The 72,089-nt window shown below is 36.0% G+C and overlaps 1 protein-coding gene and 1 pseudogene across 2 annotated transcripts; both read right to left on the reverse strand.

Annotated features, from left to right (window-relative positions):
- Nucleotides 1-5,317: 5,317 nt before the first annotated feature.
- LOC149233018 (caffeoyl-CoA O-methyltransferase-like) lies at nucleotides 5,318-13,020 on the reverse strand. Of its 2 annotated transcripts, none has more exons than XM_089379634.1 (6): nucleotides 12,977-13,020; nucleotides 12,516-12,667; nucleotides 12,312-12,391; nucleotides 6,029-6,173; nucleotides 5,800-5,931; nucleotides 5,318-5,710 (listed from the first exon to the last, which is right to left on the reverse strand). In XM_089379634.1, the coding sequence occupies exons 2-6, from the start codon at nucleotides 12,555-12,557 to the stop codon at nucleotides 5,411-5,413; spliced, it is 699 nt and encodes a 232-aa protein (XP_089235760.1). In that variant the 5' UTR covers nucleotides 12,558-12,667; nucleotides 12,977-13,020; the 3' UTR covers nucleotides 5,318-5,410. The 2 variants fall into 2 exon arrangements, with proteins under 2 accessions (XP_089235760.1, XP_089235761.1); XM_089379635.1 differs by lacking the exon at nucleotides 12,977-13,020 and adding an exon at nucleotides 12,849-12,964.
- A 5,898-nt stretch (nucleotides 13,021-18,918) lies between these two features.
- Nucleotides 18,919-26,157, reverse strand: LOC149233019 (caffeoyl-CoA O-methyltransferase pseudogene; annotated as a pseudogene).
- Nucleotides 26,158-72,089: the final 45,932 nt, after the last annotated feature.

Below are 72,089 nucleotides of genomic sequence, written 5' to 3' on the forward strand. Positions count from 1 at the left end.
GAGACGAGGCATTTAAAACACGTATGCCCTATGAGATTCTCTATGGGAGGACATCACAGCTCGATGACACCAATTAATATTGAAGAGTTGGGCACAAAAGGTGATTCCCCAGGCTTTCAGACGTGTTCAGTAGTCACGAAATCAAGTAACCCTTTACATACAAAAGAATGTGATCTGAATTACAATATTCAACCATAATCTACTTACAAAATGTCTCTTGATAGTTCAGATACCACATGTTTGGTGTGGATTTCGTTCTTCCTGATCTTGGGTTGTTTATGGACCCATGGAAAATTGTATTCCGACTGTGCCACCCATTGGTACCACTGCTCGACCTGAGGGCTGGATTAGTTGGAGCCCATTACACCTCATAAATATGACCAGAAGGAGGGCCTTGGTTACACTAGGCCCGGACAGACCACCAAAGGTCCTAATTTCTCGAACACCATTGTCGATCCTATGGGTGTCGCCATCTCTTCAGATAAGGAAATTGAGTTATTATCACAATCCTTGAGCTATGGTATGGAACCCCTTGAAATCATAATATCCTTCTTCCAACCAGGGAAGGGGAAGGATGTGGCAGCTCACCCTGGGCCTTTTACAAACAAGAAAAAGAGGGCTATAAAATACAAGAAAATATCTTCATGCACCCTATATGTCCCCTTCCTTCCTGAATCAGGAGATTCCTTGGTGGGTGGCACATTAAAAGAGTCAGAACAATTCTATGGGAAGTCTCTGAATGTAGGGTCCCACGCTGTCCGGGTCCTTAGGGAGGATAGACCCATCACATAGGTGCCTCCATGATCATTATGTCTCTAAACATTCAGGGCTTGGGTGTGATCCATAAAGTACGAGCACTCAGGGAATTGTTCTGGGTATACAATCCCTCAATTATTTTTCTTCAAGAAACCATTTGCACCAGAGAGAGCTCATGGTATACTATGTTTTCTCTCTATCCCGACTGGTTTGTTTACGCATCAGATGTAAAGTGTCACTTTGATGGCTTGGGAGCGATGTGGAACCCCAAGCAATTCTCCTTTCTTGCTTTCTGTATTGATGCAAGCATTCTCCTGACTAGGCATATGTCGGGATCCACTCATAGGATCCGTCTCATAAACCTCTATGCTTCGTATGTTGGTAGGAGTACTTTTTGGGAGAAAGTTGGAGCTTCTGGCATATTGGGTTTACATTCTATCATTCTATCTGGGGACATTAACTTTTATGTGGGAAGGCAGGAAATATGGGGGTCAAAAGCCATAGAGGATCCACTATCAAAGTTCTTTCTGGATATGATGGACTCCTTTGCTCTGTGTGACATCGTCCCGGAGTCCATTGCCCAAACATGGTGGAATGACCAAAAAGGGCTCGAGGGCATTTTGAAGTGACTGGATCGCTTTCACATCAGCCAGTCATTGGTTGGCCTATTGAAGGGGGTCAAATTGAGTGTCATCCCCTCATTGCTTCCCAACCACCAACCGATCACTCTGTCATGGGAGGGATGGGAACAAAAAAGGAACTTCCCATTCAAACTTAACTCCACCTAGCTACAAAATGTGGATTTCATTTCATTGGTGAATGAAGTTTGGAGACGACTGGTCCTCCCTTCACCAGATGGGCAGATGGGGAAATGGTCAAAAAGCTTCGGTGTCTCAAAAAGGAAGTATGAATATGGAACAAAAAGAGGAAAGCTTCATAATTCAAGTCCCTTATGGGTATTGATACATCTTTACGGTAATATAATGATCCCGAAGATCCATTATACTTCTCTGGTCCATACAAGAGGAAAATCATTGAACTTATAGGGGGAAACAATAAGATTCTACTGGCACAAGAATCAGAGAGGTGATTACAGAGTAGGGCACTGTGGGTGGCAGAGGGGGACAAAAACACCATATTTTTTCATGCGTGGGAAATTAGCAGGAAACAAAGGAACAATATAAGGGGCATATGAGGTGCAGATGGGCAACAACTATTTGACCAAAACCATATAGAACAGGAGGCACTAAGGCATTTCAAAAGCAAATATGAAGCAAGGGAACATAACTATGTTGCGCATCGAAAAATCATAGAACATTTGGCTAACATGTTTAAACAAGAGGAAAATGAGATGTTGGGAAGACCGATCCAAAAAGAAGAGATCATGGAAGTAATCCAGGCTAGTGTGAAACAAAAAAGCCTAGGGCCGAACGGTTGGGGAGTGGAACTATTTCACCATTTCCAGGAACTGATGGTACCAGACATTCTTGCAGATGTAGAAGAATCTTGAACCAATAGACACATTTCAGAGGCTTTGAATGTTATGTTCATTGCATTAATTCCTAAGAAGGATCACCCGACAACTTTAACAGACTACAAACCCATTTCTCTCTGCAATGCAATTTACAAGATTATCTCAAAATTGATTGCAATGAGGATCAAGAAGACCCTATCCACCTTCATCTCCCCCGAACAATTTGGATTTTTGGATGGAAGACAAATACAGGATGCTATTGGCATAGCACAAGAATGTCTACACTCTATGAAGGTTAGAAAGAGGAAGGCGAGCATGATCAAGGTGGACTTGTTCAAGGCATATGACTGCATTGACTGGGAGTTTTTGAGAATGGTATTATACAAGGTGGGCATTTCTATAAGTAATATTGGCTGGATCATGGCATGTATATAGACAACGAACTTTGCAATTATTATAAAAGGTTTCCTGACCTGTTTCTTCAGGGCACACTGGGGACTCTGTCAAGGATGTGCATTAACTCCACTTCTATTTCTACTGGTTATGGACTGCCTGAGTAGCAAGCTGAGAGAGGGAAAAGACATCAATAGAATAAAGGGAGTGAAGGTATTGAAGAACATACATGTCACACATCTAATGTTTGTTGACAACCTTCTCTTTGGAGGCATGGATGATAATGAGGATTGGGAGGTAATCCAACAGAGTATCATGTCATTTAGCGAGGCATCGAGCCTATACATGAGAAAAAAAAATCAATATTGATCATGGATGATAAGGAAGATCCTCAACACAGGGAGATTTGCAATTTATTTGGGGTCTCTGCGACTAATCTGGAAGAGGGCATAAAATACATGGGATTCCAATTAAAGGCAAACAAGTACAACAACAAAGACTGGGAATGGTTGCTTGACAGATTTAACAAAAAATTTACTGGCTAGGCACATAAATGTCTCACTATAGGTGGTCGATTGACAGTGGTCAGATTTGTCCTTCAGAACATCTCGATGTTCTGTATGCATTTATTTTTGCTGCCTATGGAGGTTTGTCGTAAGATTGATGAGATTATGGTGAGATTCAAATGGTCTGGAATTGATTTGAAGGGAAAGTTATACTTGGTAAGATTGAAGGCCATAGCTAGACCGACTAAAGTGGGGGGTTGGGATATTCTGAACACTCACAATTTTAACTGTTCCTTCATAATAAAAAGTTTATGGAGAGCAACAAATGATAATGGTATTTGGGGTCAAATCATCAGAGACAAATATATGAAAGGACAAACCTTCTCAAGATGGGCCAAGATGGGGAAAGAAGGACCTCGGGAGCATCTTATATCTGGAGGAGTATGATGAAAAATTGCCATTGGATGCTGGGATTTATGCGATGGGAACTCGGAGATGGAAGACAGGTGGAGGTCAGGCTAGATTCAATCAAGGGATTTTTTTAAAATCACTCCCTTTCAGTTGACCTTCTTAGCATGCTCCACGACAAGGGCATCTTTAACTATGCACATATCGCCTGCAGGAACAATTGGTTCACTCACAATAGTCATGGATGAGGGCAACAAACATTGATCGACAACTTGGCTATTGAGTGGGAAGATTTTCTCACAAAATTGTATGACTCAGGTGCAAGCATTAGCGAAGGTGAAGACAGAATGCAGTGGGAAGGACCAACCAAAAAAGGACAACCAAAAGTCAATGACATATACAATAGCCTTCCATTGGTTAAGAAAACATTTCAATTCAATTCATGGTTCAAAGCCGCATGGGGGTGGGAGATGCCAAAAAAACTTGTTTGTTTTGGTTGGCTTGTCATTCACAAAAGAGTGCTTACATGGGATAAATTACAAGGCAGAGGCTTTCAAGGCCCAGGTATATGCTACATGTGCACGAAACAAGAAGAGGAGACAGACCATCTTTTTATAGGATGTTCATTTTCCAGGGAGGTGTGGGTTGGGGTGTTAGATTTACTAAATCTTGATGGCTCGGGAACACAACAAACACTGACAAACTGTTTCATCTCTTGATTCAAGTTCCAACCAGAACATCGCACTCTCCCCTTCTACGTCATTTGGACAATATGGCGCAGCCGGATTGCATGGTTATTTGAACAAAAGGGACTTGTGGTAAGGGGGGCAGTACTGAAGATCATCTCATATTATTCTGAGATTGGCCCCAAGAAGACAGCACAAAAGAAAAGAAAGATAACATATAAGAACATTAAGGGGAAATATCCCAGAGGATACTTTGATGGGGCTAGCCAATAGAGAATGTGTGGATGTGGAGCTGTTATAATTTTGGAGCTGGGGTGATACTACCATTTCTGGTGGAAGGGAGGTTGGGGGACAAATAGTAGAGCTGAGATCATTGCGCTTTCGGTTGCATTGAACTTTGCAAAATAACCGAGTTTGGAAAAATTATTCGGCTTTGGAGATGCCAAAAGCATTATAGATTGGGTCAAAGATTACACTTAATTCAATCCACACATTTTGTCAAACTGGATCAGCCGTATCAGAAACTTGGAAACCAACTTTCAGAGCATTTCGTTCACACATATATACAGAGATCAAAACCAGGTAGTTGATCTTCTCTTAAATAAGGGTATCGACACAAAGACATGTAAGTATCATTTCGAGGTATATTTCCAGGACAGACTTATGAATATTGGGTATATCAATTCCATATAATGAATTCATTCACAATTTTTTGATGATCACATGCTGTTCCTTCTTATGCTTTTGTTTAGCATGAACTCATAGACCAAAAACAGATTTATTTTTTGTAATTACGAATAGATAAAACACTGAAGCACTCTTACAGAAAAGATAGAGAATCTGAGTACAGAGAAAATGTATGGAAAATTTTTGTCTCTGAAATATGGTCGGACAAATTACAGTTACAGACAGGAAAATCAAAGGGAAAATGTATGGAAATCCTCAGCGAATGCACTCTTTTTTCTTTTTTTATTAATGAAAAAAAATAGTTTTTTCAATTGAAAAAAAATAAATCATTACGATATCATTGTGATAGTATATATAAATTCATCCATTCAAATTATAAATTGATATCAAAGAGGAACCAGGAATCAGATCACTGAAAGAACATTCATGCAGATTCAAATCATTAACAATTTGAAACATTCATGTATTCTCACATGCAAGACAAGATCGCTGAAAAATGTTCAGGAAAGGCGCCTGCACAGCGTCACTCCATCGGCAATTGGGATCTGAGCAATCTCGATGCGAGGGTCTGCAGCAAGGGCCCTGTTTAGTTCCAACATATGCTCTCTCTCTCCCCCATAACTCATGCCTTCGCTCATGGCGACTTCTGGGGGAAGCGCAACGGATCCTTGCCACAGAGTATTGTCATACGCAATCAATCCTCCGACCTTCACCAGATCTATCAGCCGCATGTGGTAATTCAGATAGTTGCCTTTGTCAGCATCTACAAACGCGAAATCAAACGATCCGTGCATCTCCTCCTGCATAATAAATACCCATTTCATCAATTTATTAAGCCTTAATCCGTCATCCCCGAACTTTTAAGCTCTCCCCCCTATATTTTACTTACATTCTTATGCATTTCATCCAGAACTGGCAGAGCAGGGCCTTCTCTGAAATCAATTTTGTGGGCAACTCCAGCTTTCTCGATGATAGGTCGCCCCATATCATAATTCTCTCTGTTAATGTCCAACGCTATTATCTGCCATGCCAGTCTTCATTAATTAATTGGCCCACATACAAACATTAAATTCCCGTGTTTGGGAAAAGCTACTGTTAATACAGGCATATAAATGTACCTTTCCATCATTGGGTAAGGCAAGCGCTGTGCTGAGAAGTGAGTGACCAGTGTACACCCCAATCTCTATGGTGTTCTTGGCGTTCATCAACTTCAGCAGGAGGCCCAGAAATTGACCTTCATCCGGAGGAATAGCCATGCGATACCTGTCACACCAGATAATTCATAGTTGCCTTATACTATGAAAACTGGTTTTGCCAGCACTCATTTGTATTTAGATTTAAGGAATTTAGAACACTCGTGAGATTACTTCTCAATCAATTCTAAACACTAAAACTCTAAAGGTTGGAGCTGGTAATCAACACCAAAGCTCTAAAGTTGGGAGTTGGTAATAAGACTTGCTTTCATATTGTTTGTATCCTCTTACACTACAGGTTTATAATTGCCGCCTCCAAAAATTTAAACACTACAAGTTTATAAGTACAGCTTCCAAAAAGTTTATAAGTGCCGCTTCCAAAAATTTAAACACAGTGAGACTACCTGCAAATAAATTCCAAACACCAAAACTCCACAAATGTTGGGTATTTTTAATGGAGTAATACCAAAACCAAATAAAATTCACCACAGAGACAATGCTCTGTTTACTCTGTCCAGGATCTGTTGCAGACAACCTCTTAAAAAACAAACTCACTCAGAACACAGCATTACACAGTCACAAACACATTTCTATTAATTTAAAACTGAAACTCTGTTACATATTTCTTCCTTTGTGCAAAGAGGGAATAAAAAAACTGCTGCTCTCACAGATTTTCCACTGCTGTGGATATTACAAAACAATTTCTTGCTGCTCCTATGTTTTACAATGGCAAACAAACATTACATGCCTCCCCTGTTCCATTTTCCGCACTGCTGTGCGTTCAACATTTACCACAAAAATTACATACTCCACTGCTGTGAAAATTACATAATGTTCTGTTTTACAATGGAGGTCAAAAACAATTACATCACCTCTTTCATATCTCGCACTGCTGTGCGTTTACAAAGATTTGCTCCACCGAGCGCAGCCACAACATAATACTAAAAAAAATAACTCCACACGCAGACACCGTGCGTAGCCTCATTGCACACACCATACATCACACTACTCTAAAACTACCGCACGCAGGGACTACTCTCTAAAAACTACGGCATGTAGGTTTTCATAACATTATATAAAAAAAACATATAAAAAAAAATAACTTATGCCCATAACTATATTAAAGGGCTTTCACCAAATTCTACGTATGCCCATTACCATAATAAAGACAGCCACCCAATTCTACGTAGATGCATTAAAAACATGACTTTTCACCTGCGGTGGTCAACCAAAGAAAACGACAAAAAAAATTGATTTGACGCGGGCGTGGGTCGGCTGACGTCACTTCGGTGCCACGTGTCGCCACCCCATTCGTCGGGCCCGCTCATTAAACTTCGCGCAGCTTCTCGGAGATCTGAGCCTCCAAACTCGATCTGACGGAATTCGCACACCACTCTCGCCCAAGCAAAACGAACTTTAGCATCCGGGGAACAGCGGATTTGGCTGTTGTACAAGGGACGCGTGGCGCGTCCTGATTGTGTCGGGTCCCCCTTCACGGATACCGCCTTCTGCGAATGGTGGTGCGGGGAGACCAGGCCGGTTTTCCAAAAAACCTCCGCGCCGTTGAAATTACAATTTAACACTCCCCTTTAATTTCAACTGCTGGGCATTAGGACATACCCAAACACTTCCTCTCGTAGAGGGATTCCTCAGTACTGCTGTTACAAAGATATCATCCTCACATAGAGGGATTCACCAACTGCTTCTGATGCAGTTCACAAACAAGCAAAGTTGTCTTCCTCTTAATAGAGGGATTAACCTGAAACTGTGCTTAAGAGCACCTTCCTCATGACAGGGGGATTCACCATAACAATGTGCTGAAGAGCACCTTCCTCATGACAGAGGGATTCACCATGTGACTGTGCTTAAGAGCACCTTCCTCATGACAGAGGGATTCACCTGTTGTAAAAACATCTTCCTCTTAACAGAGGGATTTACCAAACAATGCTAAAAAGCATCTTCCTCTCAACAGAGGGATTCACTAATGACTATGCTTAAAAGCATCATCCTCTTGATAGAGGGATTTACCTTGACAATGTGCTGAAAAGCACCTTCCTCTTTAACAGAGGGTTTCACCAAATGACTGCTTCAAATGCAGTTCCAAAACAAACAATCATTGCACTGCTGTGTGTGCAAGTTCATTACAATGTTCTTTTATGCTGCTGCATATTCTCTGCTACACTGTTGTGCCATCTTCTTTGCTGCATCTACCCCACACTGTTGTGTCTGCTCCACGCTACTGCGTCTACACCTGCACTGCTCTTACATTTCTTTACAAACTCTGCATTGCTGTGCGTCAATAAAAAATCACATGTGCGTTGCTGTGCCTTTCCTTTCTCACATTCACACTGTTGTGTGAGAATTTTTTACTTGTGCACTAATGCGTGCTTCCCTTCTTCACCATGGGAAAGCTTTTCTTCGCGCTGCTGCGTGCTCCCCTTCATTAATTACAATCATACTTCTGTTGTGTCTTACTTGCATTTCAGATGCAAACAACACACTCACTGCACTTACATTTACTGCTGTAAAGAAAAAAAATTCTTTTACCTGTGCTGCTGTCCATAACTTCTTGCTGCTGCATTTTTCACATTTGCATTGCTGTGTAAAAACACATTTCTTCAACAAAGCTTCATGCTGCTGCATTTTCTTATTTGCCTTGCTGTATACTTCTTCTTCTTCATGATGGGAAAACTTTTCTTCAAGCTGCTGCTGTCCATACACTTGCTGTTGTGTTGCTGCTGCAATTTGCACTACTGTGTGCACATACACTTGGCACTTCATTCTCCATGAGAAAAAATTAACACGGGCTGCTCCCTTTTCTTATGCACCCTTGCTTCACACAATCTTCAGCTTCATTCATTTTTTTTTTTTTTTTTACACAATGCACTGCTGTGCAATCCCTTTCAATTTTCTGCTGCCATACACATTCTCATTCATCCATGTGCATTAAAAAATCTGCTGTCCCTGTTTTTCTTTATGCATTTCTATGCATATTGCAAAAAAAATCAAACTGCTGTTTTATATTTTGTCTTCCCACTGCTGTGAGGGTTTCCTTGCCATGCATACTTTTCTTCTTGCGCTGCTGCTCTTCACATTTGAGTGTTGTCCCCTTTTCTTCTCTGCTGTTATGGCAGATTTAACTTCATATTTTTCCTTTATAAAAAAATTTCATTAAAGAATGACTGTTAAGACAGTTCAGCAACAAAAAAATACAAGCTCCCCTTTAATGTATGCTTGTCTTCTTTTGGCAGACTCTTCTCAAAATAAATTTAGATCAGTTGGGGAGTTCAAGGGGCTTTCAGGTTGCATTTCCTTTCTTCTCCATACTTGTGTAACTTTCTTCTTTTGCATGGATCTAGCTTGTGTAAGAGCCCATGTCAAGTTACAGTCACGTGCCATATGCCCAATGTTATGACACTTGAAGCATTCAACTTCATTCATGAATAAGAATTCATGATTTCTTCTTGTGAAATTATTTCTTGGAGATTGTCGGGGACCACAACATCTATCTCCATGAAATGCTCTACAGTCTTTTGCCATATGACCAAAGTTTGAACAAGCATAACAATAACCATAAAATGAACTTTGGTACCTGGGAGATGGAGGTTTCCTTGATGTACTTCTGAAGCCTTGCTGCCTTGAGATCCTTTGATGATGATCATCATTGCCTCTTGCCTTTTTGCCATCAGCTACATTTCTTCTTGGAGTTGGATTTCTTCTATTGCTGCCTTCATTTTTCTCCTTGCCTTTGCTGGAACTAGGAGCATCACCATCTCTTTCTGGCTTCTTCACATCTCCTTTGCTTAAAGCATCCTCATCCTTGTTTGAGGGTTCACCTACATACCCAAGTCCTGATTTATCAAATGGAGATCTGTGATAGCTGAGCATGTCATCCAGAGCTTGAGAGCTCTTCATGATCTTGTTCATCCCTTCAACCTTCTTCCTGAGGAGGACAATCTCTTCTTCTAACTTTTCACATTCATTATTTTTCTTTGCTAGTTGTCCCTCAGTTTCTTCCTTGCTACGAGTAGCTTCAGCTGCTACTATTTTGAAGGAGATAATGTCAGTCTTCATTTTGGAGACTTCTTCATCATTTGCTTGACTGCTCTTCATTTTCTTTTCAGCTCCTTGTACCTGCTTCCTGGCTTCTTGTAGTTCGGACTTAAGGGAGGAGACCTCTACCTTATACTGTCCAATCTCTTCCACAAGTTTGTTCACCCTCATGTGCCTTTGTTCAAGTTGACTTGACAAGGCATCTGCCTGCTTCCTTGCTTCATTCAGCTGATTTGTCATGGATATGACTTCTTCATAATGTTTCCTCTTGCTTTCTTCAAGTTCCTTCTTAAGCTTGGCAAGCTCTTCATCCCTTTCTTTTACTTGAAGCTTGATGAGGTCAAGCTTCTCATTCTCAGCTTCTATTATGGGTTCATCTTGACCCATTGTCATGGTCAGTGCTCCCTTTGCATGAAGGTCATGCAGTCTGTCCCAAATATCCTTTGCTGATGTGTATTTTCCAAGATTCTTCTTCACTGAATCAGGGAGTCCATCCAAGATTAGTTTTGCTGCTTGTGCATCATACTCCATGGATTCTTTATCCATCTGGCTGTCATCAATCACTGACTCCCAGACTTCAATGCCCTCAGACATTAGGAAAGCCCTCATCATTATTTCCCATACATCAAAGTTTCCATCAAACTTTGAAACCTCAAATACAATGCTTTCAAACAGATTGCCTTCTAATTTAGTAGAGGGGGGAGACACATTTTTAACAGCCCTGGAGGCTTTCTTCTTTGACCTTGCCATTCTTATCTAGGCTTCAAATACTTGACTGTTTTTTTTTAAAACAACTGACTGTCTTTAATAATAACTCAAAAACTTGAGAAATACCTGAATCCCTTTGGCTGAAACTTCACACTGCTGGAGAAGCTTTCTCTGCTGCAACCACACCTTCCTTCAGCTTCTTTGAGTCTTCAAAGAGCCTGGACTAGCTCTGTCACCATCAAAGAGCCTGGACCAACTCTGATACCACTGTTGGGTATTTTTAATGGAGTAATACCAAAACCAAATAAAATTCACCACAGAGACAATGCTCTGTTTACTCTGTCCAGGATCTGTTGCAGACAACCTCTTAAAAAACAAACTCACTCAGAACACAGCATTACACAGTCACAAACACATTTCTATTAATTTAAAACTGAAACTCTGTTACATATTTCTTCCTCTGTGCAAAGAGGGAATAAAAAAACTGCTGCTCTCACAGATTTTCCACTGCTGTGGATATTACAAAACAATTTCTTGCTGCTCCTATGTTTTACAATGGCAAACAAACATTACATGCCTCCCCTGTTCCATTTTCCGCACTGCTGTGCGTTCAACATTTACCACAAAAATTACATACTCCACTGCTGTGAAAATTACATAATGTTCTGTTTTACAATGGAGGTCAAAAACAATTACATCACCTCTTTCATATCTCGCACTGCTGTGCGTTTACAAAGATTTGCTCCACCGAGCGCAGCCACAACATAATACTAAAAAAAAAATAACTCCACACGCAGACACCGTGCGTAGCCTCATTGCACACACCATACATCACACTACTCTAAAACTACCGCACGCAGGGACTACACTCTAAAAACTACGGCATGTAGGTTTTCATAACATTATATAAAAAACATATAAAAAAATAACGTATGCCCATAACTATATTAAAGGGCTTTCACCAAATTCTACGTATGCCCATTACCATAATAAAGACCGCCACCCAATTCTACGTAGATGCATTAAAAACATGACTTTTCACCTGCGGCGGTCAACCAAAGAAAACGACAAAAAAAATTGATTTGACGCGGGCGTGGGTCGGCTGACGTCACTTCGGTGCCACGTGTCGCCACCCCATTCGTCGGGCCCGCTCATTAAACTTCGCGCAGCTTCTCGGAGATCTGAGCCTCCAAACTCGATCTGACGGAATTCGCACACCACTCTCGCCCAAGCAAAACGAACTTTAGCATCCGGGGAACAGCGGATTTGGCTGTTGTACAAGGGACGCGTGGCGCGTCCTGATTGTGTCGGGTCCCCCTTCACGGATACCGCCTTCTGCGAATGGTGGTGCGGGGAGACCAGGCCGGTTTTCCAAAAAACCTCCGCGCCGTTGAAATTACAATTTAACAACAAAAATAAAAATAAAAAATAGAAAAATAAAGCTTACCTGGGATGTTTGGAAGTCAATTCCCGGAGCTCCTTCATTGGCTCGGTCTCACGAGGGTACACGCTCGTTTCCAATATATACTGCAATATTCACATTATTAGCCATTCTGACAGGTACATGATACAATTCACTAGTAGGAAAACATTAACTTAACCCATCAATGGCTCTGCTAAATTTATGTAGCCAAGTGAAGGTGAGAGTAACCTGATAGAGGGCATTGCTCTGCAACAGACTTTTGTGATCCATTTTCTGATGGATCGCAACCTTACTCTGCTCCTGTCCTTGGGGATTAAGTGCACCTGCACGTCTGCTGCAGCTAGGTGTTGAACATCTGTGCCTGTGTTATTTCCTTACACCTGCAACACAGGTGAAAACAGATATAATAACAACTAAAACTAGAAAAAATTAAACTCAACAAAACAATTCCATTGGAATTCCCCAATCGGCTCTATGCAATTGGTCTGCAACTTAGATATTGCATGTATAATAGACAGTGAATATCCAACCATCCAAACTAATGTAGATGAAAATGCGTACAGGTGGTCTAGCTGGAAATTACGAGGTGATTAAATTTGTATAGCTTCGAAACCCTAACCCCATATCTACCCACTGGATATTAATGAACCTAGTGCGAGTTCTATTTGATTTTTATTGTACAGAAATACCATTAATAGCGCAAACCCTTAGCTAAATGATAACTGAAGTCCTCTACAAAGCATTTCTAGAAATGAAAGAAAAAAAAGCCAAAGCCAAAATGCATCCATCCTCAATAAACTGAAGAAGAAATGCAAGATGCATTATTTCCTCATAGTCGGCAGCTTATTTTTCTCTGCCACGCCGAGCTGTTCTGCAAAAATCTATCGGCGGTTAGTTGTGCATCCAGATTGTTATGGATGTCGGATTTTACTTACATAAATAGTTTAAGAAGTTGTTTTAAAACCGAAATTGTTTTGCATGGATGGGTGACCATCGAGAGAGAAGCGGTGTTGTCGCCATTCTAGTTGGACAATGGACCAAGGGACGTGGCAACACAACCCATGAATAATTAATGGTGTTGATGTTTCTGGCCAGTCACACTCGGGAGGTATTGGAATTGGAAATGAGTTGTTTACCATTTTATCTATGCATTAGTTGAGTCTTCACTTGTGTGGGTCTAATGCGAGAAATGACTTTGCCCATCGCTCTAACCCCACATCCCCATTTTGAGTTTGTTCCTATGTTGATTAGCATGTATGTTTATCTAAGATGGGAGCCTATAAGCACTAAGATGGGTTTGACATGTTGCTATCTACAACTAGATCTTGATATGGTTTTGATTACTAAAAAGTTACTTTCTAATTTGCAAATCCAATAATTCAGGGGAGTTGGTTCCCACTCTACTTTGTGGCAATACTTTGAAAATGGTAATATTGGTTTTCAAAGCAAAATTGCTATTAGCTTGTATTATTTGTTCTCCTACAAGTTGGTCAGCTCATTGTCTGCATTGGTGCTCAGTCTTTCAGTGTTTTTTTCTTCCCACCTTGTTCCTGCCCTCTTCCTTTGGGCATCCCCCAGGTAGTTCTCGTTTTCCCTGGCTTCCCTTCTTGGTTCACCTCCCTTTCTCCTATCCTCGGGCTCCCTTTTTCCTCTGTAGTGTTTCCTCTCCATCTTCCTTCATCTTGCATCATATTATTGCATGCTCCCCCTTATGAGTTTGCGCGACGTAAGCTCCCGCTTTGGTGTATTCTAGTTTGTTTCTTGTCTAGGATCACTTTTTATCCTCCAACTCCCTTCATGTTGATGCAACCTGCATATCTCATTGTAGGTCCCTTTGGTTGTGGTGATTCTCTGACTGGTACTTGACTTACATGATGCTCCTCTCGGTTCCTTGAATCCTTGAGACTGTTATGGTCTATGTTTGAGCCTTACCTATTCTCTGACCTTTTCCTCTATGCCTCATCAGTGGGAATGACTTCAAAAGTATGTTTCATATTGCTAAGATCAAGCCCACAAGGCTAGTACACACATGCATCATCGTCTGGAAGACATTGCCTCTCACTTTCGTCACCTCATGTTTGGACCCATTCAGGAAGATCTCGCCCATTATGAGGGGGAAGCTTCCTCTCATAAATTACCCCTCTTTGACATGGAGGTTTTTACTGGGTGAGTGGATTGGATTCTGGACATAGGGCATATGAGAGGTCATTTTAATCAGTATATACAAACAATTGATCTCTACTAGCACATGAAATTTCCATTGGAGCATACTCTCTTGGACCAACACAAACATCCCATGGATATTCTCCATCCCCTTGAACATCTACATCGACATGTGAGGGACTTAGATTGAAATATGGAGCAAATTAAACATCATTTTGACATCCCCCTTTAGTGAGAGGAACCTTTGGAGATACTAAAGAGCCCATCTAGGTTGTTGTCTCAAACTTGGACCCTTCTACCTAGTTTCTATCATGTCTATGCTTATGGTTCCTTTGTTACTGCTTCTTTTCTCCACTGCCACTTAGGCCAGATTCTTAGTTTTTGTATGCTAAATTTTGTATCTCCTAGTACTTAGTTACCTCTCACCTCTCTACGGAGAGTAAATTTTTGGATTTAGTGAGGTCTCCCTAGTGAGAAATTGGCTTGACTTTTTAGTTTATCCGGTAATTTCCAATTTTGAAGGCAATGCAATTTACCAAAAAAACATAGAGAAATTGATTTTAATTACATATTAATTGAAGATAATTATGATGAGTTTTAAAATTTATTAAATTTAAATATGATTTTGTTGATCTTAACGTAAGAATTATTTGGATTTGTTTTAAAAAATTTTATGCTCATAAAGTATTAAAATAAATGTTCCAAGATCACCATAATTTTATTTAGTTAAAAGGTTAAGAAGGTTGGTAATTATTTCTTCTCATCCCATGGTGTTTTGCAAATTGACCAATGCCCAGTTTTATTATGGAGCTCATGAGAATTTGTTCTTATTTTAACCATGTTCATTTTGATTTTCAAGATTTGAATTCATCACCTCCATAACTTAGTTACCTTTTTCCTCTAACTCTTTATCACCTACAATTTCTCTTTAAATTTTGAGGTAATAATTCTTTTTATTATTATCTTTATTTTACAAAATGATCTCCTCCTTTATCCCCCAATGGCCTAAGTAATATTAGGCATCCTTATGACATCCCCGCTTAAAATTAAGATGGTTTTGGATAGATTCAGAGTCAGTTTTAGGAACTTCTTGTCCTCCATGTTGTTTAACCTCTTCTTATACATAAAATATCTAGTCATAACCATGCTTTAAATAACTGAAAGACTTGCCTTATAAGAAAGATAAGATAGGGTGCATTTCCTTTAATATTGAGATTATATGTTAGTAAATGTTTTTGGATATGTTCTATCTTCCTTCACAATTCTCTCAAGATATTGTATCTCCAAACATCACATCCATTTAAAATAATAAGGTGACAAGAATCTCAAAGATGAGTTGTTTTAATCTCATATCTAAATATTCTTTGACTTACAATTATTTTTAAGTCCATAATAAGCTTTCCATCCTCCATCTATCATTTTATCAATGCTATAATCTCAATTGAGATTGTGATGAATATCGATTCTAAGATATGTGTATGAAGGAACTATCTCCAAGTGATTGTTGTCATAGATGAAAGTATCATATGTGATTTTTCTTAATTTAATTATCATGATTTTCATTTTGTTATAATTTTACTTATAATCTTTTCAGAGCGTTCTTTGTTACTTATCAAGGTTGTCAGGACTTATTGCCAAAAGAACAATATCTTCATCGTAAACAAGAATATTGATGACTTATATTAGTGAGAAGAAACTCAATACAACTTGTTTCTTTCAAATGCTCTTCTAACTTATCAATGTATATGCTAAAAAGAAAAACAAAAGACACATTTCTTTGATATTGTGGTTAATTTGTTTCCATCAAATTTCAATATATTGTAGTTATTTTGTTTCCATCGAATTTCAATGATCATAAACTTTCGAATCACATTTAAAAATTTTCAAATGATGAAATTGTATTAAGATGAAGTATATTGCTTAATTTTGATAGTGTGGTTAATTTGTTTCCATCAAATTTCAATGTATTGTAGTTAATTTGTTTCCATCAAATTTCAATAATCCTAAACTCTATATTGCTCAATTTTGATATTATGATTAATTTGTTTCCATCAAATTTCAATATATTGTAGTTATTTTGTTTCCATCAAATTTCAATGATCATAAACTTTCAAATCACATTTAAAATTTTTCAAATGATGAAATTGTATTAAGATTAAGAGAATAAACCTTAACTTCTAACGAGAAAAAAATCATGTTCCAAAACAATATTTTAAAGAATATTTATGGTAATCATGAATTTGGTAAATAATTTTTTTTTAAAATTGACATATTGTTAATATTTTTTTATTTTTTATTTTTTTATTTAGAGATATAATGTTTGTAAATTAGTGTAAATTTCAACTCAATATCTCTTTAAGATCCATAAAATGAATTTTTTGATTGTATAATAATAATAATAATATTATATTAGCTCAATTAAAAACTCTATTCAATTCCATTTATTACATTTTAATTTTGTTTTCATGAACAAAATTACAAACAACTTTTCCAACAATATAAATAATAATGGTTCAAGTTTATAACTAATATTTCATAACATATGATTAATAAGTATATAAAATTTATTAGATTTAATTAATAAACTAACTATATATATATATATACATATCTATATATATATATTAGAATACGAAATATATATTTTATACAAATAATAACTATAAACTAAAATTCATACCATATAAATTAAAACACTGATTTATATTTTAGAATTTCAAACCTAAATTGAAGTACAAAGCATAAAAAAAAATTAATATTTACAATAACATTTTCCCCAAATCATATATATATATATATAATAATGTTAGGCATATTACATTAAAAAATTAAATCATCAATGCTATAAATAAAATCTCTTGAGGTGCAAACTTTTCTTCAAGTTTTACATTTATGAAGAGCCTTGTATCTTGAAGCATTTAATACCTCTAGGCATTTCTAGGTAGATTCCGGAATTAAAATGGACCTATACTAGTATATTAGATAGATTTAGACGCTCTAGAGATGAAGTTGTATTTTTAAGATGTTGATAGTGAACTTCAAGACTTCTGCCAAAAATCATTGTTTTTCATCAAATTTTACATTCATGAAGAGGTTTGCACCTTGAAACATTTGATACCTCTCTGCACTTGTAGATCCATAATTAAAATGGATCTATACTAGTATATTAGATATATCTAGACACTCTAAAGATGAAATTGTATTTTTAAGATGATGAGAGTGTAACTTCAAGACTTCTATGAAAAATCATGTTAGAAAAGAGAGATGTTAGTTAAGATTTAGTGCAAATATGAACACCCTAGTTGTACTAGGTTGACCTAGGTCCACTAGGTTTACAAGGTCCAGTAGGTCATTTAGGTTTACTAGAATTACTAGGTTAACCTAGGTTTACTTGGTTTATGAGGGTTGCTAGGTTTATTAGGTTGACCTAGGCTTACTATGTTGAACTAGTTTTACTAGGTTGACCTAAGTTTACTAGGTTTACTAGGTTGACCTACGTCTACTTGATTTACTATATTAACCTAGTTTTACTAAGTTTACTAGGTTTACAAGGTTGACCTAACTTTACTAGATTGACTAAGCATTGACTAAGTTGACCTACATATACTAGGTTGACCTCACTTTATTAGGTTCACTGGCTTGATCTAGTTTTACTAGGTTGACATAGGTTTACTAGGTTGCCTTAGGTTTAAAGTTGACCTAGATTTACCAGGTTGATCTATGTTTACTAAAATTGCTAGATAAACCATAGTCAACTAAGTTGACAAGGCTAACATAGGTTTATTAGGTTGACCTTAATTTCTAAGGTTTACTATATCAACCATAGTCAACTATGGTAACCATGGTTGACTATGGTAAACCTTAGTTGATCATTATGAATCATGAGTAATAATGGTCAACTATGATCAAACATGAAGAAACATGATGAACCATATTCAATCATAATTTATCATAGTTAACTATAGTTAGATATAGATAAGCATGATCATCTATAGTTAAATATATATATTGACCATAATAAACTATTTCCCACCATAACTTGAATATATTTAGAAACAATCAACCATGGCTTATTAATCCACTTTGCCTAAATCTTCTATCACTTAACATAACCATAACCACATTAATATAATGTTTAAAATAAACTCATAGCCTCAATTTTTACCTTCCATAAACTTATCAATAACATAAGATGGAAAATGACAACTATCACTATATTTCAATTACTTTATCAATATGATTGTGATAGTATATATAAATTCATCAATTAAAATTGCAAAGTGATAACAAAGAGGAAACCATGAATGAATTGGAACACATGTTCCAGCGACGAAGGGAAACCAGCTTAGAAAGAATGAACATTCATGTAAATTATAATCATTAACAATTGGAAACATTGATGTATTTAGAATTGTCTATGCTTGAAATTTCAGATTCTCACGTACAGGACGAGATGACTGAATAATGTTCAAGAAAGGTACTTGCACAGTGTCACTCCATCGGCAATTGGGATATGAGCAAACTCGATGCAAGGGTCTGCAGCAAGGGCCTTGTTTAGTTCCAACGCCTGCTCCCTACCATATCTCATGCCTTCACTCATGGGAACTTCTGGGGGAACCGCAACGGGTCCTTGCCACAGAGTATGATCATATGTAATCACTCCTCCAAACTTCACCAGATTTATCAGCCACTTGCGGTAGTTCACATAGTTGCATTTGTCAGCATCCACAACCTTGAAATCAAACGATTCGTGCATCTCCTCCTGAACAATACCCATTTCATCAATTTATCAACCGCTAATTCGCCATCCCTATGTTAGAAATCTGCAGTTTCTAAATCTTAATGTGACCCGATTAAAGCATTAAAGCGTTAAAAGCGTTAAAAGCATTAAAGCATTAAAGCATTAAAGCATTAAAGCGTTGAATTGGTATATGATGGACGTACCAGATTTAGTGTTAAATAATATAAAAAGGATTGGGTCCTCTCTCCCCCTGCCAAGAGTCGCATTCTTCTCCATCAAGAAGCGCATAAAGAAACAGGGCTAGAAAGAGAAACCGAATTCTGAGAAGAAGAGTAGGAGTCAGAAGAAAGTAGATGGCAGCCATTACATCTTCCGCTGTTAATCAAGGTATGTCATCTTAAACAATAGATCATATTAAGTTTTGTTTGTGAAATATTCGGTATTGATGATCTTTGGGCTGTTAATTTGAATTGTTCATAATTAATCAAGAAAGATTTACATTTGGTATCAGAGCCACCAATCAATAACTGAATATTTCCTATGATTGCAATTGATCTGTTCTGTGCTTTACTCATGATGTTAATCAAATCCTCCGCATGCCCACAATTTTCTGATCAAGTGATTTGCTTTCTTCGCGTATCTGCTTTAATTGATCCACCATCCACTGCTTTATTACTGAGTAAAATAATTCTGTCATTCCGTGATAAAATACAATAATGAATATGATACCGGCGATTGCCCATATCCGATTCGTTGGTGAAATATAGAGCTCAGGAATTTTTTCGGTGGAATTTTGATTCATAATTCGATTCATAATTCTCCAAGTATTCGCAACCTATTGCGATCAATTTAGTTTGAATATGCGGGCATGAATATTATCTCGAAAGTCTCTTTTAATAGAGGGATGAATCACTTTGTGCTTGTAGTATACCAGAATGCCGCCACTACGGTTGTGCTTGCTCCTTTCGCCTTCCTCATTGAAAGGAAAGTGCGAGCGAAACTCACTTTTCCCATATTCTGCCAGATTTTTGCATTGGGTTTGTTGGGGCCTGTAATCGACCAGAATTTTTACTTCGTGGGATTGAAATTTTTTTGCATAAAGTATGTGTTATAAATCATTTATGCACATGAGATTTATGATTTTGTTAATCACCAAAGTGGTCAAAATCAGAATAGTCATTTAGTGCATAAGTGACATAATGATTATTGATAGAAATTGCCAGTTATAATAATACCAATTAACACTGGCGTCACTAATGATAGAACCTGAGAGCTTACCCAAAGGAAAGTCTTGTTCTATAACTAGTTGACATGATGAGGTTTAATAGATATTTTGGTTAAATAAATATTGATCATCCAAAGATGTCAGTTCTATTTAATTGAATATATTTATTACCTACTTATGTTTTGGTATTTAATTATGTTAAGTATAAGATAGTATCTACCCAAAGGAGTGCTATATTATGCTATTATGTCTACATCTGAATCGCGTTAGTTATGAGCTTACAGTTATTTCATTTTTTTTAATTTGCAGGAGTTCCCATGAATACGCATGCTTCATCTGTTACATTGTTCACTGGTGTTAATTTTTCTGAATGGAGAGAACAAGTCAATTTCCATTTAGGTGTTCAAGATCTTGACTTGGCACTCCTTGAGGATAAACTTGCTGCTCTTACAAAAGATAGTACTGAGGCAGAAAAATCACACCATAAAGCATGGGAACGCAGTAACAGATTGAGCCTTATGTTTATTAAGATGACTGTTGCTAACAACATCAAGTCAACAATTCCACAAACAGAAAGTGCTAAGGAATATATGCAGTCTGTGGAAGAGCGTTTTCGTTCAGCTGATAAGTCACTCGCTGGTACTCTTATGGCAGAACTCACGACCATGAAGTTTGATGGGTCGCGAACTATGCAAGAGCACATTATAGAGATGACTAATCTTGCAGCAAGGTTAAACTCCCTGGGACTTACAGTAGAGGATTATTTTCTTGTCCAGTTCATCCTGAACTCGCTACCTTCTGAATATGGACCTTTTCAGATTAACTATAACACTATAAAGGATAAGTGGAATGTTAATGAATTGGCCAGTAGACTTGTTCAGGAAGAAGGACGTTTGAAAAATCAAGTGAATCACTCAGTAAGTTTTGTGAGTAATAAAGCTGGTAAAGAAAAGAAAGGAAAATCAAGTCATTTCAAGAAGAAAAAGGCACCTGCTAAGAATGGGCAGGATAAGGAAAAGAAGGAACTAAAGGATGTTCAATGTCATTTCTGTAAAAAGAAAGGACATTATCAAAGTGACTGTCCGAAAAGGAAAGATTGGTTCGAAAAGAAAGGTAATTATCTATCTTTCGTATGTTTTGAATCAAATTTAGTTGAAGTTCCCATTAATACATGGTGGCTTGATACTGGTGCTACAACTCATGTTTCCAATAATATGCAGGGATTTCTTATGATCCGAACCATAAATCCAAATGAAGATTGTTTTCTCTTTATGGGAAACAGAATGAAATATTCAATTGAAGGCATTGGGACTTATCGTCTAATTCTAGAAAGTGGATATGTATTAGACTTATACAGTACCCTTTATGTACCTTCATTATCTAGAAACCTTATTTCCGTAAGTAAGTTGGATAATTCTGGTTTTAGATGTATGATTGGATCTGGCTGTTTTGATTTATATAAGAATACTGATAATGTTGGTTCTGGTATTCTAATTGATGGTTTATATAAATTGAAACTGAATGACACTTATGCGAATTCCTTGTTGAATGTAGTAAATAATGTTGGATGTAAACGTAGCATGGTGAATGAAAATTATGCTTTCTTGTGGCATAAAAGACTAGGTCATATATCCAAAGAAAGAATGATGAGACTAGTAAGTAATGAAATTTTGTCAAATTTGGACTTTAGTGATCTAGAATTATGTGTGGATTGTATTAAAGGTAAACAAACCAAACATAATAAGAAAGGAGCCACCAGAAGCAGCCAGCTTCTTGAAATAATACACACTGATATTTGCGGACCTATGGACACTCCAGCCTTTAATGGAGAAAAGTATTTCATCACTTTTATTGACGATTTTTCCCGTTATGGTTATGTCTATTTGCTTCATGAAAAATCTCAATCTGTGAATGTCCTTGAGACGTTTGTAAAGGAAGTTGAGAGGCAATTAGATAAAAAGGTGAAAATCATAAGGTCTGATAGAGGTGGTGAATATTATGGTAAATATAATGAGTCAGGCCAGTGTCCAGGTCCATTTGCAAAATTCCTCGAAAGTCATGGCATATGTGCGCAATACACAATGCCAGGTACACCACAGAAAAATGGTGTAGCAGAAAGGCGCAATAGGACGTTAATGGATATGATTAGGAGTATGATGTCAGATTCTACACTACCTAAGAATTTGTGGTCGTATGCTCTCAAAACCGCTAATTATTTGTTGAATAGGGTTCCTAGTAAAGCTGTTCAAAAGACTCCTTTTGAGTTATGGACTAACAGGAAACCTAGCTTAAGACACCTACATGTTTGGGGTTGTCCAGCGGAAGCGAGAATTTATAATCCACATGAAAAGAAATTAGATTCTCGAACGATCAGTGGGTATTTTTTAGGTTACCCTGAGAAATCTAAAGGGTACGTGTTTTACTGTCCTAATCATAGTCCAAGAATTGTAGAAACTGGTAATGCAAGGTTCATTGAGAATGGTGAAGTCAGTGGGAGTACTCGAAGAGAAATATTAGAAATAAAGGAAACAAGGGTAAATGTTACATTGCCTAGAATAGTTCCTTCATCTACTATTACTCCAAATGTTGTTCCAGCTGTTGTAGAACAGCATGATGATAATGAACAACATATAAATGAAGAAGTACTTCCTGAAGGAAATGACTTACATAATGCTGATATGCATGAACCACAACAAGTAGCATTAAGAAGACCTCAAAGAAATCGTAGGTCAGCTATTTCTGATGATTATGTGGTTTATATGCAAGAATCAGATTATGATATTGGAATCAATAAGGATCCAGTTTCGTTTTCACATGCTGTAGAAAGTAAAGAGTCAAAGGAATGGATTAATGCCATGAAAGAAGAACTGAAATCCATGCAACAGAATGAAGTTTGGGATCTCGTTGAGTTACCACATGGCTGTAAAAGAGTCGGATGCAAATGGGTTTTTAAAACCAAACACGACTCTAGTGGTAATATCGAATGGTATAAAGCTAGACTTGTTGCTAAGGGTTACACTCAGAAAGATGGTGTTGATTACAAGGAGACATTTTCTCCTGTTTCGAAAAAGGACTCACTAAGAATTATAATGGCATTAGTAGCTCATTATGATTTGGAGTTGCATCAAATGGATGTGAAAATAGCCTTTCTGAATGGAGATCTTGATGAGGATGTTTACATGGATCAACCTGAGGGTTTTTCTATAGAAGGAAAAGAACAATTGGTGTGTAAACTTAAGAAGTCAATATATGGGCTTAAACAAGCATCTCGGCAATGGTATATTAAGTTCAATACCATTATTACATCCTTTGGTTTTAAGGAAAATACGGTTGATCACTGTATATACCAAAAGATCAGTGGGAGCAAGTTTATTTATCTGGTCCTTTATGTTGATGACATCTTGCTTGCTGCAAATAATTTAAGTATATTGCATGAGACTAAGGAATTTCTCTCAACGAACTTTGAAATGAAAGATATGGGAGAGGCATCCTATGTGATTGGAATAGAAATATTCTGTGATCGATCACAAGGAATATTGGGATTGTCTCAGAAAGGATATGTCGAAAGGATTCTAGAGAGATTTGGAATGAGTAAATGTTCACCTGGGACAGTTCCTGTACAGAAAGGTGATAAATTCAGTCTCATGCAATGTCCTAAGAATGATGTTGAATGAAAGGAAATGGAATCAATTCCATATGCATCTGTTGTTGGTAGCCTGATGTATGCTCAAACCTGTACTAGACCGGATATCAGCTTTGCGGTCGGTATGTTAGGGAGGTATCAAAGTAATCCAGGAAGGGAACATTGGCAAGCTGCAAAGAAAGTTTTGAGGTACTTACAAGGCACGAAAGATTACATGCTCATGTATAGAAGATCCAATGAATCGGAGGTGATCGGATATAGCGATTCAGATTTTGCTGGATGCATCGATACTAGAAAATCGACTTTTGGTTCCCTGTTTATGTTTGCTCAAGGTGCCATATCATGGAAAAGTGTGAAACAGACTATCGTTGCTTCATCCACTATGGAGGCAGAATTTGTGGCATGTTTTGAAGCCACAATTCATGCATTATGGTTGCGGAACTTTATTTCAGGACTTGCGGTTGTCGACACCATTAGCAAGCCGCTGAAAATTTATTGTGATAACTCTGCAGCAGTATTTTTCTCAAAGAACGACAAGTACTCTAAAGGTGCCAAACACATAGATCTGAAGTATCTTGTTGTGAAAGATGAGGTTCAGAAACAAAGAGTGTCAATCATGCACATCAGGACAAACTTATGATTGCAGACCCTTTGACGAAAGGGTTACAACCAAGACAATTTAAGGAACATGTTCAAAGAATGGGTCTTGGTTGTATTAATAATAATTGATGTGTGACATTCTGAGCTCTTTTATGTGTTTCTGATATACAATTATGTGTCTCTTGTTTTAATATAGTAGTACGTATTTTATGTAATTTTAAACAAGAAAGAGTCTTATAAAGATATTATGTTTAATCATTATGATATAAGACATTATGTGGACCATTATGCTGTTTTATATAAATTATGAGTATGAATTGATGGTTTGCTGGTATTGTAGTATATGGAAGGAAATGCATTGAATTAATAGTGCACAACCGCCATAACTCTCAGCAATTTATCATAGTATGATGTTCAACACTTAATATTATGAATAGTCGGGTCAAGTGGGAGAATGTTAGAAATCTGCAGTTTCTAAATCTTAATGTGACCCGATTAAAGCATTAAAGCATTAAAAGCGTTAAAAGCATTAAAGCATTAAAGCATTAAAGCATTAAAGCATTAAAGCGTTGAATTGGTATATGATGGACGTACCAGATTTAGTGTTAAACAATATAAAAAGGATTGGGTCCTCTCTCCCCCTGCCAAGAGTCGCATTCTTCTCCATCAAGAAGCGCATAAAGAAACAGGGCTAGAAAGAGAAACCGAATTCTGAGAAGAAGAGTAGGAGTCAGAAGAAAGTAGATGGCAGCCATTACATCTTCCGCTGTTAATCAAGGTATGTCATCTTAAACAATAGATCATATTAAGTTTTGTTTGTGAAATATTCGGTATTGATGATCTTTGGGCTGTTAATTTGAATTGTTCATAATTAATCAAGAAAGATTTACACCCTAAACCTTTAAGCTCTCCCCACATATAATTTACGTACATTTTTAAGAATTTCATCCAGAAGTGGCAGAGCATGGCCTTCTCTGAAATCATTTTTGTGGGCAGCTCCAGCTTTCTCAATGATATGTTGCCCTATTTCATAGGTCTCCCTATCAATATCCATCGTTTTTATCTGCAATTCGATCCTTCATTAATTAATTGGCCCACATACAAACATTAAATTCCCTTGTTTGGGAATATCTATGAATGCGAATATAAAGGCAAGGGTTGTGCTGACAAGTGGGTAACCAGTGTACACCCCAATCTCTATGGTGTTCTTGGCGTTCATCAACTTGAGCAGGAGGCCCAAAAATTGACCTTCATCTCGAGGAATAGCCATGTCATGCCTGTCACACCAGACAATCCACAGTGGCTTCACACCATGAAAACTAGCTTTGCAAGCACAACACCCAATTGTATCTATATTTAAGGACATGGCCAACGGACGAGGTGGCGTTATTGTCATTCCACTTGGCCAACAGACGACGGGACATGGCAACACACCCCGTGAATATTTAATGGCATTGATATACAAGAGGTGGTTTGTCCTTCTTGCTACCCACGCCATGGGGGTAATGGTATTTGAAATGAGTTGTTTACCATTCTTCATGTGCATTAGAGTCCTTACTTGTGTGCGTTTAATGCGGAAATGCTTTACCCATGGCTATAAGCTCACATTCGTGTTTCAAGTTTGTTCCTATAGCAAGTATCATGTAGGGTTATCCGAGTTTGGACATAGCAAGCACTGAGATGGGTTTGACATGGTGCTATATATAGCTAGACCTTAACGTGGCTTCGATTGCCAAAAAGTTGCCTTCTAATCTAGGAATCCTATAATTTAGGGGAGTTGGTTCACTCTCTACTTTGTAGCAACACTTTGAAACTAGTAATATTGGTTTCCAATGCAGAATTGCTATTAGCTTATATTATTTATTGTCTTGCAACTTGGTGAGCTCATTCTTTGCATTGGTGCTCGGACTTTCTGCCTTTTTTTCTTCCCACCTTGTTCCTACTTACTTCCATTAGGCATTCTCCCCGTCCCCGCCCCCGATAGTTCTCATTTTTCCTAGGTTTCATTCTTGGTCCATCCCCCTTTCCCTTGTCCTTAGGCTCCCTTATTGTGCACCCAGATTGTTATGGATGTCAAATTTTACTTGCATAAATAGTTTAAGATGTTATTTTAAAACAAAAATTGTTTTCCATGGATGGGTGACCGTTGAGAGAGAAGGGGTGTTGTCGCCATTCTATTTGGACAATGGACTAAGGTACATGGCAACACAACCCATGAATAATTAATGGTGTTTATACTTCCGGCCAATCACACTATAGAGGTATTGGAATTGGAAATGAGTTGTTTACCATTTTACTTATGCATTAGTTGAGTCCTCACTTGTGTGGGTCTAATGCAAAAAAGAACTTTTCCCGTGGCTCTAAGCCCACGTACCCATTTTGAGTTTGTTCCTATGTTTATTAGCACACAAGGTTATCCGAGTTTGGAGCCTACAAGCACTAAGATGGGTTTGACATGGTGTTATCTACAACTAGACCTTGAAGTGGTTTTGATTGCCAAAAAGTTGTCTTCTAATATGCAAATCTGATAATTCAAGGGAGTTGGTTCCCACTCTACTTTGCGACAATGCTTTGAAAATGGTAATATTGGTTTTCAATGCAAAATTGCTATTAGCTTGTATTATTTGTTCTCCTACAAGTTGGTCATCTCATCGTCTGCACTGGTGCTCAGTCTTTCTGCCTTTTTTTCTTCCCACCTTGTTCCTGTCCACTTCCTCTGGGCATCCACCCTGTAGTTCTCGTTTTCCCTGGCTTGCCTTCCTGGTTCACCTCCCTTTCTCCTGCCCTCAGGCTCCCTTATTCCTCTGCAATGTTTCCTCTCGATCTTCCTTCATCCTGCATCATATCATTGCATGCTCCTCCTTATGAGTTTGCTTGATGTAAGCTCCCACTTTGGTGTATTCTAGTTTGTTTTTTGTCTAAGATCACTTTTTATCCTCCCACTCCCTTCATGTTTATGCATCTTGCATATCTCATTGTAGGTCCCTTTGGTTTTGGTGATTCTCTGACTAGTACTTGACCTACATGGCTCTCCTCTCGGTTCCTTGTATCCTTGAGTCTATTATGGTCTATGTTTTAGCCTTACCTATTCTCTGACCTTTCCTCCATGCCTCATCAGCGAGAATGAATTCAAAAGTGTGTTGCCTATTACCAACAACAAGCCCACAAGAATAGTACATGCATGCATCATCGTCTGGAAGACACTACCTCTCACTTTCGTCACCTCATGTCTGGACCCATTCAGGAAGATCTCACCCAGTATGAGGGGAAATCCTCCTCTCATAAATTACCCCTCTCTGACACAGAGGCTTTTACTGAGTGAGTGGATTGGATTATGGACATAGGGCATATGAGAGGTCATTTTAATCAGTATATACAAAAAATTGGTCTCTCCTAGCACATGAAATTTCTACCAGAGCATACTCTCTTGGACTGGCACGAACATCCCATGGATATTCTCCATCCCCTTAAACATCTACATCAACATATGAGGGACTTAGATTGAAGGATGGGGCAAATTAAACATCATTTTGATATCCCCCCTTTGGCGAGAGGAACCTTTGGAGATACTAAAGAGCCCATCTAAGTTGTCTCAAACTTAGACCCTTATACCTAGTTTCTATCATGTCTATTCTTTGTGGCTCTTTTGTTACTGCTTCTTTTCTCCATTGTTGCTTAGGGAAGATTCTTATTTTTTGTATGCTAAGTTGTGTATCTCCTAGTACTTAGTTACCTCTCACCTCTCTGCGGAGAGTACATTTTTGGATTTGGTCAAGTCTTCCTAGTGAGAAACTGACTTAAATTTTTAGTTTATCTCATTTTGAAGGCAATGCAATTTACCAAAAAAATAGAGAGAAATTGATTTTAATTAGATATTAATTGATGATAATTATGATGATCTTTAAAATTTATTAAATTTAAATATGATTTTGTTGATCTTAACAACGTAAGAATTATTTGGAATTTTTTTAAATATTCTATGCTCATAAATGATGGCTACTATCTTAGCAAACCATAGTGTTGTTACAGGATGAACAACAAATCTTTTCTCTCACAACAAACTACAGTGTTGTTACAGGCTCTCTCAACAAACTACAGTGTTGTTACAGACTCTCACAGCAAACTACAGTGTTGTTACAGGCTCTCTCAGCAGACTACAATGCTATTACAGACTCTCACAACAAACTATAGTGTTGTTACAGACTCTCACAACAAACTACAATGTTGTTACAGGCTCTCTCAACAGACTACAGTGCTGTTACAGACTCTCACAACAAACTATAGTGTTGTTACAGGAGGAACAACATTGTTTTTTTCAGCCACATAGTCTGTAAAAACACAATTTAAAGATCCCTTCGTAACTCCCAAACGAAGGATATTTTTGGGAAATCACTCATGGGTTACCAAATAGACCCTGCTCTGCACAAAACCCAGATGCCATAATTTCGAAATTCGTCTTCCTTTGATCATAAATTGACCTGCAAAATTGGTGACGGTTTTCCTTTACGAATTTTCTTTCTTTTGTTTGCTTGATACAAAGTGCTCTGTATTCTCGAATCTGAAATGTAAAATGACTCTTTCCAATACACAATCTTGGATGCAAAAGTACTGGATTAAAATATTAACTGAAATATGATTCTCTAGGTTCTCATTTAAATGTAAATAACAGAGAAAATACAGTGCAAGAATTCCTCATTCAACACAGCAATTTAAAGACCAAATCAATTTCAATCTCCAGATATTAATATTATGGTTCATAAACCTCACAAACACATATGCAAATAACTGTCTCACACACACTTACATATTCGATTTGCTGATACAAAAAACCACTGGTCTAAGAAATGTTGTTCAATTAACTTCAATCTCACACCAAAATTTCCAGCACCCAAAAATTTTCCTCCTCTCTCCTTCAAAACTAAAAATCCACTGTCCAAGAAATGAGTTCATGGATGTGAACCAATTTCCCTTAGCCCTAACTACCTACTAATTATAAAATCATTTCTTTTAACTAGATATTCCTAACTAATCTTAACTGAATATCAAATTTTTTTTCAAAAATAAACTTTAAAATGTTCTAGCCTTTACATGTGATCAATCCATCACATTGCTAGGCTCTTGGTCTGACTTTAATAACTTATCATGTTTATGTTCTCGGCCTAATGCACCTGCATCAATAAAGTATTAAAAGAAACATTCCAACATCACCATAATTTTGTTTAGTTAAAAGGTTAAGAAGGTTGGTGATTATTTCTTTTCATCCCATGATGTTTTGCAAATTGACCAATGCCCAATTTTATTATGGAGCTCATGAGAATTTGTTCTTATTTTAACCATGTTCATTTTGATTTTCAAGAAATACTTTTGATCTTCAAGATTTGAATTCATCACCTCCATAGCTTAGTTACCTTTTACCTTTAACTCTTTATTACCGACAATTTCTCTTTAAATTTTGAGGTAATAATTTTTCTTATTATTATCCTTATTTTACAAAATGATCTCCTCCTTTATCCCCCCCAATGGCCTAAGTAAGATTGGGCATCATTATGACATCCCCACTTGAGCTTAAGATGGTTTTGGATAGATTCATTGACAATTTTAGGAACTTCTTGTCCTCCATGTTGTTTAACCTCTTCTTATACATAAGATATCTAGCCATAGCCATGATTTCAATATAAGAAAGGCTTGCCTTGATGAGAAAGATAAGATAGGGTGCATTTCCTTTAATCTTGAGATTATATGTTATAAAATGTTTTTGGATATGTTCTATCACTACAACAAAACTAGCGATTTGCGCCAGATTTTAGTGCATTTTTTTTGTAATTGTGATGAGCAACCTGGCACTAAATCTGGCTCTATTGTACAATTTTTAAAGCATCCTTTTTTGCACCTGATTTTGCATCCTTTTTCACGCTAGATTTTGCATCATTTTTTACACCAAACTATGCATCATTTTTTGTGTCAAATTTTGAACCAAGATTTGCATCTTATTCTATGACAGGTTTTGCTTCTAGTTTTGTGTCATTTTTTGCATCTATTTTTCATTGTCTTTTGCTTCCTATTTTGTGTCATTCTTTGCTTCCATTTTTGCGCCATCATTTGCATCAAGTTTACACTGTATTTTGCATCCAATTTAACGTCTTTTTCTGCATCCATTTTGTGTCAGTTTTTGCATCTAGTCTTATGCCAGGTTTTGTATCTAGTCTTACACTAGTTTTTGCTTCTATTTTTGCACCAGCTTTGGTGCCTATCTTTGCACCATGTGTTGAATTTGATTTAGCACCAAATTTTGCATCCATTTTTGTGCCCATTTTGCATCTTTTTTTGGACAATTTTTTACGTCCACATTTACGTTTGATTTGTCTCCATTTTTCCCATCCCATTTTGCACCATATTTTGCGTCATTTGTTGCATCCAATTTTGCATCGTTTTTAACACCATTTCTTGCATCCAATGTTACATCATTTTGAGTATCCAAATTTGCATTTATATTTGCATCTTATGTTGAGTCATGTGTTGTGTCCACCTTTGCATCTTATTTTGTGTCTAATGGTACATTCAATTTAGAGCCATTTTTTACGTCTACTTTTGTATTTGTTTTTGCACCAAGTTTTGCATCCAATTTTAAGCTATTTTTATGCCCATTTTTGCACCATTTTTTGTGTCTACTTATGTGTGCAATGTTGCACCATTATTTACGCCCACTTTTTCATCCAATTTTGCATTTTTTTGGTGTCTAGTTTTACATCGTTTTCACCATCCAAATTTGCATCTTTTTCTGCCTCATTTTGTGTCCACATTTGCATATAATTTTGTGTCTAAGTTTGAGCCTAAATTTGCATCTGATTAGGCATCATTTTTTACATCCAATATGGCATCCTTGGTTTCACCTTTTTTCAGCCCCATTTTGCATCTTGTTTTATGTCTTTTCTTACATCTCTTTTTTTTTTCCTTTTTTTTGCACCCAAGTTTGCATCCCAAATTTACACCATTATTTGCATCATCATTTGGCATCTTAATTTGTAACATTTTTTGCTTCTTTTTAGCACTCAACTTTGCATCTTATTTTACATCTAGTTGTCTGTCTTTTTTTGCATCTAATTTGGTGCCCATTTATGTGTCCTTGTTTTTGCCCAATTTGATATCCTTTTGTATGCCATGTTTTGTTCCCTTCTTTGTGTCAACTATTGCACAATTTTTCACTTCTAATTTAAAACGCTTTGTATGTCATTGTTTGCATTTTGTATTAATTCCTAGTTTAACATCCAATTTTACTTTCAATTTTGCATCCATGGTTACATCCGCATTTGACTTCTTATGTAGAGTATATTTTATATATATGACCGCCTTTATAGATTCATAGTGAAATATATCATAGTTTCTAAATATCATTAAAGAAGATATCACAATTCAAAATCATTTGTAAAGAAATTTAAGGGAACTTAACAACATCCATCCAAAAAAATAACAATGTGTCATTAACAATTTTCAAGACATGTATAAAATAGCAACATAATACTAATAAGATCAGTATTATTTTTAATCAAAACAACTAAAATTCAAATATGATTAATAGATCAAAATATTTCATGAATATCATTATTCTACGATAAATTAACAACATACATCCAAAGATGGTAATATCACCATACATTATAATTCTCTATCAAAATAATGATGATACTTTCCAATATATAAATCAAATAAAAATATAATAATGATAATATCATCATCATCTTTAATCAAATCAAACTCATCGTATGATTACAAAATCAAAATGTTTGATTGATATAGGGTAAATTCACAACACCCATCTAAACATAACAATGTCATTCTACACAATAATTTCTTCATCAAAAACAATGCATGTGCATGCCTAACTACCGCCACCAAGATCATCCTCATGATCATCTTGACCATCCTCATTAGTCTGATCCACATCATCACCAACACCGCAACTATCATCATCATCTCCTCCTTCACCACCATCATCCTCATCCTCATCCTCATCATCTCCTGATATATGTTGAACATAATTTGGATCATCATCGTAATCATCGTCTTGGCAATCATTACCTATAACATTCTGACAAAAAAAATCAATATTACATGTTAGTATTAATTACATAACACAACACATGTTTTTGTTATACAATGTTAACCATAAAATGAGGTAAGATTTAATATCTAATAGTACTAAAAAATAAAATGAAAATACGGTTCAAAATTATATTGGAAATCCAACTAAGAGTACATACCATAGAGTCCATCCAAATAACAAATTCAACCCATCTCTTTTGCTGCAGCACCTCCTTTTCCAAATGATTTGGAGGTCTTCCATATTTTAGTTCCTATCAATCAGTAAATAGGGAGAAATTAGATAACAATGACTTTCTTCTAGTACAAACTTTATTAAAAAAATATCACATGTTTAATATACTTACAAAGGTTGTTATCAGTGCTTTTAAACCTTTCTGGCCACTACGATGAGTGACTTTTGTCTTGGTTAACCTCGCCTTAGATGCCTTGTCCTTAAACATAAACCAATTCAATTTATTTTCACACAAATACACGTCTAAGATACTTATAAGTATTAATACATTCTAAATAATGTTTAATGAAAAATTCAATACCTGAATGCTCTCATTGCCGGCCTTTCTTTGTGCATCCAACTTCTCATATGATTTTACAAGTTCTTTCCATACTTTAAAAGGTATGTCAAATGGTCTTTGTTTCAGTCTTTGATCTTGAGGCATTTTTTTAATTTTTCTTGTTTGGTTGCAACAAAACCTCTTACAGTTGAGCGACATTTGCAATTTTATCTTCTTAACCGACCAACCTATACCAAATTCATTCTCTATGTCCTGTACCACCATATTTTTTAGGTGAAGTGGAATCTTGGAGAATGTGAGGTGAAGATGATCTCTAAATCGTTGAAGGCAGGAGTCCTTTAGCCTATTTAAGAATTGTTTTCCTGCATCTGTCCTTCTTATCTCCCCTGAGACAGGGTCATACTCTATCTTGGTACCTAAACTACCAATAGATGATGCATAAGCTGAGGATGAACAAGAATTTGCGGTCCCGGGAGTTGCCATCACACAAGATGTTTCAACACAATGTTCTTCATTATTGGTGTTTGATGTTAATGACACTTTTTTCGATTTTTTTCTTGATCCAAGAGAGGATGGGGAATTTATGGATTCTCGTAAAGCTTGTTGATTACCTGGACCTAGTTGATTAGCTTCAGGGGATTTTGTCTTAAGAAAATGGATTAGGGATTCAACATCCAAAGCATGAAGTTTTTTAAGTCCTTCTGTCCCAAAAACATCTTCAAGCAAGGACTCTGTTATCAGATTCTTTCCCTGTCCAAGTTTCAATGATTTACCACAAAGTATAATTATAAAATTATAATTCTAACTTCAAACCTAAAACAAAAAATAAAACATATTATATTATGTAATTATTCTATAAAAACAAAGTAAGCTTACCTTTTCCGATCCACTTGCACCTCCTTCTCCACTTGCCATATCCCCAAAGTAGAAGAGATCGATAGGAAAGGATGTTCTCCCTAAAAAAACAAAGGATTGAAGGTGAATAATCTCAGAATGGCTCTCTAGGGCGGAATTTGCAGACAACTTAGTTAAAAATCCAAGTGACAATTTCTGTTTTGACAATTTCTTCCTTTCTTGGAATCAGATTCTCCAGTCCTAGATGATAGAATGGTTTAGCTCTTATGCTGTCATGTATATAAAAGACCTCATGCCATTGTTCCCCCCTTCATGTTTTTTCCTAAAAAAACATTACCCTTTTTACATAATTACAAAATATAAACAGCAGCGGATTTTTACATACTTACATAATACAAACAACAAATTTTTACCAATTAGAAATTAGATTTACCAAATTTCCAAATGTTTTTTATCTAATTACAAAACATAAATAGCAGCAGATTTTTACATAATTACATAATACAAACAACAACAGATTTTTACCAATTAGAAATTTGATAAAAATCAAATTTCTAATTGGTAAAAATCTGTTGTTGTTTGTATTATGTAATTATGTAAAAATCTGCTGTTGTTTATCTTTTGTAATTATATAAAAAACATTTAGAAATTTGTTACAAATCCAATTTCTAATTGGTAAAAATATGTTGTTGTTTATAAAGGACCTCACTAAAAAATAGTTATAAAAGACTTCATGCCATTGTTTTTCCCACTTCATGTTTTTTTCTAAAAAAAAACATTTCTCTTTTTACATAATTACAAAATGTAAACATCAACATATTTTTATATAATTACATAATACAAACAGCAGCATACTTTTACCAATTAAAAATTAGATAAAATCTAATTTTTAATTAGAAATTTGATACAAATCTAATTTTTAATTAGAAATTTGATAAAAATCTAATTTCTAATTTGATAACAATCTAATTAGAAATTAGATAAAAATGATGTCGTGGCATCACCCATCCTAGTTAACAAAAAAGCAGTAGATATTTACCAATTAGAAGTTAGATAGAAATCTAATCTATAATTTGATAAAAATATCATTTCTAATTTAATAAAAATCTAATTTCTAATAATGCCCTAGCATCACCCATCCTAGTTAAAAGAAAAAGCCTGGTAAAAGGCAAACCCTAAAAGCAGCTGCTAGGAAAAATCTACTAGTAAAAATTTATAAAATATTACTAAGGGAATAAGAAGGTGTTATTCCTAGAAGGAAGAAGTCTATGCTCGAGAGGAGTTGGTGATGCCTGCATGTTGGTTGGGAGGAACAAGCACTCTCCCATAGATTTCCCAAAGGAATTTGTAAGTTTTTATTTGTGCTTAATAACAGACTTAAGCTTATTTTGAAGTGGTATATTGGTTTGTTTTCACAGCAAGGTTATTTTAGTCAAATCCTTGTTGCGGTATTTAAAATTACATGAAACTTATATGAGTTTATTATCTGCATTAGGATTCCTAGGAAATATACCCATGTGAAAACCTTAATGCTGTAATATCTGCCCATTGTGACTTGAATTAATGTTTGGATATTGATGCTAAAATGACACAGTTGTGTCTTTGCCTATAGTTAAACATATATATTTTGTAATATTTTACAATCGTTTCTAGGGTTACAAAATTTCCTCTCTCCATCCCTACCAATGATGTTGGTATCCGGCTATGCCAATGATGTTGGTATTGGAGTTGCCCAACACAATGCTAGTTGTTATGCATATCTCATCAATATGGATTATTAGGAATTTGTTCCATGGGTTGTGGGTGTCAATAGCCCACTAATGGTGTTATGGGTTGCAATCTAATTCAGTGTTTGCTGCTTCACATGCATGGGGAACTTGAGCCTCTGTAGCTGGTGGGGAGCATGACCTCACTAGGGCAGGCTTTCTTATCTACTCTCCATTGTGTCTTGAGTAGTTTGCACCAAATATTCATGGTCCAATACTGGGTGATCAGGAGTTGTTTTGCTAAACATATTGAAGGCCAACCCTTTGTTCTGCAAAAAGGTGATGCACTGAATGATAGAAAACCAAGCATACTGTAATTCCCGTTTATGTTTGGCTGACAATTTCCATAAATTGCAGGAAGTACTTATTTATTTGCGGTTTGTAAGTCACTTATTGTTTCTTTATCAGATGAAATATAATTGATATCTCGTCCTGCAGAAATAGTACTACATCCATGGTTTGTAAAATGATCAATGATTTATATCAAACCTCAACACTCTTGGAGAGCAATGGAATCTCTCACTTTGACTTTGTTCTTGTAATATTATTACAATAATGTGTGGAGAAACATGGTTTGCTAATGTGTTGAATAAATTGTTAAAAAATAATTATTTAAAATTGATTAATTAATGAAGGATTGCCTTATGGATCCACAACTTTAGGGAAAACTTGCTTGCTTACTAGCGTGCCATGAAATTTGAGCCACCAGTTGAAGGCCAATAGAATCTCCTAGCAAGGGTATGGTGAGATAAGACTAGGGGTAGCTTGTTGCATGTTGTGGGCAAACTATAGCTAGCTGCATTGATTAATTGATGAAGGATTGCCTTATGGATCCACAGCTTTAGGGAAAACTTGCTTGCTTACTAGTGTGCCATGAAAGTTGAGCCACCAATTGAAGGCCAATAGAATCTCTCCTAGCAGAGGTATGGTGAGATAAGACTAGGGGTAGCTTGTTGCATGTTGTGGGAAAACTATAGCTAGCTACATTGAAGTTCCTAATATAGTGCGCTTTAATGCATCACTTTCTTTTGGATTATTTGACTTGCTTAGAAGGTCAAGAACGTTTTGGCTTAACATAAACAATTTATAAGTAGAAATTGAACATCTCAGTACATTATAATATAAAAAACTAATAAAATCTGGTGGACCAACAAATAGATAAATTACTTAATAAAAAAATTTGAACCAAAACCTTACCTTGATAAAAATGTTGGTTTGTTTGAACAAGACACTTAGACATGTTTGTGGCACTGTCAAATACAGATGAGTTTGCAGAAGCATAACCTATAGAAAAGCCTTTAGGATCTCCTCCTCCCAGTTTTTCTCTTAAATTCGTTTGTAAATTTGAATTCAGAACGTCCTGCAAAAGAAACAATTACTTACTACAAAAGGGCTACAAACAAATCAAGCATATGATATCAACAATCTAAGCATGAAGTATTTTCAATTGAGATAAAAGGACGCACAATACTGACAAATTGAACTTCTTACAAGGATCCACAGTTTTCATAGATTAGATATTTCTTTCAAGTCCAAATAGAGTGAATAAATTTAATACCTCTCTCGCATTCATAGTACTGTTTTGTGAGCATGTCCTAACCACCTTTGACTGCACAAAGTTTGCCTGTTCAAGAGCCTTTTTTCCCTTGAGAATCCATGTTCACTATTCCTCTCAGAGATGAGTCTCGTTTAACACTTTCTGCATGCCACTGGTTCATTGAATCCATTCCTACTTCCTGCTGGAGCATGTGCCTAGGGGGCATTCTCAGCATATCATTTCCAGAACTTTCACTTGAACCAGTATTCATTTTACTTACCCGGCTATATCACCATTGATTCAGTCATATTGATCGATTTCAGAGATCTGGGGATGTAACAATTCCCATTGATTGTACTATGTGTCAATCATTACTATAGTGTAGCATTTTATATGCAATGGTAAAAAAATTCAGAGATGCCTTCTGCATTGCTTGCTAAAAAATGATACATATTAGAATTTCAATATTTAATTAAGATAAGATGATGAGAAAAAAATGGGAGTCATACTTAACAAATAAACAAGGAACAATTGCTAAATAATAAGCAATCTCTATGGTCATGTTGTTACCTCATTATTTGTGCTCTGACACTTGCTCTCAACCTTCTGACTGACTGGACATAGTTAAACAATCGACAGTAAGTGAAACAAACCCCCGAGGCCAATGTGTAATACAAATATAATTACAAGCATGCCCTAAGGACACCATGTATAACAAACAGAAACATTATTTGCTAGTGGATCAAGATTTTTTTTGAGCTAGTCAACCACAGGGATTAAACAGAACTCCACACATATTAGCTACCCACATTCTCTCCATGGCTGGAGAGGTCCACACCTGGCTTGCATTTGACCTCCCTCTGTGCCCCATGACTACCATTACGAGAACAAACACATACGAATCTACTATCGATTTATATCAATTCCATTACCTCCAGCAACATAAAGACGTCCATCCATCAACATGTACCAAAAGAAAATTTCAGTCAGAAAAAGAAAGAGAATAGGTGAATTGTGAGGATACACCTTTCATGCTGAACTGTCGGAGTCCCCTCTCACCCTTCTCCCCACCATTGACTCTAGGAACTCTTTTTCTCTTCTTTGTGTTGTTCAAGTGCAAAGGTACAACCGATCAGTAATGCTCTATCTCAAACATGACAAATACACAACCCCAAGAAGCCAGCAACATAGAGTAATGAATGAGACTCACCCTGCAGTATCTGAAGAATCTAAGTCCTGCTGATGAATATCTAAACGTTGTACCCTTGCCATATGATTGTTTCTGGAAGGTGTTGCAATTGCTACATCACTACCTCTTGATACACCACTTCCACTTTCCACAGAAATTGATTGCCCTGGTGCACTTGCAGAAGTTCCTAAACATCTACCAGCAATTGCATTTGAAGGATATTCTCCCTCCCCTTGCTGCAGAGTTGATTTATTTTCGTCAACATTCATTCCTGCATAGAATAAAGTTAAACATTTGCTCAAATTAAGAAAGGAATTAAATATCTAGAACTTTGTTAGGAAAGAAGACTAAAAGACATTTACAATCCAAACTACCATTAACAGTTGATAGTAATTGGCAAGAATGATCCTTCATTAGCAACTTTTCTCTTCTTATTAAATCCAAACATGTTTCTATAAATAGAAGGCTGGCCACTTCAACACCTTCACTGAGCTGGTAATCAGTACTATGATCCGATGTCATTTTTTCCCAGTGCAATATTATAAAATAAGTTTGTATTGTCAAGACCTGACGTCTTCTATAGGGGCAAAGGGGAAGAATTAGGAGGTAGGAGTAAATAACAACCAAGGCTCAAGATACCTTCCATAAACTGTTGAATCAACGAATGTGTTAAATTTGAGCCACCTGCAAAGTGGAAATTTGGAGGATACTCGACTTTACTATGCTCAAAACACTGCTTTATGGATTTCGGATTATTCTTGTCCAGAATATATGGTAAAAGCTAAAGAGTGCTTGCAGAATGAGGAGCACAGAGTTGACAATTATTTGCACTCTCGCAGCAAGCATGGGTTATTAGAGATAGTCCAAAATGAACTCCTTGACCGTTATGAAATTCAACTTTTAGGGAAACATGATTCAGGTTTCGAGGCCTTGCTTGGAGATGATAAGAAAATTGATATTTCTAGAATGTATATGTTATTTTGTAAAATCCCCAAAGGTCTCTAACCAGTGGCAAGTATTTTTCAACAACATATAATTAGTCGAGGAATAGACTTAGTCAAATGGGTAGAAAACACTAGTAGGAACAATAACTCATCAAACAGTACAAGAATACAGGGACTTGAATTCCTAAAGAAGGTCATTGAAATTTATGACCAGTATGTGGATTATTTGGAGCATGAATTTCAAAATGATAATTCCATTTCTAAAGCTTTGCATGAAGCATTGGTGGTAATTTGCAATAAAAGAGTTGCAGGAACCACAAGTGCAGAGTTGTTTGTAGCTTTTTGGGATAATTTATTGAAGAAGGGTGGCAGTCCAAAAAAGTCCAGTGATGATAATATTGAGAGCCTGTTGGAAAAGGTTGTAAAACTTGTTCGCTATGTGAGTGATAACGATTTATTTGTGGAATTTTGCAGGAAATACTTAGCTAAGAGATTGTTGCATGATATAGGTGTAAATATTGATGATTTGCAGAACAAATTGTCGAAGTTGAAGGAGCCCTGTGGTTCTAGTATTATATAAAAAATGGAGGGCATGGTTAAAGATTTCGCAGTTTCAAAAGAAATCCAAACTAAGTTTAACAATTTTGCATATAACAATCTGAAACTAACCTTGGGTGTCACAGTATTGAATGTTACACGTTGGCCAACTTACAAGTCTTCTAATCTTTATATACCTTTTGAGATGGCTGCACGCCTTGTCGAGTTTCAGGTATTTTATTCTCGGAGATATGAACATCGTACACTTACATGGGTATACTCCTTGGGAACCTATGACATCATCTCTAAATTTGACACCATGGTAATAGAATTGGCAGTAACAACATACCAAGCAGCTCTGCTATTGTTGTTCAATGAAGCTACAAAGCTGAGCTATGTAGAAATTAAATCTCAACTAAATTTGGAAGATGAAGATCTTATTCGACTTCTGTATTTAGTTTCATGTGGCAAGTACAAGATTCTTCTAAAGGAACCTAGCACTGCAACAATATCTACAAGTGATAATTTTGAATTCAATCCTCCCTTTTCGCACAAGTTGAAAAAGATTAAGATTCCACTTACAGATATGAATGCAAATGAGAGGAATAGAGTGATCGAAAATGTAAAAGAAGACAAACATTTCTAAATAGATTCAACAATAGTTCTCATCATGAAGGCTAGAAAAATCTTACCTCAACAACAACTATTGAGTGAGTGTGTTGAACAGCTCCAAAGCACATTCAAGCCCGAACTTAAAGCAATAAAATCCAGAATTCAGGACTTGATCTCAAAGGAGTACCTAGAACGTGACAATGAAAACAGTAATTTATTGAGATATATAGCCTAATATCGCTGATTGAGATGCAAGTCGAAAACAAATCTGTAATGCAACTTATGGTTAATTTTGTTTTATTTTAGAGAAATAAAACATATCACAGATTGGATTTTCCATGTGAGTTCGATTGACTAACATAGAAATACTCTATTTTGCGATAGAGGATGAAGAATTTTTCCAGGTCACTTGCAAATCACTCACCCAGTTCTACCTTCAAGAGGAGGGACTTTAGATAATGCATGGTTTTTGTGCCACAACTCATCACAGGGGAGAACACTGCTCGACTCGTGCTACTGTTCCTTAAACTTTTGTTTTATGTTTCAGACAGGGAGTTCCATCCCTTCGCCTACAAGGAAATAACATAAAGTGGTGATGGATCGATATAGAATTTTTTACTATTAGGATCTAAAGGAGTGGTGGTTTTATCCACTACTCTAGCTAGTGCCTAAAAAATATAAAATTTGTATTTGGTGGTTGTGAATTCCATTGTCACCTAATTTTGTGTCCACCAGAAACCTATCAATTATTTTGGCTATACCCTCCTTACCCTTCCTTTCATTACACCAATCTTACAAATAGCATGCACTTTCAGAACCTAACCACATTTTTCCAGTGTAAGTGAACACCTACAATCAATTTCTCAATCTCTTCTTTAGCTTTAATGGGCTTCTTCCCCTTACCTTTGTTGGTAGCAATGTTTTTGATGTCAACCAATCAAACTGTAGTCAAAGAGCCCCCAACTCCAATGGTTTTTCAGATTGGTTGCGCTTGACCTCCACGTCCGAACATTCAATGCGCGAAGAGATAACAACAAATTATTGGAAAGGTGGCCAATTATAGTTTAAAAGGCCATCTTGGGAAACAACTATCTCTATTGGACAGACAGGTTTCTTAGCTGTCAGGATTCAAATGTTTGTACCTCCACCAACCTCCTTCATTACTTGTATGTGATGGACACTGCGAGTGAACCGACTTGAGTTAAAAACTCCAAGTGTCGATCTTTGAGAAAATTGTACATAGCAAGTTTTCTTCCCAAGAACTGGATCCATTAGAAAACACATTGCCTCACAAATAGCGTTGATGTTGTTTATATATTGATCACAATCAAGGTTCAACTGAAAGAGGCCATTTGTGAGGATAGCAGACACTCGGACCTAAGTGGAGCAATGGATAACAATCATCAGCGTCAGCATAATAATTAATGAATTTCATATGAGGAAATCAGCAGAAAAAGAGAGATGTGTACATAGCTAGGAATATACCAATGCATTCATTGCTCTGGATTTCTTGTGGTGTTGGAAACCAGGCCTCTTTTCATGGGATACATAAACTAACCGTGGCAATTCATTGCCAAAATTGTCAACTCCCCCTGATTCAGTCACTAACGGCGGCTGCAGAGCATTTTCAAATGGTGTGCCAGTAACAACCTTATCATTATCTTATGTAAGCTCACGATTTGTCAATGGCATACTACATTTTGGTCCAAATAATGTGTACAAGCAAGGAGATATATCATGGCCCTCAGTATGTCCAAGCGTCTTCAGTGGTGTGTCGAAGGATTCCATCCTCTGTTCCAGTGTAGGTGATGACATATTCTGTGAAACAAATTGTTTACTTATCTCCTAAAAAGAAAAAATGAAAAAATGTCATACATACAGTGCACCAACTGTGTACTATGTTCCTTAAGATGAATCTGATAAAGAAGATGGAAAAATATGAAGTTCATACATAATTTAGCTTACCTTTTCAGAATCCTTTGCTGCTGTTTCATTTTCTTTGTGTAGATTCTATAGCTTCCATAAACTAAGTTGTCCCACCAGCTCAGCACGACTCTCCTTTAATGAACTGTGCATAGCCTCATCACTTCCTATGGATTGCCTTGGCCTGTAAACAGAAATGGTATCTATGGTTTTCTCTGTGCTTCCATTAAGTTTTCAATTCATCGGCCTTCTGGAAGGTGTAGCATAGAATGACTCTGGAAGTTGTCCTTGTAAGTCCAATTGCAAAGTTTGCAATCTATTGCTCAAAGTCAGTATTCTGTCTACAAGTTTGGTGCTTTTTGAATCCCCTTTACTAGGAACATTCATATCAGCCAAAATAGTAGAACCCTCAGCTACTTCTCCAGATTCTATAGGATTTTCTGTAAGGAGAATACTTTCAAAATGCTCTGTCCCTTCCAAAACCATAGCATCCTTCTCCATGATAGACACATGGTCTCCAAGTGGGACATGCAGTGAAAAATATTTAGTCTCTGATGTCACATCATTTTCTATAAGCTCAAGCTTTTTCACTGGGGTATCATATTCTGGTCCCTCAGCATGTTCAAGCCTCTTCAATGGCTTATCCAGGGAAAGTTGTTGATTGCACACATCCTTGTCTTCTAGAAGAGATTCATTCATACTTAAATAAGGGGATATATTATAACTTTTTCTAAGTTCTGAACTTTTGGATGGAATACTGGAGTCTAGGCCAAATAAGGTGCTTAAACAAGTTGATATATTATATCCCGCCGTAACCTCATGGATCCTCAACGGAGTATCCAATTGGGAAGGTTCCTGCTTGCTCACCACAATCTATATATTTTCTCCAACTTTGAAATTTTGGGTCTCTCCAGCTTCCTAGCCATTGTTTCCCTCAATTTTGGTAGGGTCAATGAATCCCTCATGTTTTCTGTTGTTGTCCATATCAAACAATTGTTCTCTAATTGGACTTGCAGCAGTTATGCCATCAACAATAAAAATGATTTCCTGGCATGCTCCATCTTCAACTTCATTCTTTTCCACAGCTATATTATATCCCTCTGTAACCTCAGGGGACTTCAAAGGATTATCCAATCAGTAAAGTTCCTGCTTGCAGGCAGCTTCTGTAACAATCTCTATGACATTTTCTCGAAGATAATCATCAATACCTGAACAAAATAATGCATCATTACTCTCCATAAGATTTGGCTTATCTAATGGATCACTAAAGTCCAGTACCAAAAAAAGAATTCAAGCAAGAAGATATATCAAGGCCTTTTGTAAGCATAGGCATCTTCAATGGAGTATCCATGTTAGAAGATTCTTGGTTGCTGGCCACTGTGTCTACTTTCACAAGTTGTATATTTTCTCCAATTTTGAATTCTTGTGTCTCTTTAGCTCCATTCTGTATAGATTGTTCTTCCTGGTCATCCTTATTACCATACTTGAAACAAGTCATTCATACTACTGAAATGGAGTAGCCCTGCTGCTAGATAAAGCTCAAACTTGATGAAGATCTTCTTACTGTTATTCAAAACTTTTTGCAGGGTTATGATTTGAAACCCTGCTTCGACTAAAAGCCCAAGTGTAGAAGATAGTTTTGATTTTGAAATGCTAATAGTATAGACAGTGGATGTCAACAATATCACTGACTGCCAGAAAAATCTACCCATGCACATGCTCTTCCTTGATTATGATATTAAAGATAGGCAAAGGAAATTATACCAATGAGATAGATCAATGCTTTAGAGAATGAAGATCGGTGGATACTCCTGGACTTATTATGGAGATTGAATACACTGCAAAAGTCTGACATTCCTTAGAAGTGAAGTCAGATGATCTTTGGTATCATAGAGCTTTTCTCCTTTCACTTCTTCATAGGCACCTTACTAGCTAGTGCCAGTGAGAAGTATCAGTGAGTTCTGAGGGAGCAACATATCTTTTCTTACTATGCCAACTATATGCCCTAGACTTGAATCTAAACAACGAATTGTCAACAATGGTGTCTTGTCACTTAAAAAAAAAACTCAACAGTGCCTTGTGGATCTTAAATTCAACAAGTTTATTTATGCTGGTCTCTGTAAGATTATAGTCTTCATTAGGAGTTCTTTCCATGGTCATATAAGATGATGCCATTTGATGCTATTGGTTAGATTACATATAAACAACGAATTCTCAACAATGGTGTCTTGTCACTTAAAAAAAACTCAACAGTGCCTTATGGATCTTAAATTCAACATGCTTATTTATGTTGGTCTCTGTAAGATTACAATCTTCATTAGGAGTTATTTCCATGGTCATATAAGATGATGCCATTTGATGCTATTGGTTAGATTACATATATATGGAGTATCGATTCCATATTAACTATGCATCAGTGCCAAAATATGTCGCAGAGAAGCAATGTAGATTGATGCCATTCATTCAAACTGACTTTGTTGTAGAGGAACGTGTCAGTCGACCTGTGTGTTAATGTTATACATAATGCAGAGGAACAAAGTCTTATACATCATGAGCCATACGAACTGTGTAGAGCCAAAGACACATCTATATATATATAGAGGATAGTGAGACACATATGTGCAGTGAAGCCTACTAGGTTGCAGAGGAACAATGTCTCTACGTGAATGTGATCATTGATGAATGGATGAACAATGTACAATGTAATATACAAGAGATGGGAGACTGTAACTGAGAGCAATAACAAGGTCCCTTGAGAACAATGAAGATTTAGAGCGAGAGACTTCCTGTGGTGAAAACCTACAAACTTTGTAACCAGAGTCATTACATCAGAGGGAACAACACATCAGTACTATCATTACTGAGACAATCCATCTTTTATCTGGAACAAAATCATACATATCTTGATGAGGGAACACATTGTTACAGTCTACAAAATCGATTGAAATGTCTGCTTCTGTTTCAAGAATAGAATCAGTTATACCTGAACAAGGGAACATATCATTATTATCTGGAAGCTTCGCTCGTTTAATTTGTTCTAGAATTATTGCAGCAAATCATTAGTAGCTGGGTTGTGTCTCTTCAGCTCCGTTCTGTATAGATTGTTCTTCCTGGTTATCCTCTTTTCCCTCAATTTTGTCAGGGGCAATGAATCCCTCATGTTTTCCATGGTTGTCCATATCAAACAATTTTTTTTTTTAATTGGACTTGCATCAATTATGCCATCAACAATACTAATGCTTTCTTGATATGCTTCATCTTCAACTGCATTCTTTTCCAGAGCTACATTGTAAGATCCACGTTCTACTTGATCACCATCTGTTAAGGGAATTTGAACATTCTTGGTGATCTACTCAACTACATCCTCCTTTTGAGGAGTTGAACCATACAACTCATTGAGGTTATAAAACTCATTTCCATTGTCTGAAAAGTTTTCTTGATGCACTTCATCCTTCGAAGCTTGAATGTTCTCATATGTTCCTTGAAGTTCGTTGGACATATCTAACTATTCAGGATTTCTCACTTTCATCCAAACTGCATCAGGAGAGCCATCATTTTGCTTGTGAAATATAGTTTCTTCAACATCCTGAGTTTCAGCCATTGAAGCAAGTTCATAATGCTCCTTTCTTTGATATACAGAGTCATGAAATCCTTCGCTAGTTTTGGGATCACTCAATTCATCTTCTTGAGCTTCACCATTAACCAGTGAGATGTGACTTTGCTGAACATCATTTAGAACTAAAAGCTCCTCTTCACTGCATTCCCCAGGTGCTTGAACTTCACTATATGATGCTAGCTGTGACAGATTTTCTAGAGACAAAGCCTTTGGCAGGAGTTCGAATTGATGAGCACCATTCAAATTGTCTGCATCAAATTGAAGCTTATTTTTTAATTCTAGAGTGTTGCCACAATCCATTGATTCACCTTCATAAGCTTCATTCTCGTAAATCTGTTGGCTGTCATATTCCTCCTTTTGAGGACCATTCAACTCATCAAGACCAAAACACACTTTGCTTTTGTCTGAAAAATAAGACTTGATTTCATGAGCTTCATCCTTCATAGCCTCTTGAGCTTCCTCATTGTAGTTCTTAGGAGATATAGTTTCTTGAGCATTATGAGTTTCACTCTTGGAAAACTGTTCAATTTGCTCTTCTTTTTCAACTACAGAGACTTGATACCCTTCAGTGGTTTTTGAATTCATCCTCTAAACCTTCATCATTAACAAGTGATATGGGATTTTCCTGAAGATACTCTTTACTGCATTCTTCATTGGCTTGAGCTTCACTATTTGATGTCTGCTGCACTGGACCTTCTAGAACTTGATCCTCTACTAACAAATTACCTTTTTGCTTACCTCCAACTGAATCTGCAATCTGCTCTTCATCGGCAGTTTCTTCAGCAATGTCCAAATCATGTGATTCATCTTCATTATCTATGTCTCTTAGTAGTGGACTATTTTCCAAATCTACATTTGAAACTGGAATCTTCTCTTCCACGTCATAGTGTCCAAGCTCTAGCTTTTTGGATGCAGTACTATATTCCAGTCTGAACAAAGTGACTAAATAGGGAGATATATTATATCCGTCAGTAACCTCAGGGGTCTTCAACGAAGTATTTAACTGGGGCATTTCCTGCTTACAGGCCTCTTTTGTAAGATTCTCTAGGAGTTTGTCTACTACAAAATCATCCATTCTTGAACAAAGAAACATGTCATTAGTGTCCGTAGGTTTGGGCTTGTTTAAAAGAGTACCAGAGTCATTACATCAGAGGGAACAACACAACAATACTATCATTACTAAGATAGTCCATCTTTTATCTGGAACAAAATCATACATATCTTGATGAGGGAACACATTGTTTTTTTTTTCTATATAATACTACCTAAGAACCCACGGGGGATTTGAACTGGTGACCTATCGCAAGGAGTGCCTTAACAGTACACTCATTCACCATCAATCCAAAGCCCCGTGGGCGAGGGAACACATTGTTACAATCTACAAAATCGATTGAAATGTCTGCTTCTATTTCAAGAATAGAATTAGTTATACCTGGACAAGGGAACATATCATTATTATCTGGAAGCTTGGCTCATTTAATTTGTTCTATAATTATTGCAGCAGATCATTAGTGGCTGGGTTGTGTCTCTTCAGCTCCGTTCTGTATAGATTGTTCTTCCTGGTCATCCTCTTTTCCCTCAATTTTGTCAGGGGCAATGAATCCCTCATGTTTTCCATGGTTGTCCATATCAAACAATTTTTCTTTAATTGGACTTGCATCAGTTATGCCATCAACAATACTAATGCTTTCCTGATATGCTTCATCTTCAACTTCATTCTTTTCGAGAGCTACATTGTAAGATCCATGTTCTACTTCATCACCATTTGTTAAGGGAATTTGAACATTCTTGGTGATTTGATCAACTACATCTTCCTCCTTTTGAGGAGTTGAACCATACAACTCATTGAAGTTATAAAACTCATTTCCATTTTCTGAAAAGTTGTCTTGATGCACTTCATCCTTTGAAGCTTGAATGTTCTCATATGTTCCTTGATTTTCATTGGAAATTTAAGTTATTTGAAGGCTATTTAGTGGCTGACCAAAAGGCCACAAATCAGCCAAGAAGATTTGGTTTAACCCAGCATTTCTTGGCTGCCATAGGGTAGAGTTTTATTCAAGTTTTAGTATAGTTAATTTGTTAATTTTTTCTAATTGAGTTTGATCACTAATCTAGTGGATGCCCAAGTAAGCTTGGCCTCTTTCACATTGGCTTTTGCTAACCTTTTTTTGCAGGTATCGAGTGTCTCCTAAAGCTGATTTGTCTCTCCTCTTTTGTAACTCATTTAGACTTCTCTTCTCATCCATAAAGGGAGTTCTAAGTTTTGTTGGTTTTTGATCTTATCATTGAGTGAAAGATCAAACCAAATTTTGTAACTATTTCCAATTAACATCTAGTTTGATTTTTTAATCACTTCTAACTATTGGAAGGAGGTATCTCTCCCTTTTGAGGGATCATTTGTAAACTTCCTCCAAAAACAACTTCCTTTCCATCCCTCATTTCATAAGAGGGAACCAATATAATACAGAGGCACTTGTTCTTGGGAGCTTGGTGACCTTTTCCCCTTGGCATCCCACTCTTTCTCATTTGCGGAAGGTCTCCATGTGATTGATTGAGTGGTTTGTTTTTGTCACTTAACACTAAGTAGATTAAATGAACACTAATTACTTTCATTTTCATTCTCTTTTTTGCTTTCATTTCATGCATTGTAGTTCATATGCTCTAAACTTCACATGAAAAATACTTAGATGAGTCTTTTGAACTATTTTAATTTATTTTGAGCATTCCATTTTCTTATAGTTTGTATCTTGCTCTATTGCAATTCCAATTCCAAAGCCTGGAAATGGTAAACACTCGACTTGCTAAATTAGTTTGGGCATGCCCAATGTTGGATCTACTTGCAAGTGGATTGACTTGAAAAATTAGTTGGATACTCATTAATGAAGCTAAGCTTCTCCATGTTGGATCTCCTTGCAACCATCCTTATCTTTTCTTGGATAAATTTTTGGATCCTCCACCCTCAATTCAGTTAAGAACCCTAAAGAACCAACCGACAACTATGTCTAATGGGAGGCAAAAGGTTCCGAGGTATTTTCCAATGTTAAAGGATACAATAACTGTCTCAGATAATGACAAATTTCTTCTACTAGAAGTGGCGAGCTTGGCCTCTTTCACATTAGCTTTTGCTAACCTTTTTTTGCAGGTATCAAGTGTCTCCTAAAGCTGATTTGTCTCTCCTCTTTTGAACTGATATTGGGCAGAAAGGAACTTGCTTCTTGGCAGATTTCCTCTACCTAAGAAAGCTGATTTTCGTTGCATTTGAGTGGCCAGATTTTCCCTTTTTTGGATTGATATCTGGCAGTTTTACTAGAAGACCTAAAACTTCATTTTGAGATGATTTTGGGGCAGCTTTTGAGAGGGAAATAACATTTGTGGATTTGGACAACAAGGACAAGCAAACTCTTTAACTATTAGACCCTTTCATTGTACCTTCCAGAGTGGTTCTACATTCCAAGGATCCTTTCCCTATTTTGTAACTCATTTAGATTTGTCTTCTCATCCATAAAGGGAGTTCTAAGTTTTGTTGGGTTTTCATCTTATCATTGAGTGAAAGATCAAACCAAATTTTGTAACTATTTCCAATTAACATCTAGTTTGATTTTTTAATCACTTCTAACTATTGGAAGGAGGTATCTCTCCCTTTTGAGGGATCATTTGTAAACTTCCTCCAAAAACAACTTCCTTTCCATCCCTCATTTCATAAGAGGGAAACAATATAATACAGAGTCACTTGTTCTTGGGAGCTTGGTGACCTTTTCCCCTTGGCATCCCACTCTTCCTCATTTGTGGAAGGTCTCCATGTGATTGATTGAGTGGTTTGTTTTTGTCACTTAACACTAAGTAGATTAAATGAACACTAATTACTTTCATTTTCATTCTCTTTTTTGCTTTCATTTCATATGCTCTAAACTTCACATGCAAAATACTTAGATGAGTCTTGTGAACTATTTTAATTTATTTTGAGCATTCCATTTTCTTATAGTTTGTATCTTGCTCTATTGCAATTCCAAATCCATTTGCTTATTTGAGTAAGTTGCTCTTGTTCCTTTTCTTAAAGGCATCATTTATTTATTGAGGCATCTTTATCACTAGTTTGGCAATTGCAAATCCTTTCATCTCCTTTTGAGCAATTAGTAGATTTGAATTTTTTTGCACTTAGAGGAAATTAACCTCTAGCTTAACTGGTTGTATAGTTTTATAGGGCTCCTCTTCACCCATTTCTTTTCCAAGCTTGGAAACGGTAAACACTCGACTTGCTAAATTAGTTTGGGCATGCCCAATGTTGGATCTACTTGCGAGTGGGTTGACTTGAAAAATTAGTTGGATACTCATTAATGAAGCTAAGCTTCTCCATGTTGGATCTCCTTGCAACCATCCTTATCTTTTCTTGGATAAAGTTTTGGATCCTCCACCCTCAGTTCAGTTAAGAACCCTAAAGAACCAACCGGTAACTATGTCTAATGGGAGGCAAAAGGTTCCAAGGTATTTTCCAATGTTAAAGGATACAATAACTGTCTCAAATAATCACAAATTTCTTCTGCTAGAAGTGGCTAGCTAACAGAATGTCTACAATTCCTCTGCCCTAGGATAACTGGGATAACAATCCATGATGTGTTGAGTGCCAAACTCACTTGTCTGTTATCCCTTGTACTTGTCGCAGGTGCGATATTTGCTCCAGAGAGGAGCATATGTCGTACGCTGTACTGCTGTACAACATAAACACTGCTCCCTGCTCTCCTGCTTGGCCTTCATGTAGTTGGGGCCTGTTTGTTGGGGGATTGCTGTCTGAGGGTGGCTTTCGAGTCACAGGACGGGGTCACGGCTGCCAATGTTTTTGGGCCAGCCATATATCTTTTGAAGAAGCCCAATGTTTTTGTTACAGGTTGCTTCAACAAGCAACCATGCGCATTGGCAATGCTTCTTCTTTGTGTATAAGAGAGTTAGGGTTTATGATAATCCATTCATTAACAATACTGAAAAATAACTCTACGCACAGAAAGTTTACGAGATTCCATCAGTTGTTCACATAATGTGTATAAACAGCGCGGACAATGTCAAAGTTGGTGAGGGTAAGTTCAGATGGATCAACTAACCTTTGTGCTATGTCTTTCTAAGCCACACAGATTTGTCCCACTGCCTCCCTGACCCGTGTAGTTTCCTTCTCTCCTACCACCAATAGCTTCAATCTACGGATGATCTGGTATTGCTAGCCCTTTTTCGTTCCCACCGCATCTTTTTCTGTTTCTGGTTATCCTCCCAAGTCCCCTCCTTCCACCTTTTTTCCTATTCCAAATAGGGGTTTTCCCAGAGCGAATGTTCTATGGTCAGAATATTGAAGATGGAGCGAGATCCATAGGCTCCAGCGCTGGCCCTTTTTCGTTCCCACCGCTTTTTTTCTGGTTATCCTTCCAATTCCCCTCCTTTCGCCTTTTTTCCTATTCGAAATCGAGGTTTTCTGGAGCGAATCGGGGTTTTCTGGCGCGAATGATCTATGATCAGCGCATCGAACATGGGAGTGAGATCCATAGGTTCCAGCACTGGCCTTTTTTCGTTCCCACCGTGTCTTTTTCGGGTTATCCTCCCAATTCCCCTCCTTCCGCCTTTTTTCCTATTCGAATCGGGGTTTTCTGGAGTGAATGATCTATGGTCAGCCCATTGAACATGGGAATGAAGGCCATAGGTTCCAGCGTAGTTAGGGCAAGCCAAAAAACAATAACCTATTTATATTTATTTCTTGAAATTACAATAATCTCTTGTATATATATATATATATATATATATATATATATATATATATATTTATAATTAGTTAGTTATACCTCTATAGCTAGTTAGTTATACGTTTTTTCTAATATTTATATTTTCTATGTATTTATTAAATAGTTAATACTTTTAACTATCTATTAACTTAACAACCAATTAAATTAAAATTACTTTATACATATAATTTATATATTTATTTAAAGGTAAGGTCCCTTATTATAACTAACTTCCATTTAATTTATTAAATAACTGTTTTTTTTTTTTTACCCTGGTCCCAAGTCAAATTTAGCCGTTGGTCTAGTTAGCCATTGGAGGCTCTGCTCAAACTATTTAACATGCAAAGTTGGATCTGATTCTTCAACTTGTCCTGACGATGAACCACACTGGTTGGTTCGAAACGCGTCGACAAATGATATATCTTGTGATTTACGCCGGAAAAATTTCTCGTAAACTACACATTAAGAAAGTTCGTGCACTCCTATATGGATAAACATGCTTATTATCTTTCATGAGTTTCATCAAATATTTAACATATTATTCATCAACTTTAGATATTCATCATCTCCAATTAACAAATATACATTAAGCAAGTTCATGCACTCTTATATCGATAACATGCTTATTATTTTTCATGAGTTTCATTAAAGATTGAACATATTATTCATCAACTTTGGATTGGGTGAGGATGAATTCCAGTATATTACCAAGTGTATGTTTTTTTTTTCAATTGTAGTTTTTACTTTCATGATTAATTTGGTTGTAATTTTTACTTCCACGATTAATTTAGTCTAAGTTCTCTAGGTGGTCATTAATGATCTATTCGGTGCTATGTGGGGGTTTTACTTTTCAACAAATCTGAAGTATCTATGTTACATTGGGATCTAGTGACCTTGTTGAAAAACCCTAGCAAACATCTTTGAAACCATCTACTAGCACTAGTTGAACTTGAGATTTCCCAAAAACTGAAAGGAACAAAGAAGGGTTGCTTTGCCAATCCACTCATAACCTAATCCACTTTGGTGATGAAGGGAAACCAACTATAAGATATCAAACACCTTCCCTCATGCACAGTGTGCATAGAGGCTCTACCCCTATAAAGGTTTGAACATGTGTTGTTTACATTGTAGTGCCCATAGTTGTACCATTTGTACTCTACTCATGTCTCTTTGGGAGGAATAGATCACCTAGGCATCATTTTAGGATTTATTGATTTATGCAATAATTCTTTTAGTCATTATTGACTTAGGTTGGAAATGCCATAGTGTTTTTTTTCCAATAAGAAAAAAATATCATTTGTGTATTAATATTAATGCAAAGGTGTAATTTAGATCATCTAACATATATTAAATATGCTTCACATGTATGACATGGTAGTATAATATGTTCAACATCTAATGTTCGGTAAATATTGAAATCTCCATAGGATTCAAACAATTTCATGAGAGTCTAGTACCGCTATGTTCCTAATGTACATTCAAACTAGATAAGCAACTTGATATCCATGTTAAAAACTAGTATCCAAAATTCAATAGATATGACCCTAATAATCAGAAGTGTAGATCTGCATGAAAAGTTAAGACTTCAACTCGGGTTCAATCATTATCATAAGAGTGTCACAACAATGGTGGAGAATTTCATAACTAAAAATGCAAATAGCTAACATGAAAATTAGAATGGTTAAAATAATGGAATAAGAAATAAGACTATAACAATTCCATAGATGACTTTAATAAAAATCGTTATCATTGTTGTGTATTTCAGGTGCTAGGAGAGGCCATGGAAACAAATGAATTTATTTCCAATGAAGACACACAACATGATTTAGGGCATCAGGTACTTGAATATTACATTAATTTATGAAATATAATAAAATGAAATTTAGTTTCCAATCCTTGTTTTCCTAAACCTAGTAATTTATATAGTTTATTATTCAAACTTGAAAAAAAATAATGCATGTCGTTGATTATTTTGGGTGGAAAATGTGTTTGCAACAAATACAAAGTTGAACCCTTTTACTGTAAAACAACCAAAGTATGTACACAAGGGTGGACCCCATAGTGTTAAAGCACATCGCATGAGAAAGTGGGCGGAAGAAGATATGACAATTGAGTCCGCAAATACAATAGAAATTGGTGGCAGTGAACAAGAGGTTAGTCATGATGATAATACATGGAATGAATACTTTGATACAATTGTTATACTTTGTGGGTGTTATAAATAAGTTCAGCTATAAATTAATGGACAATATAAGTACATCATATAGTCTAATCTCTAACCTTGGAAAAAATAATGCATGTATCAATTATTTTAGGTTGGCAATGGAATCAGAACAAATGAGGAGTTTAATAATTTTGATAGACCAATACAAATACCTGCATATGGACGTGGCCTACGCCGTACAATTAAATCACGCAAAAAGAAATGGGTGGAAGAGGATATGACAATGGAGTTTGTAAATGCAATAGAAAATCAACACAATGAACAAGAGGTTGGTCATGATGATACTACAAGGTAGAAAATCTAAGAATATGAAATTGATGTGGCTTGTTTTTAAAATAATGTGTTCAAAAATAATATTTTTAATTTATTGTATATATGTATAATATTGTTTTGTTGAGTAATTTATTGCGTATATCTTTGAAATGGATCCATGTTTTATACAATAATTGCTATCTAACATTAAATAATGGTTGCATTTAATTATAGGTAAATGATGTTGATGATACACCTATTAATGATCAAGATCCAACTAGACCATTAAGAATTCAATGAGATGATCCAATTCATCCTTTAAACCATACTAGGAGAAGAAGAGAAGCATTGAAGAGAGCACTACCACGTGAAAAATTTGAGGAATTGATGAAATTAGCATACACTGATGACATGTCATCCACTGCTCAGAGTAGAGATGTTGATGGAAATGTAATGCATGAAGAAGGATTGAACGAAATGCTCACAAGTTTCTTTGGGGATGGAAACAATGATGAGGGTGACGATCCTATGCATAATAATGATGATGTTGATATAGAGGGAAACTACCACCAACATAATTATGATGATATCAACATCAATGAATCAATTAAGCAAGCAGCAAAGATAGTGGTGTTCAAATCGGGTGCAAGTAGAACATCCAAGCTTTCATGCACATTAATATTATTGGAAATCAAGTCATTATTTGGTTGGTCAGACAAGAGCTTCACTACCTTACTAAAGTAATTTGAATTATTTTTCTAGTCTTGCACTGTCAATTTGTGTCCTCAATTAGAATATAAGTACTAACTTCATTTAATTTAATTTGGGGCGGATTTTACATTATGGTATATAAACAACGTTATAAATGACATTTCTAACATGTAGGTTCGAAAAAAAAACTTCCAGGGCTCTAAAGGATAAAATATTCCCTGAAGATAATGTGTTGCCATCAACTTGTAGAGAAGCGCGTCAATTTTTAGTCAAGTTGGGGATTGAATATAAGCAAATTCATGCATGTAAAAATGATTGCATCTTATATAGAGATGAATATAAAGACAATGAAGAATGCCCTGTTTGCAAAGAGAAAAGATATCGTACAGATGTGCAAGGTTCTACAGTTCCAAATAAGGTTTTACGACACATGCCAATTATTCCTAGACTACAACGGATGTTTAGTTGTAAATCTCTTACACAATTGATGGATTGGCATGCAAAGAATAGGAGTAAAGATGGATTCATGCAAATTCCTATGGACTCCAAAGCAATGAAACATATAGAGGAAAAATGGCCAAGAAAATTCAAAGATGAACCTCGCAGTATTAGGTTAGGACTTGCAATGGATGGAGTGTGCCCTTTCTCTTTCCTAAGCTCAAATTATAGTGTTTGGCCAGTTGGACTGATAGTATACAATATTCCCGCATGGATGAGTGTTAGAAAGGAACACCTTATGCTAACTCTCATCGTTTTAGGAAAACATCAAGTGAAAAAGATGGATGTTTACATTGCACCTTTTATTGATGAGATGCAATTGTTATGGAAAGGCATAAGAATGTATGACATATCATGTCCTCCATCAAATAGGTCCTTCATGTTTTTTGGCATACTATGTTGGACAACTCATGATTTCCCAGGACTTGGTGTTTGTTCTGGTAAGAGATCAAATAATTTGCATATTCGTAGTACATCATAATTTATTTTCAATTCAAGTTGTATATAAGTATTACATTATTATTGTTTTCTTATGTAAGCTAGTTATTGATTATAGGGCTACAAACAAAAGGGATTTTTGCATGTCCAAGATGTGCAGAACAATTTGAGGGGCGATATTCTAAAGATATACACAAAGTTATATATGCAAACAATAGGGTTTTTCTACCACCTGACCATAAGTTCAGAAACCGCCTAAAGAATCAATTTGCTAGAAAAATTGAAAATAAACCTCCTCCTAAGGTTATGGGTCCAGCTGATTGGCTTAAAATGTATGGAGATGCTGAATCAAAAGCTTGGAACCATTTTTTTCGTCATGATCATTCAATTGAGGAACCAAAACAAGTTATGGTTGAAATGCCAAAAGGAATGAAAAGGAAATCCATATTTTATGATCTCCCTTACTGGAAGGATCTATTAATATCTCAATTACTAGATCCTATGCATGTTTTCAAAAATGTCCCTGATTCTATTTTTCGACATATATCTAACAAAGATAAAGACACTTTATCATCAAGGAGGGATATTGCTCTTTCACGTACCAAATTTGATAGAAGACATTTGTAGCCAAGTAAGGAAAATGAATCATAAGCAGAAGCTCCATGGATACTAAAAAGGAAAGAGTTAGATCAACTAAAAAATGTGATTCGTTCAATAAGAACAACCACTGGATATGGATCATCATTGAATAAAGCTTTTACAGTAGAGGGACATATCATAGGATTCAAAACGCATGATTATCACAATTTTATGAAGGTATGAACATCAATTAATTGTTATTCTTATCATTTACTTTTTTTTTCCGAGGAAAAAAACCGCGCTTTTCTATTAATCAAAGAATAAAAAAGCTACAAAAGGAATGAGAAAACATTCCGCCGAGATTGCTTGTGCCCAGATGCATTGAAGCAATCCGTATGCTGCCGCAAGGGCCCGAGTGCTTTCGCACCCCACGCACCGTTAGAAAACTAACGTGCACAAAGAATAAGAAAAGAGAGAAGAGGAGAGAGAAAGTGAGGCAAAAACTGGAATCCGGCAGTGAGTAGAACTCACGCATCAAGTTTTTCGCCCCTTTTTCTTTTCGACCTTACGCCACACTCCTTGAGAGGCCTCGATTGAAGCAATGACTAGCTGTGTTTCTGTATTCTGTGGACCAGGTTCTTTGTCTGAATCTGAAGTATCTGAAAGGTGGTGCCGTTTTATGCCGCCCGTACTAGGTTGCATGCTTGCCTCCACTGCCTTGTTGTCTGATGAGATTTCTTTCTGATTCTCCATTTCTTGGGCTACCTCAGTTTTCTCTGCTGGGAGTTCTTCCTCTGTTGCTTCTGATTCTTTGTCATCTGAATCTGGAGGAGAAAAGTGCCATCCTTTCCTCGGCTTCCCTTGCTTCTTCTTTTTATTCTTGGCTTCTGGGCATGAACTTTGTAAGTGTCCTGTCTGCCTACAGATCCTACATCTGAAAGCCATGTTTTCATAATCTAGTACCTGCAACCAGTTCTATTGTTTGTAGATCAACTTTATACTTTCAGGCAGCCCCTTACTTAAATCTACTTCCACACAGATTCGTGCGAATGTGTAGATCCTTTCATCGATCCTTTCCAGGTCCGTTTTGATGTATTTCCCTATGTTGTTCCCAATGCCTTCCAGCACTTGTTCGTCCCAAAAGTGCAGAGGAAGATTGTGAAGTCTAACCCATACTGGCATTTTGGTTATAGTCATTTTATTTGGGTCGAAATCTGGGAAACATGGGGTCACAAACAGCCCCGATGTTCCCCAGAACCATGGTCCGGCACCGATGACTGTATCTCTGACCTCCTTGGATGTGAATCTTACTATGAAGAAACCCTTTGCACATAAATGAATGTCGCATTCCATGGTCCAGTTGTTGAATATCCAATGGAACAGATCCATAGGTTTAGGCCAAAAGCTGTTGAAGCGGCAGATTAGGGCAGTTGTTTCATAGGACTTGACGAAATCATCAATCCCTGAAGAATCTAGGTTTAATGCTGGGGTTTGCTCTGACTGATCTACTATGTACGGCCTGGGCATGTGTCCGCCTTGATCTGGAGAGAGACCTGCATGCCTGCTGCCCTGTAAAATGTTTTTGTATGATCACTTTGGTAGGTGCTGGGTTGCTGCTTTTTTCCCTTTGTCTCCCCCTGAGGAGCTTGTCTGTCCCTGAGGCATAGCCCCTCCTCTTAGTCTAAGATTTAAGATAATGATCGATCCTGGACCGATCTCATAGCTTTCCATCGATCTGCAGTCCTGGAGAGACCGCCTACCACTGACCAGATGTTGGATCTGGGCAGGGTATCCCATTTTTGCCCATATTTGATATTTCAGTTGCATAACGGTAATTCCTGCATGAACCCACACTAGACGAGATTTCCCCTGAGGGGGTTTTATCAGAATCTGAAAACTATTTGTTTTTACCTACTCTGGTGGCGTGCTATACTCCAGATCTGGCCCTGATTTTGTTCGCTCCTCCTTGTGCATGCCCGGATCTGCAGAATCTCCGCACGATCTATGTTTTTTGCCCTCGATCTGAGGCCTGCGGGCAAACTGTACTCGGGTAAAGGCTTGATCGAGTAGATCAAAGCCAATACTGCAGTAGCTGGGTCCATGCGGTGAAAGAGAGAGCGGATCTGCATCGAGCCGACCCCCTCTGCCGTTTCTCTGAGTATTCTTGCTTTGACAGGGCCTTTCCTCTAAACACCATTCACCACAAGGTCTTCTTTGTTCGAATGCGCTTTTCAGGATTTCGTTCTTTCGCGAGAGAATACCCTCCTCTAATATCCATGCTGAGAAAAGGGATTTCGCTTTTTTCCTCGCCTCACAGTCTCGTTGAACGCTTTTATCTCGTCCCCGTTCCGGAATCGCTTGATTCCTTTTAACTGCAGCCTCCACAAGTACATAGCCGTGCAGATCTGGAAAGATTTGAGGCGTTCGACTGTGAATGACAGGCCATTCCACTGTAGGCAATCGCTCTACAAACAGTCTACCAGCAGCGTTCTCTGTTATCCCAGGCCCTGAATCGCCTTTGGCCCCTGCGGCGGGCTTTAGGACCGAAGCGGCAGCAAACATAACTCTGCAGGAGCAAACCCTAATCGTTTCCATTGCTCTGAGCCTCCCTTATTCTTATCATTTACTTGCTAAAACTTATTTTGATATATTATGATAAATCAATACTAATGAACTATAATAATTTGGTTTGATAGCATATCATGCCACTAGCAATAAGAGGGAATGAACTATAATAATTTGGTTTGATAGCATATCATGCCACTAGCAATAAGAGGGGATTCATGCCTTACAACTGACTTGAGGAATGCCATTTGTCGATTGTCAGCCTTTATGAGGTATGTGGTCGCTTGATATTTACAACGTTTTACATGGTATGAAATGTTCCTCTATATGATACAATGATATATTATATCTCATTCTAAATGTCACTAAAAATTCATACTAACTTAATGACAATATCTAATTAGGTGGGTGACCTCTAAAGAGATCCATGAGTCTGAAGTGCCAAGATGGAAGAAAGAAATCACAGAAATTGTATGTGTATTTTAAAAGGATCTCCCTACAAGTTTCATGGACCTACAGGTCCATTTACTTATACATCTAGTTGATGACATTGAAATGGCAGGTATCATTTCAACAAGATGGATGTTTTTCTTTGAGAGATACATGAAAACCCTAAAAAGATATGTTAGGCAGAAGGCACATCCAGAGGGTTGCATGGCTGAAGGGTATGTACTAAATGAAGCATTTTTCTTCCTATGGGAATTCCTTGGTCAAGATTTTGAAGATGGTGCACAATTTTGGGATCAAGAACGTGCATCTGATATTATAGATGGAGAAAAGCCTCAAACTAATGGTGTTCAAGAAGTAATTGGTATGTAAAATATTCATTATTATAGTTATTTTAGAAACATTTACTAAATCATTTTGGGCTTCCCGAATTGAAAGAATAATATTTTAAGTTTGAATTATACATGTTGATTTTTAATAGGTGTTGATGAAAGTGTTGTGCTCAACAAGTTTGTCCTCTACCAAATGGAATTCATGAATAAATGGATTGATATGTATGATATAAAAAGGAAAGAAGTGTTAGAAGCAAGGAAACAATTGAAGATATCAAACCCAAGGAATACCCCACTTCCCACTAATATTTCCGGTCAATGGGGAAAAGAATGCACAATAGAATGGGTTTCTAAACAAATTCAAAACCAAATAGATGAGGAAGGAATAGATGCAAACATAATAGAAGATGAGATCAACAAGTGCAGAGGATGTGAAAAAAAGGTAAATTTTGAATTATTACAAAATGTTGCTTGAATACATTAATCACACTATTAACTATTTAACTATGCACAATCATATTTAATTTCACTCAAGTAAATAGCTTGTCACAGGTGAGGAAGTATCCTGCAATGTGGGCATACAGTCATCATTATCGTGTAGAAAGAGTAGATGCAAAAAGACAATCCTTCGATTGTGGGGTCATGGTTGATTTCAAGCAATCAAGTCGAGCAAGTTCAAAAGATAAAAATGTTATTGAAGGGAATCTTCAATACGTTGGAAAAATAAAAGAAATTATTGAGTTAGATTACTGCTCTTTCAAATGTAGTATTTTTAAATGTAAATGGTATGAAGCATTTAACAGGACACAGAGACATGATATCCATAGTGGATTGTTTTCTATAGATTCATCAAAATACCTACCACCGGATAAGGAGCCCTATGTTCTACCAATTCATTGTGAGCAGGTATTTTTTCACTAAAACAATATAAGAAATATAAGAAATAATGGTCTTATGTAATTTTCTAATTCATTTTTTATTGTGGATATATACATTCTCATTGATAATAAAATTTGATACCACTGGAGATCTAATATATTTATCTTCTTCACATGTAGGTTTTTTTCTATGAAGATATTTTGGATCCAAAATGGATATTTGTCATTCATTATGATCCAAGATTAAGGCATATATTCGAAGATGCCTCAATCAATACAGAGAAAAGTAATGATGACCAACCAAATATAGTTCAAGAATCGGGGAACATAGAACAAATTGGCATCAATGATGATGTTCAAGATGATGACGTTCAACCAGAAGACTGTGAACTAGATGACGGTGACAACATTCCTTTAGCAGTATGGAGAAGCGGGGCTAGAGGTGTATTTTCACAAAATGATAAATTAGATGAGGAAATTCACCATGACAACCAACAATTTCCAAAGGCAAATGATCTTATAGAAGAAGGCAATATTGATGATATACAAAATGAAGATCAAATTAATAGATCTGGTAACATTGATATTTTTGATCTAGAAACAACTTTTATTGATACAGAATATGACGAAGGTGAAGATGAGGATGATCACAATATGACTTTAGCATAATGGTTTAGGAAGAGTAATATTAATTGCTTGCAAGAACATATGAACATTGACAAGGAAGAATTGGAAGACATAGATGCAGATGATAACATAAATGAAGACTTCTAGATAATTTACAGGGTATGTAATTCATGTTTAAATAAGAACAATTATTATATCACATTTTGAAATGATTCATTGTTATTTGGTTGTAATAGTCATTTAATTACCATGTTTAGAACTCATAATCTAAATTGGTGTTTTGAATATTCTTATAGGTATACTCATTACTTGATGCAATTAATGTCATTAAAATGTATGTTAGTTAATATGGTTTGTTGGTTGGAAATAACAAGCTTAGTTAGTTTGATAAGAGTCACTATGGTTAGTTTCATCTATTAGTTGAAAATGGTTAGAAATGATATGAAGTTATGACCGAGACAAAATGAAAATAATTTATGTGTATAAATTGTCACATATTGTGCATATAGACAAATATAACTTAACACACAAATATAACTTGTTAAGTTGAATTTATGGAATTAATTAACACAAATATATTAAACTACACTACAATAAAAATTCGAATTATTAAGGATATTTGGATGGGTAATGAAGGTGATTCAAATTGTCTAATGAGTTTATTCATTTTTGTGATCAACAATAACTTTCCCACACGCAGGTAATATTTTCCCCATATAGGGAATCCCTGATGGCATAGGGTCCCTATCATTGTATTGTTGTCATCGTTATCATCATTTAATCATCATCCTCATTGCCATTGTCATTGTCATCATATTCACCATCGCCACCACTATCATAGGTCATTTTTTGATGAGGATTATCATCATATATTCCTTGGTTTCTAATATATATATATGATGATGATGATGATGATGATGATGATGAGAAAAAAAAATCATTGGTCATAAAAGGTTACCATACATAGACTATCTTTAAAGGTAGATCAAATTATTTTTTTGCACACTTCCAAAACATATGGTTTTTATTCCAAGGTAGATCTTGAACACATTGATGAAGCCAACTTTGTCTTGGATGTATCATCCAAGCATTCTGTATATTTACAAGTTCACCTCTCATTTTCATTGTTTTTTAAAATGTTAAAGATTTTCACACATGATATACTGAATAGTTAATGGACAATACAAATAGTTTCCACGGTTGATATTATTCTACTTATATGCTCTTTGTAACTGAACAAAATTATTAATTTTGTCTTGAGAATTAGACTTGTAGCACAAAGAAAATGGTTGGGAATTATTTAATGGCTATATCAATTCACAACTACTAACAATTGTTTTTTCTTTCTCCTTAAGTTTTGCAACCCAATTTGACTTAAACATGCTTAACAGTGAAAAAACCATTTGTCAATACTTCAGGTCTTACAAAATTCCTATAAACAACTATCTCTACTTGGTAATCTAAAAAATATCAACAAATTCACAATCTCATATATTGGTCAGAAGAGGCCATCGTCAAAGTGAATCAAATACCAAGAATGATCTATGTCTACTAAAACCTATAATCACATTGTTTCCCTAATAGCAACTAAACACTTCTATACCAGTTGTTGAACTTTTGCAACCAATTATAAACCTTCAACAAGAAGTAGTTCTCTAATGAGAATTATTGCCATATCTTCCTTGGTTTTACGAGGAAAAAGAAATAAAATTTCATTGGTTATCAAAGGTAAACCAAATTAATTATTTGCATACTTCCAAACCTAGGGTTTCGTATCCAAAGTAGATCCTAAGCATATCAATGAAACCAACTTTGTTTTTATGTATCATCCAAACATTATGTACAATTACAGACTCACCTCTAATCCATTGTTTATAAAAATGTCGAATATTTTCATACATGATATCCTGAACAGTTGGACAATGCAAATAGTTGTCATCGCTATTCTTCCATTTATATGCTTTTTGCAACTTATTTGAAAGAGCAATTTTGTCCCAACAATTAGACTTGTAGCACAAAGAACATGGTTAATACATATGATTCGACCAAAAACTAGTTACTACCAAAATTCAACCAAAAAAATATTACTGCATAAAAATAGAATTAAAAACAAAAATTTCCCAAATTAAAAATAAATAAATAAATGATCAACTTTTTTTTACCAAAATTTAATGATTTTTTTAGTGCTAATACTAACATCACCATTACAACAAGATATTTTTCTAGTGCTAATACTGCCATTACAACAAGATATAAGAGGGATATAATGCAAAAAGTTTAATAATAATATGTATGTAGAAGATGGTCTTCAAACTGGTGAATTCATGATAATCAATGGGACTACAGTCAAAATAATTGTATGTTATTTACTTTTTTACATAGATTGTCAAAATAATTGCATAAATCAAATTTTTTTAACCAAAATTTAACAAAAACTTTGCTGGTGCTAACATTAGAACCACCATTACAACAAGATATCTTTCTAGTGTTGACAACACCATTATAGTAAGATACCTCAAGAGAGACAGAAAATGTAAAAAGTATGATAGTAATACATATCCAGAAGATGGTATTGAAACTAGTAATTGTTCACGAATCCATAAGATTGTAAGGTCATTCTCATTATCATAATCATTGTCATCATCTTCATTGTCATCATCATCACCATCATCCTTGTCATCGTTATTGCCATCATTACATTATCATCATAATCACCATTCATGCCATCATCATCAGCTCCATCATCATCATCATCATCATCATCATTATGGACATTGTTTGCAATTGTTCATAATTATAGATGTTGTAAGAAATATCATCAACCCAAAAAATGTGATCAGTGCTAGAAAAGGGTTGTTTAGGACACATTGATATACGTAAGAGAAATAACAACTCTATTTTTGAGAGATGATCGATGATGATCACCACCACCACCGTTATCATCATCATTGTCATTTTTATCATCCTCATCATCATCATCATTAATGTAATTTCTATCATCACTGTTGTAATCATCATCATGGACATCATCATCATTCATGCCATTATTGTTTTTGATGATGACCTAGATGAAAATGATGAAAATGATGATGATGATGACAAGGATGACGACACCAAAGATAATGCTTATGATTATGACAATGACAACATCTAAAAGTGGGAAGATTCACCAAGGTCATTAGCATCATCATCATCATAATCATTGCCATCATCATCATTGTCATTGTAACCACTATCATCTTTATCATCATAATCACAATTCATGTCATCGCCATCGTCTTCATTTTCATCATTGTCAAGATTATTGACATTGTCATCAATTTTTCATAATTTTCAATGCCATAAGGAATATCATCAATGCAGAAAATATGATGAGTGTTGGAAAAGGGATGAAAAAGCGAACATAGAAATGGGGGCAACAATAGAAGTAAAATTGGATGAAAAGTGGGTACAACATAAGTAGATGCACAACAACATGAAAAACCTGACACAAAAGTGGATGCAAAAGCAGATGCAGTTGTCAATGCAAACTTGGATGCAAACATGAAGGAAAAAGTGGAAGCAAACATGGGTCCAATGGTAGGCGTAAAACTTGGCACAAATTGTGGTGAAACAAATGTGGATGCAACAATGGGCGTAGAAAAGGACATAAACTTAGATGCAAAAAAGAGACAAACATGGGTACAAAATAAGATGAAAAAAGGGATGCAAACATGGACGCAAACATGGGTGCAACAGTGGACACAAAAGTAGATGCCAAAATGGATGAAACAAAAGTGGATGCAAAAACATACACAATATCCGATGCAAACTTGAACACAAAAGAGGATGCAAATGTGGATGCAAACGTGGAAGAAAATGTGGTTGCAATGGTAGGTGCAAGATATGGCGCAACAAAAGTGGATGTAACAATAGACAAAAAATATGCAAAATAAGATGCAAAAAGGGATGTAAAAGTGGAAGCAAACATTGATGCAACAGGAAAAACAAAATTGGATGCAAAAAAAGGATACAATGGAAGTAGATGCAAAAGTAGATACAAAACGAGATGCAAAACCCAATGCATAAACCTGACACAAAAGTGGATGCAAAAAGAGATGCAATATTTGCTGCAAAAGAGGATGTGAACATGGATGCAAAATTGGAAGAAAACGTGGATACAACAGTAAGTGCAAAACATGGTGCAAATTGTGGCACAACAAAAGTGGATGTAATGACAGATGCAAAAAAAGAATCAAAGTATGATGCAAATGAAGATGTAAAAAGGGATGCAAAAAGTGAACTTTAAAATGGGTGCAACAATGGATGCAAAATTGTATGCAAAAGTGGATGCAATAGAAGTCGATGCAAAAGTAGATGCAAAACAAGACACAAAACCCGATGCAAATCTTGATCCAAAAGTGGATACAAAAAGGGATGCAAAAAAAGATGTAGTAGTTTATGAAAACCTAGACGCAAATGAGGATGCAAACGTGGATGCAAAATTATAATCAAAAGTGGGTGCAAAAGGAGGTGTCAAACTAGGCGCCAATTGTGGCACAAAAATATTAGATGCAATAGTGGGCACAATAATAGATGCAAAAGAGGATGTAAATATGGATGCCAAACAAGATGGAAAAGTGGATGCAACAAAAGTAGATGCAAAATTATATGCAAAACTAGACACAAAACTCGATGTAAAACTTGGCGCAAAAGGGATGCACAAATGGATGCAAAAAAAGATGCAAAAAATGATTTAAAAAAGGATGCAAAAAAGGATGCAAAAATAGATGCAAGTGTAGGTGAAAAAAGTGGATGCAAGTGAGGATGCAAAAGTATGTCAAACAAAATTAGGTGCCAAACTTGATGCAAAACCTAGAACAAAACCTGGTGCAAAGGATGACACAAAACTTGGCATAAAATTTGGTGCAAAACGTGGTGCAAAACCTATTGCAATACCTGGTGCTAAACTTGGTGTAAGATTTGGTGCAAAACTCGATGCATATTTTGTGTCAAGTTTTGCACCATATTTCATAAATGGATGCAAATAGCACCAAAAATGGGCTCTAGATGCAAAAAAAGAAGTAAAAAAGGACGCTAATCACAGGGATTTGTTGTAGTGTATCTTCTCCCACAACTCTCTAAAGATATTGTATCTCCAAACAAAACATCCATATAAAATAACAAGGTGACAAGAGTCTCAAAGATGAGTTGTTTTAATCTCATATCTAAAGATTCGTTGACTTACAAATATTTTTAATTCCATAATAGGCTTTCCATCCTCCATCTATCATTTGATCAATTCTATAATATCAATTGAGCTTGTGATGAATATCGATTCCAAGATATGTGTATGAAGGAACTATCTCCAAGTGATTGTTGTTATATATGAAAGTATCATGTGATTTTTCTGAATTTAATTATCATGGCTTTCATTTTGTTATAATTTTAATTATAGGCATTCTGGAGGATTCTTTGTTACTTGTCAAGATTGTAAGGGCTTAATGCCCAAAGAACAATATCTTCATCATAAACAAGAATATTGATGACTATATTAGTGAGAATAAACCCAATACAACTTGTATCTTTCAAATGCTCTTCTAACTTATCAATGTATATGTTAAAAAAAAAAGAGAACAAAAGACATCGTTGCTTAATTTTGATATTGTGGTTAATTTGTTTTTAATGACCATAAACTTTCAAATCACATTTTAAAATTTTCAAATGATGAAATTGTATTAAGATGAAAAGAATAAAACTAAACTTCTATCATTTTTTAAATTTTCAATGGTGAAATTGTATTAAAATGAAGAGAATAAAACTAAACTTCTATCATGTTCCAAACTAATATCTTAAGGAATATTTATGGTAATCATGAATTTGGTAAATAAAAAAACTTTTAAAATTGATATATCCATTGTTTAATTTTTTTTTATTTTTTTTTAGAGATACATTTGTAATTAGTGTAAACTTCAACTCAATATGAAAGAAATGCAATATCCATAAAATGAAACTTTTGATCATCTAATAATAATAATAATATATTAGCTAAATTAAAAACTATATTCAATTCCATTTATTACATTGTAATTTTGTTTTTATTGATAAAATTACAAACAACTTTTCAAACAATATAAATAATAATGATTCAAGTTTGTAACTGATATTTCATAACATATGTCAAATAATAAGCATATAAATTGAATAGATTTAATTACTAAACTTAATTAAAAATAAAAACATTTCTAAATATAAGAATACGAAATATATATTTTATATAAATAACAACTATAAACTAAGATTCATACCATATAAATTAAAACACTAATTTACATTTTAGAACTTCAAACCTAAATTTAATTAAAAAGCATAAAAAAATCAATAATTACAATAATATTTTTCCCAAATCATATATATATATATATATATATATATATATATATATATATATATATATATATATAGTTAGGAATATTATATTAAAAATTATATCATCAATGCTATAAATTAAATCTCTCAAGGTGCAAACCTTTTTTCAAGTTTTACATTCATGAAGAGGTTTGTATCTTGAAGCATTTAATACCTCTAGGTACTTGGTAGATTCTGGAGTTAAAATGGATCTATACTAGTATATTAGAGAGATCTAGATATTCTAAAGATGAAATTGTATTTTTAAGATGGTGATAGTGTAACTAAAAGACTTCCACCAAAAATCATTGCCTTTCATAAACTTTTACATTTATGAAGAGGTTTTCATCTTGAAACACTTGATACCTCTCAACACTTGTAGATCCATAATTAAAATGGATCTATACTAGTATATTAGATAGATTTAGACACTCTAAAGATGAAATTGTATTTTTGAGATGATGAGAGTGTAACTTCAAGACTTCTACGAAAAATCATGTTAGAAAATAGAAATGTTAGTTAAGATTTAGTGCAAATATGAACACTCTAGGTGTACTAGGTTGACCTAGGTCCACTAGGTTACAAGGTTTAGTAGGTCATTTAGGTTTACTAAAATTACTAGGTTAACCTAGGTTTACTTGGTTTATGAGGGTTACTAGGTTTGTTAGGTTGACCAAGGCTTACTATGTTGAACTAGTTTTACTAGGTTGACCTAAGTTTACTAGGTTGGCCTAGGTATACTTGGTTTACTATGTTAACCTAGTTTTACTAAGTTTATTAGGTTGACCTAAGTTTACTAGGTTGACCTAGGTCTACTTGGTTTACTATGTTAACCTATTTTTACTAAGTTTACTAGGTTGACTTTAATTTCTTAGGTTTACAACATCAACCATAGTAAACCATGGTAACCATGGTTGACTATGGTAAACCTTGGTTGATCATTATGAACCATGGGTAATAATGGTCAACTATGATCAAACATGAAGAAACATGATGAACCATATTCAATCATAATTTATCATAGTTAACTATAGTTAGATATAGACAAGCATGGCCATTTATAGTCAACTATATGTTGACCATATCAAATTATCTCCAACCAAAACTTGAATATGTTTAGAAACAATCAACCATGGCCTACTAATCTTCCTTGCCTAAATATGTTTTCACTTTACATAACCACATTAATATAATGTTTGAAATAGACGCACGACGTCATTTTTCACTTTCCATAAACATATCAATAACATAAGATGGAAAATGACAACTATCACTATATTTCAATTACTTTATCAATATGATTGTGATAGTATATATAAATTCATCAATTCAAATTGCGTATGATTGTGACAGTATATATAAATTCATTAATTCAAATTGCAAAGTGATAACAAAGAGGAAACCATCAATGAATTAGAACACATGTTCCAGCGCGAAGGGAAACCAATTTCGAAAGAATGAACATTCATGTAAATTAAAATCATTAACAATTGGAAACATTGATGTATTTAGAGTTGTCTATGCTTGAAATTTAAGATTCTCATGTTCAAGACAAGATCGTTGAATAATGTTAGGAAAGGTGCTTGCACAACATCACTCCATCGACAATTGGGATCTGAAGAATCTCGATGCGAGGGTCTACAACAAGAGCCTTGTTTAGTTCCAACACATGCTCTCTTCCATATCTCATTCCTTCGCTCATGGGAACTTCTTGGGGAACCACAACAAATCCTTGCCACAAAGTATGATTGTAATCACTCCTCCAACCTTCACCAGATCTATCAGTTGCTTGCAGTAGTTCACATAGTTGCATTTGTCAGCATCTACAAGCATGAAATCAAATGATCTGTGCATCACCTCCTACACAATACCCATTTCATCAATTTATCAGTTGTTAATATGTCATCCCCAAACCTTTAAGATCTCCCCACATATAATTTACGTACATTTTTAAGCATTTCATCCAAAAGTGGTAGAGCATGGCATTCTCTAAAATAATTTTTGTGGGAAACTCCATATTTCTCAATGATAGGTCACCCTATTTCATAGGTCTCCCTATCAATATCCATCATTGTTATCTGCCATGCCATCCTTAATTATTTAATTGGTCCACATACAAACATTAAATTCCCATGTTTGGTAATATCTATGAATGTGAATATAAATGCACCTTTCCATCACTGGGCAAGGCAAGGGTTGTGCTAAGAAGTGAGTAACCAGTGTGCACCCCAATATCTATGGTGTTCTTGGCGTTCATCAACTTCAATAGGAGGCTCAAAAATTGACCTTCATCTGGATGAATAGCCATGTCTTGCCTGTCACACGAGACAATCCACAGTGGATTCACCCCATGAAAACTAGCTTTGCAAGCACAACACCTAATTGTATCTAGATTTAAGGACATATCCAGTGGACCAAGGGACCGAGGGGGTGTTGTTGTCATTCCACTTGGCCAATGGACTTGGGGACATGGAAAAACACCCCATGAATAATTAATGGCATTGATATACAACAGGTGGGTTTTCCTTCTTGCTAGCCATGCCATGGGGGTAATGGTATTTTAAATTAGTTGTTTACCATTCTTCATGTGCATTAGTCAAGTCCTCACTTGCGTGAGTCTAATGCGGGAAATCTTTACCCATGTGTATAATCCCACATTCATGTTTCACATTTGTTCCTTTGGTGAGTAGCATGCAATGCTATCCAAGTTTGGACATTACAAGAACTGAGATGGGCTCGACATGGTGCTATCTATAGATAGACCTTAACGTGGCTTCGATTGCCAAAACATTGCCTTATAATATGGGAATCCTATAATTTAGGGGAGTTGGTTCCCTCTCTACTTTGCAATAACACTTTGAAACTAATAATATTGGTTTCCAATGTAGAATTGATATTAGCTTATATTATTTATTGTCTTGCAACTTGGTCAACTCATTGTCTGCACTGGTGCTCAGACTTTCTACCTTTTTTTTCTCCCCACCTTGTTCCTATCTACTTCCATTAGGCATCCCTCCCCCCGATAGTTCTCATTTTTCCTAGATTTCATTCTTGGTTCATCCCCCTTTTCCTGTCCTCATGCTTCCTTATTCCTTCATAGTGTTTCCTCTCCATCTTCATTCATCCTACATCATATCATTGCATGCTATGCCTTATGAGTTTGCTCGATGTAAGCTCATGCTTTGGTGTATTCTGGTTTATTTCTTGTATGGGCTCAATTTTTATCCTCCTAGGCCCTTCCTATCAACACAACCTGCATATCTCATTGTAGTTCCCTTTGGTTGTGGAAATCCTCTTATTGTTACTTGAATTACATGACACTTCTCCCCCTTCCTTGAATATGTTTTAGCATGTGCTCAAACCTTACCTATTCTCTTACCTTTCCTCCATGACTCATCAAAGGGAAAGAGTTTAGAGGGGTGCCACCTATTACTAAGAGTGAGCCCATTGGGATAGTACATTGATCCAAAATCTATGATTTACCAGCATTATACAAGATCTTTTATTTTGTTGAGGTTAGCAGAATTGCATGAAAGAGCATGTAAAATCCATATGTGCAAATACTTAAAGAAGAAGCAACATAAAGGAGACCATAAAGACAATGCACACAATGTTTGTTAATAGAGTTCGTCCAATGTAGACTATGTCTCTGGGCCCTACTTCAATAGTGAGGAGGCCGCTTCATTCATGTCATAAAAAAGTAAGACAAGTACATGGAAAATACATCATTATACCTCCAATCTTGGGAGTGACTTGAAATTTGACTGCTCAAAACAGAATAGCACCAACACCTCACAGCTCAAACCTCACAGCACCAACAGGTTTGTCTCCTCCTATTGAGACTTTTGACTATAAACATGACCTATTTCAGAAATACGCATTGTTGTCTCGAACGTTATGCCCATAAATTAATGATAAAGGTGGGTTTCAGCCATGACCCCTAAATTTTTTTGCCTAGATGAAAAAAATGACTGCACCATTATGATCCTTGCAAGATTCTACTTAAAATTAGTATAAAGTTGGTCACATTCTGACACTATCAATTCTGGCCCCATAGGGAATCTTTTAGATTCCTCATAGCATCAAAAGAATATTCTCTGGGAACTTTTCTACAGAATATTATATCTCGAAATTCATGCAGC

The sequence above is a fragment of the Pinus tabuliformis genome, chromosome J, assembly GCF_031772625.1.
Source record: "Pinus tabuliformis cultivar Carrire ecotype Pingquan chromosome J, CPIR1, whole genome shotgun sequence".
Classification (NCBI taxonomy): Eukaryota; Viridiplantae; Streptophyta; class Pinopsida; order Pinales; family Pinaceae; genus Pinus; species Pinus tabuliformis.

Bases quoted from the DNA above. Each gene is read 5' to 3' on its own strand.
- LOC149233018 (XM_089379634.1), bottom strand. From the start codon at position 12,557: ATGGATCACAAAAGTCTGTTGCAGAGCAATGCCCTCTATCAG. The intron at 12,392-12,515 runs GTTACTCTCACC...TGAATATTGCAG, and splicing joins AGAGCAATGCCCTCTATCAG to TATATATTGGAAACGAGCGT. The intron at 5,711-5,799 runs GTAAGTAAAATA...TTTATTATGCAG, and splicing joins TGGATGAAATGCATAAGAAT to GAGGAGATGCACGGATCGTT.